Source organism: Lygodium microphyllum, chromosome 17 (assembly GCF_053477565.2).
Source record: "Lygodium microphyllum isolate KBCC chromosome 17, Lygodium_microphyllum_v1.1.10, whole genome shotgun sequence".
NCBI classification, from domain to species: Eukaryota; Viridiplantae; Streptophyta; class Polypodiopsida; order Schizaeales; family Lygodiaceae; genus Lygodium; species Lygodium microphyllum.
The window spans coordinates 105,206,611-105,278,699 of record NC_141151.1 but is presented as its reverse complement, the minus strand read 5'-3'; the positions used below and the strand labels follow the sequence as shown (position 1 = coordinate 105,278,699).

Genomic DNA, 72,089 nt, shown 5'->3' with positions numbered 1-72,089 from the left:
ACACATTGGATCTCAGATCTCCAGTTTGCTCTTTCTCCACCGCCGATGTACCACATCCTGCATCCAGGAGGGATCACCTACTATTAGCGACTTCGACGACTGCTACTACATCCCAGGATAGTATATTTCCCTGCATCTGTTACATATACACATCGCACCACTTTATCACAGCCGACAGTTGTTCCCCTATCACAGCCGACATTTGTTCCCCTTTTGTAGCCATTATCTGGAGTACCAGAGCTACATACGCACATACACATACACGTCACTTATCACACTCACAGCACCGTATTTTCAGTTTCCAGTTTTTAGCTTTTCATTCAGCACTTTTATTTTGGATAGCTGGACCTCATCAGTTGTATCACAGTTTGTCTCATAGGCCAGTTTTGGTCTTTAGAAGACGTTAATATAACTTTCTTTCTTTCTCTCTCTCTCTCTCTCTCTCTCTCTCTCTCTCTCTCTCTCAATCTCCCTTGTGCACGTTGATCTCTCTCACTTCTCTCTATACAATCTTCATCAACAAAAAGAAAGAGAGAAGTAAAGAAAAGAGAAAAACAAATAGAGAAGAGATAATGCACTTACGTGAAAGCTTGAAGAAGAATCCTTTCACGCTTCTCTCCTCCTTCTTCTTCTCCTTCACGGGTTCCCTCCTTCTTCTTTGCAGTTGCCCCCTCTCTTTTTTTGGTTGATTGGTGGTGGCAACGACCTCTCTCTCGCTCTCTCTCTCTCTCTCTCTCTCTCTCTCTCAATCTCCCTTGTGCACGTTGATCTCTCTCACGTCTTCTCTCTATACAATCTTCATCAACAAAAAGAAAGAGAGAAGTAAAGAAAAGAGAAAAACAAAGAGAGAAGAGATAATGCACTTATCTTAAAGTTTAAAGAAGAATTCTTTCGCGCTTCTCTCCTTCTTCTTCTTCTCCATCACGGATTCCCTCCTTCTTCTTTGCAGTTGTCCCCTCTTTTTGTGGTTGATTGGCAGTGGCAGCGACCTCTCTCTCTCTCTCTCTCGCTCTCTATCTCTCAATCTACATTGCGCACGCTGATCTTTCTCACTTCTTGTCTCTATACACTCTTCATCAACAAAAAGAAATCGAGAAGTAAAGAAAAGAGAAAAACAAAGAGAGAAGAGATAATGCACTTACCTCAAAGCTTGAAGAAGAATCCCTTCGCGCTTCTCTCCTTCTTCTTCTTCTCCTTCACAGGTTCCCTCCTTCTTCTTTATAGTTGTTACCTCTCTTTTTGTGGTGGATTGGCGGTGGCAGCGACCTCTCTCTCTCTCTCTCTCTCTCTCTCTCTCTCTCTCTCTCTCTCTCTCTCTCTCTCTCTCTCAATCTCCATTGCGCACGTTGATCTCTCTCGCTTCTTCTCTCTATACACTCTTCATCAACAAAAAGAAAGAGAGAAGTAAAGAAAAGAGAAAAACAAAGAGAGAAGAGATAATGCACTTACCTCAAAGCTTGAAGAAGAATCCTTTCGCGCTTCTCTCCTTCTTCTTATTCTCCTTCATGGGTTCCCTCCTTCTTCTTTGCACTTGTCCCCTCTATTTTTGTGTGGATTGGTGGTGGCAGCGACCTCTCTCTCTCTCTCAATCTCCCTTGCGCACGTTGATCTCTCTCACTTCTTCTCTCTATACACTCTTCATCAACAAAAAGAGAGAGAGAAGTAAAGAAAAGAGAAAAACAAAGAGAGAAGAGATAATGCACTTACCTCAAAGCTTGAAGAAGAATCCCTTTGTACTTCTCTCATTTTTTTTCTTCTCAGGAGTTCCTTCCTTCTCCTTTACACTTGCCTCCTCCTTCCTCGTGGATGGCGGCAGCGGCAGCGGCCTCTCTCTCTCTCTCTCTCTCTCTCTCTCTCTCTCCCACTCTCTTACTTGTTTACAAACCTATAAAATGCCATGCTTGGGTTTTGACACTTTTTTATGAAGCCCCTCTCTCTCCCGTTTTTATTTCTCTCCATCTCTCTCTTCCTTCCCCTCCCTTCTTCTCTTTATTTCTCTCCCTCCTTCCCTCCCCACTCTTACTCAACTCATCTCATTGCAAAGACAATCAAAGATAGAAAATAAAAAGCTTAAGAAACAAAGATATTGAAAGAAATGTCACCCCACATCTCTTTATCTCTCTCCCCCCCTCTCCCTTTACTTTTCTTTATTAATCTTCTCTCTCATTCTCTCATTTTTTTCCTATTTCTCTCTCCCTCTCTCTCACTCTCTATTTTTTCTCTCTATCTCTCTTTCTCCCTCTCTCTCTCTTCTTTTCACTCTCCTTCCTCTCTTTACTTCACCCTTCTTTTCTATCTCCTCCTCCTCTCTTCATTCCCTCTCCCTTTCTATATTTCTCTCCCCCTCTCTTTCTCTCTCTATTTCCCTTTCTTTTTTTCCTCTCTCTTTGTCTCTTCCCCCCTCTCTCTCTCATTGTTTCTCTCACTCATCCTCTCTCCCTCCCTTCATCTCTCATTTCTCTCTTCCTCTTTCTCTTTGTTTCCTTTCTCTCCCTCTTTCTCTCTTCCTCTCCCTTCATTCTTCTCCCTCCCTTACTCCCTCCCTCTCTTTCCATGTATCTCTTTGCAAAGAAAAATGAAAAAAGAAAATAAGAGAACACAAAAATAAAGCAAGAAGAGGCAATGTACCTGCCTCAAAGGCCTGAAGATGAAACCCTTTGTACTTTCTCTTTACACCTTCCCTCCCTTCTCCCATGCACATTTCTCTTTCTTCTTCGAATATAGCGGTGGCGGTGGTGACAATGGTGATGAGCTCTCTCTCTATCTCTCTCTCTCTCTCTCTCCCTCTCCCTCTTACTCTCACTCACTCACTCTCTCTCTCTCTCTCTCTCTCTCTCTCTCTCTCTCTCTCTCTCTCTCTCTCTCTCTCTCTCTCAAAGCTTTAAGCTCTCTCGCTCTCTCTTTCATTCTTTCTCGCAAATGTTTTCACGAAAATGTTATGCTCGGGTTTTCGAAACTTTTTCCTCAGATCAGCGTCGCTATTAGCATCACTATTTGCGTCGCTAATAGAATTAGCGACGCTAATAGTGACGCTTTTAGCGACACCACTTTTTCACATCGCAAATGGCCGTTGTTATTGCCCCATTCCCTTGTAGTGTTTCTTTTATAATAGTAGTCTTGAAGTTTTGAAGTGCCCAAACACATCACTCTTTTCCTTTATGAAATACATCCACAAATTTCTTAAACAATCATCAATGAATGTGACAAAAATATTTATTGTTACTAGGAGATATGTTTGTGTAGGTCCCAAGTATCTATATTCACAACATCAAGTATATTCCTACTTATATCTCTATCATGCGGAAAGGTTGTTTTGTCTACATATCGAACTGACATGCTTTACACACTTTATGACATTTTGCAACTCTAAAAGCAAGCAACCCTATAACTAACACAAAAGTCTTCTAGAAAACACCCTTTTGCATTGAATTTAACATGTAGCCTTTGCTCTACCATTTGGCCAACAGACACTAGATTCTTTCCGATGGATGTCACATGTAATACATCTGACAAACTCTTTGTGCATGACCATTATGCAATGACAATGAAACTTTTTCAATGGTGAAATTGGGTGACATGAATCGTCACCCATTTTCACATAATTTGGATTTTATAAATCTTGCATGTCTCCAAACCATTAAGTATGGCTAGTCATATGAGTAGATGTACCTGAATCAATATACCATGCATCATCATGTGTCCCCTTTCTTGTAACAGTATTCATAATATATTGCATAATAAAAAGATGCTAATTTTTATCTTCATTCTATGTGAAGAAGATGCATAGTTTCCTTACTATAATTTACCACTATAGATATCATCCTTCTTAGCATAACACTAGCTTGTAATATGACTTGTTTTGCCACTATAATGACAGATAGTACCAGAGTTGCTAGAACCTCTATTTTATCATTCATCTCTTCTTCTAGAGCTCCCCCTATCTCTAAAGTTTTCATGGCCTCTTGAAACTTGTGTTTCATTGAATTGTTGATTTAACCTATTTTACTAGTTATCACCAGCATATTTCATACCACGATATCATGCCGCTATGCAGATATAGTGTGAAAAATCCTAGAGTACATCATCATCCAACTTTCAAATTAATCTAGAGAGACAATGTCATCTTAGTCATTAGTGTTAGTGTCCATAGTATGGATGGTTTAAAAATACATGTTTTTTAGACAATTTTAGCACTTTTTTAATATTTTGAATATTACTTATAACTATCCTAAAAAGTATTGAAAAATTATAAAATAGGATGACATACAAAAAGCAATTTACTTTTCAGTTAGTTTTGAGAAATCTCATAAAAAAAGAAGGGCTCCCGAATTCGTGCGACACCCACATAATCATAATTTTTAGGTAGCAAACAACACTCTGGATGGGAAGAGGAGATAAGAAGAGATCCATGAGAATTCTAATCAGATGTCCTCAAGTTTTATCTCCCTTTTGGAGCCAACAAAACCATTTAGGTTTTCCCTATGAGCATAAGAGTAGAAGCTAGTGTTTGGTGGGTGTTTTTGGATATAACAAGGAGCTCCAAGAGATCTAATGCTTGGAGATTACTTTCGAGTAGTAGTAGACATTGTGTAGATAATCGAGAACCATTTTTCTTGGAGTTTAGTCATCAAATGATCGGCTTATGATTGTTGTAATAACCAAGAATATATAGGGCTAAAGTGTGTTTGGAGTCCTATACAAGGCTTTTGTTTCCCTTCTCAAGTTCTATCAATACATAGTACTCCCAGGAGAAGTACTTGGGCTTCTCTTACTAAGAAATCATTTAAATCTATTGACATTAGGATTGTTTTGACTCTTTGTCTTAGATGTACAATAGAATTTTCATGTAATATATGTAGAGTCTAAATCATAGAGATTTGTCTTTATCTTGTGTAAAGGCTTTGGCAGACTTGATAGAAGGATGTTATGATTGATTCATGATGTATGGACATGTCTTGAAGAGAACTTGATTTTCAATTGGTCTTCTTCATATGGTTGGTCTTCATGATCTTCATCTTGGTCATTAGCCTCTTCATGCTCTTCCTCTTGCCCATCATAAAATACATTGTCCACTTCATGATCATCAATACCTTGAAGAAATAAGAATTCAACACTGCATTTGGTTAATTTCCATTGATTGGCTATCCAAGATTAGTAGAATAATCCTCTTCATCATGGCTTTGTACAAAGTATTATTGTTGTCCATGGTTGAATTCTATAGATTTAGACATAAAACCATCATCAAAATGCTCCAAAGAAGTAACCACATCTTGTAGAGTAGGCTGAGCACTATCCTTGAAGTGGTTGCACCAAGTAGTAATCAATGTAAGCATTTTATTTTTCCATGCAACAAGCTTCAACAAAAGATTTATAGCCATCTCTACACAATTGTGAATACCCTCATGGTAGATACAAAGACAAATCAAAATGAATGTAATATATTCCTCTATCTTGCTAGAACATTTTCCAAGAATTTTGACCAATGAAAGCATACTAACATCCAATATTTCCCATGCTAGTTGTCCTTCTAATGAAGCCCATGATCACCTACTAACCAATGGAGATATATGAACCATTGTAGCCCACTGATTAGCATCAATATTAGCAAAGAGAGTAGAAAGAAATACTAAGGCAACATATTCTAACTTCTAGTGAGATGACTAATTAAGCAATGATACAAACTAATGTAATACATCCCTACCTTGAAGAGAATGTAGAAGAGTAGTACCACTACTGTAACAATACTTCATTGATGCCCGCAATTTAGCTTGAAAGTCTAGTTTGTCCATGGTTAGTAATCCCAACAACATTCTTTTCAATTCAACATTACATATACATCCTATAAGACACTGTTATCATAAATATTAATAAGGGCATACATTACACCTTGTTGAACCAACTGAGAAGTATGTGGTTGCAAATGATGGATAAGTACTTGCTCAACCAAACTCACATCCATCACTTCCAATGCCATTTGAGAGTCGTCATAAGTTATGAAAGAATATGCCAAAGTGCCCATAATGTCCACCAAAGCAATATCCATCCTATTAGAACCAATATCTCTTATAAGACTCATAATACTATGTTTCCTTGCCTATGGAAGGTCTAGCCCTATCATACCTATAGGGACTAAATTAGCCATAACTTTTGATTAAAAGATTTGATAATAAAACTTTTGATTGAAATCAAATCTAACACTTTCTTCTTCAAACAGAGAACTTAACAGTAAATTTTAGAGTAGGTTAGAAAGAGATATGATAGCCCAAAGCTAGTTGGCTGACATTGTCCATAATCTCCTTATTTGAATGAGCCTGTAAAAGGTCTATAGATCCACCTTTGACCTTGTTGAACCTTGTAGACTCATAGATAGAATTGAGGGAACTTTGTAGGGTACTAAGACATAAATTTATGATAAATGAAAAGCAATAAAAGTCTTAGACCACGCATTTTAATGATTACAATGTAGGAGTAATGTCCACCACTACCAACAATAACAAGACATTGCTATAGACATATCAACATAGGTTTAAGAGTCTAACTGAAGACCCCATGCCACTAAAAATATGTCATTAGCATAACCCATGTACCAAGAAATGCTCCATCATATGAGAGATAAAAAAAGAGTAATGACTTTCTGGCTTGTTGCCATCAAAAGCCCCAAAATGTTGCTTCTAAATTGAACCCCATAACTCCATAATCTTCAATCTTACCAAGGTTGAAGAGCCTATAGATAAAATGCCATCAAAATGCCCAAAATTTTGCTTCTAAATTGAAGCCCATAGCTCCATAATCTTCAACATTGCCAAGGTTGAAGAGCCTTGCTATAGATAAAATGCTTGTTAACAGAGAAGGAAAACGCCTCTACTTTGAAGCAATTATTAGTGAAGGATTAGTGTTCTCTACTATTCATACTTGTTCATAGAATATTGAAGCTCAACAGATGAAGTATATAATCAAATCTTGACTTGAATGAAGAGGATGAAGGATGTAAATGGTTGTTAGAGACATTTGAAATGAAGAACTTTGTATCACTGAAATTGAAGAGATATCTCAATATTGTCCCAAAATCCACCATAGCCAAGGTCTATAAAAGCTTCAAAATGGAGAGATTACTTTCCTTAGAGTAGAGTAATGGAGTGTCAAAGTTGTAGCTATCGTTTAAGCTGATATTTAGCACTAGAAATGACCTCTTGATGCTCCAAATGTGGAAGAAAAGAAGAGTATTTAATGCTTCCCTATTTTATTCAACAAGAGAGACTCAATGTTACTTCAATAGAAGACTAGTCTTAGTTTTAAGGCTCCAAATGTACCACACCTCTTCATAGGATGAATGTAGAACTCAAATACTTGACAAAACGCTAAAATCCTTGACAAAATTTGAAGTAAACTGTTGTTGTCCTAGTTATTTTAGCAAAAGAGATTCATTGATGCTCCAATGGTAGAAGAAGAACCTTTAGTGTGGCTATAAGAAACTTGTCATAGCCTTGTTTGAAGATATTGATCATTTGTCTCTTCAAATGAGAAGTAACTAGTAGGCATGGAGAGTTCAAGCAAGCCAAAAAAAAAGCATGAAATGTGATGACTGTCTGGTAGCCCACGTGGCTTCAAAATGAGGCATAGTTGTGAGCATTAGCTTCCATTTGACCTCAAGAGTCTAAGGCAAGTGTCCATTAATAGGATAGAAGTTGGTAGGACATGATAGAAGCTTCCCCCCTTATGGATATGGTGAAAGCAAGTTTGAAGAGAAAGAGGAAAAAGCTCTTTTGTCAAAGATAGTAATAACTTAGCCTTTCCTAAAGTTTGTAGCCCTATTTTACCTCAAGGAACCTCCAAAAAATTATAGAAATTTGACCACAACATGATATCTTTAAGTGGTTTGGCTCTAACTTGTCCAAGACTCCATTAATGAAGCATGTCTTCATGTCTTGAGAGTCCACTGGTTAATGTACTACTCCCTGTAAAGTTTGTACCACATGTACTTGGCTATCATAGATAATCTGATTCAAGAAATAGAAAGATTTAGTTAAAATGTAACCAATCTACGATCAAAGAACCATGCTTTGATACCACTTGTCATGAAGGGACCTAAGAGAAGAGAGAAAGAGGAGATAGAAAACTACATGAAAGAGAGAAGCAGAGTGTAGAGGTGAGAGAAAATCTAGACAATGTCAAGAAGTGGACTAGAGAGAGAGAAAGAGGAGAAAGAGAGAGTGCAAAAGAGCGAAAAAGACTTGCAGGAAGAGAGAGAAAGAGTGATAAGGAGAGAGAAATGCTAGAATTGGAGAGAGAAATACAGGAAAGAGAAAGAAGCCATAGAAGCTGTGAGCAAGATGGGAGAGAAGGACAGTAATGTATTAATGTGTTAAAAAGATGAGAAAAATTACATGTCCTCTCCTTTTATACCAATGCCATTGTGACATGGAATAACATCAATATTATTTGCACACTAAATCCTTATTCTTCCCAGCTTCTTACAATCCATCCCATCCCAAAGGTTTTTGCCCTCAAAAACAAACTTAAAATATGAGAAAAGGATGGATAGAACATAGTACTACTTTGTTTTTACAACTTTACAAATGAAAAAATGAATGAAAAATGACTGACATATGGACTAAAATAGAAGAACAAGAGTAGGCCTCATCTATATACATGATCAAGAGTGATTCAAAAGTATATGGAGCCATAATATCTTCAACTGATAAACTCAAAATGAAGTAGATAGCTTGCTCTAGTGTAAACAGACCTTGCTGGACCAAATGTGCTATAACTTTTAGTAGAAGTGTCCAAATGAAGCATACCACATGTCAAAATGTAGCTCTTGAAGAGTACTTGGACCCTATGTGAGTGCCTAAATTCTGAAAATTAGGCACAATAAAAACTATTCTAAAACAGCATGTTGTCCTGACTCGGTCTGCACCAAAACTAGCTCCATAATCAATAGGCTTCAATCACTAATGTATCCCTTAAGAAAGGAAACTCATCCAATATAGAATCCAACTTCCAAGAAGCTTCCTCAGATGGTAAACCTCTCCATTTTATCAAATATTCCATGATAGAACGAGATCAAAGATTCTTCTCACATTGACCTATGACAACCTCTGGGATGTATTGAATAAGACCTTATTCATCAATAGGTGGCAGCTCATCAATTATATCAACTGGATCACCATAGAAAGGCTTGATCTGACTAACATGAAAGACATTATGAATCTTTGTAGAAGAGGGCAGCTTCAACCTATATGCAAAGTCTCCAATGTGCTTTAGGATTCGATAGGGACCATAAAATTTGTGAGCAAGCTTGTTACTAGATCCATCTTTCAAAAAGGAATACCTAGACTTGGGCACCTTCAATAAGACCAACTCTCCTTCTTGGAACTCTAAAGGCTGCCTCTTCTCATCAACATACATCTTCATTTGGTCTTGAGCTTTCCTCAAGTTCATCTTACACTGCTGAAGAAGGGTTTGCATTCTTTCCAACTCTTCTTTCCCATGAGGATTTCTTTCATTAAAGATGACTGTGGGCAAGGGCACCTTATAGCCATACATAGCCTCAAAGGGTGAAACTCCAATACTAGCATGAGTAGAGTTGTTGTAGGCAAACTCAGCCAAGTGTAACCAAGAATCCCATGAATTTTGGACATTATAGCAAAAATGGTGAAGATAAGTCTCTAACCATTTATTTACCCTTTCTATCTGTCCATCATTATGGCAAAAAACATTTCAAAAACGACACTTGTAAGAAAATGATTAAGTTACTAATTAGTTGAGGTTTTAAAATAATGAACCCTCCAAATTTGGCCATTCAGATGTGATTAATGAGAGAATTTATTATTCATTTAAGAGGCCAGCCATTAAATACGTAAGGATGTTAACTCATGTCAGAGGTCACTTTTCGGTCATTATTCTTTCTTTTTGAATATTCTACTATTACGTTTCCCACCAAAATCATGCTTTTTTTTTTGTATGCATTCATTTGAATCATTGTTATCTCCTCTTCACTTTGTTTCTTAGTTCTTAAAGCAGATTTTACTCTGTTGTAAAATTTCTCACCAAAATCACATTCAGTTCTTACCAGTAGTTTGCATTGGTCTCCCTTTGTCTCCCTTCGTCTCCTTTCACAAAATCTTGAGAAGGTTATCAACAATCAAAAGAGTCTCTACACAGAGGACCAATACCACTTACTTGCCGATTGAGCTATAGAGATATGTCCTCCATGGACCTAAGACGAGATCATCTCGTTAGTTTTCAGCAGACTCAACTAGGTTGGGACATCCAAGCCGTATCTTTACTTCGATCCCTAAGACATCCATTCTGTAAGATTTTGTTTCAACTAAATCCAAGTTTTTTCTTCAATATCTTCAATTTGATTCATAAGAAAATGGGTAAAAGAGTCCCATGGTGTTGATACAAATTGATAGGGATAGATATAATAAGGATAATCCTCAAGCTAATAGAATAGAAAGTGAAAAATTTCACCTTGATCTTGGCACTTGAAAATAGAATACCTTCATTATACAATATTGTAATATCAACTTTTTAGCAAGCACTAATGGATAAGACAATGATAATATATTATAATTAGAAGAAAGGAAGTACTTTGATTTCTGGGAGACAAAAATATTTACCTAGTAATAGATTAAGCGCGTTTATTATTAAATTTTAAGTCTCTTAAAATATAAAACACATTAAACAAGTAATAGATAGAAGTATTAGTGATATTGTATATCATATCAACTTTAGGACTAAGACGATTTATGTGTGCAAGATGCTTCGAAGAATATTAAGGATACAACTTCTTACTTGATATTAGCTCTTGGGAGTCTTTTTCTCATCATACCCGCAACTATGATTAGCACTATGGGGTTTTAAGTTTCAATATCCTCGATTGCGATTCTTATTAGCACTATCAGATTTCAATACCTAAATGGTGGCTTAATGTCATGGGATGATACTACTCATGCTATCATATCCTAGCAAATCTCTTAAGATCTCTTTCCTTGATTTGTAAGAAGAAATAAAAATGACTTGACTCTATTTCTTTCTCTCAGAACTCTGAGTCTAATGCACATGCTATCATATCCTAGCAAATCTCTTAAGATCTCTTCCCTTGATTTGTAAGAAGAAATAGAAAGGACTTGACTCTATTTCTTTCTCTCAGAACTCTAAGTCTAATGCACATGCTATCATATCCTAGTAAATCTCTTAAGATCTCTTCCCTTGATTTGTAAGAAGAAATAGAAAGGACTTGACTCTATTTCTTTTTCTCAGAACTCTGATTTTAATGTAGACTGATTTTATAATTGAAAGCATCACTATATTATTGATGCTTTATCCTTGTATATCTTTTTTCAAATGTAATATATCTAAATTTCACAAAAAAATGACCATGAAAATAATCTTTGTGATTATAGATCTCCTTTACTTTATAGCAGTCATGATTTGATTTATTTTTTAAAAATAGTTTAAAGAGTATTATATGATGTTATACAAAGCTATCTACATGAAATAACATGAACTTTTGACAAGTCAATGGAGTTAAATAAATAAATTATTAATGGAGTCATTTATATAATAATATAAACTATTGATAAATCAATGGAGTTGAATAAATAAGTCATTAATAGTCAAATTTTTATATGAAATCCATGATAATAGATATAATTATTCAATATCTCTTCAATCTTTTTCTATAGCTCAAAAGGATAGAATATACTATTTAGTAAAGATAAACTATATTTCATAACTCTTCAAGAAGATACCCTCTCTAAAATAAAAATATTTTAGTAAATTGATAGAATGATTAGCAAATAAGTTATTAAAAATATATATTATCTCAAAATATATATAACTATTCATATCTCTTATATATTTTTAAAGCTCTTAAAGAAGATAGAATATCTATAGCAAATATATACTAATGTAATATCTATTCAAAAAGATAGTCTATTTTAGATCCAAATTATGTAATGATAGGTAGAAAAAAAGTTAAGGAATAGCCCAAAAAATTTTAAGCTTTAGGATAATAGTCACATGTGACTCTCTAATAATGTTATAATATTTATTTTTAATAAGACTTTACACCTATTTAAAAAATCCCCAAAAAAATCATAAAAGCATTAGGGAAGTTTTTAAGAATTTTTTGAGCTCATTTGTTATTTTAAAGCTATTTTAAGAAAAAAAGGAGAAGAGGATCCTCCTTATCTGTTGTAAGGGATAAGGGGAGCTGAGTGTGAATGGTCTTGAGGGGAAGGGGAAACCCTAACCCCAAAAAAGCACAAGAAAAAAGGCCATCATGATATGCCGTGAATAGGGGGGTTGGGTGATAATCACCCAACCCCCCTATTCACGCCATATCATGATGGCCTATATTTTTGTGGCCTTGAGGGGAAGGGGAAACCCTAACCCCAAAAAAGTATTACAAAATCACAAAAAATAGGCCATCATGATATGGCGCGAATAGGGGGGTTGGGTCAGCACGCAAGCCCCCCATTCGTGCCATATCATGATGGCCTTTTTTTGTGATTTCTTTGTGCTTTTTTTGGGTTAGGGTTTCCCCTTTCCCTCAAGACCATTCACACTCGGCTCCTCTTATCCTCTATAGGATTAGGAAGATTCACATATATACACTCTCAATACCTCGTCCCCTTCGCCCCCACCCCCCCCCCCCCCCCCCCCCCCCTCACTACCACATTGGATTACAAAGCATGACAAGATGCTCCCCCTTAATCCTTGAGCCGAAGAGGATCTAGATTGATTTGTTGGTTGATCAAGTACTCTAGGGGAGATTGGAACCTTGGTAGTTGTCTGCTTTGTCCTTGTCATCACTCTTGCGCCTGAGAAAATGATAGGAAGAGTAAAAAAAAAACTATTCACTGGTATGGTCGATATGACATGGAGAGGATAAGGTGATACGACACGAGAGAAGCAAAGCCAAATTTTCGCAGGGTCCTATTCACGCCGTATTGTGGAGTAGCTCATACAGCGCGAGCGTAGCAAAGCATAATGTTTGGTACTATACTTCTCGTTCTGTATGGTGGATGACCTCATATGGCGCGAGAGTGGCACAATGAAATCTCCGTAGGAGGAGTCCTCGCTCCGTATTGTGGAGGAGCAAATATGCGCGCGCAAAGTACAACCCCCCCTGTAATGACTTATTTTTTGTGAGACCTTAAACCCATCAAAAAAATTCCAAAAAATTTCCATAAGATTATTGTCAGAGAGAGAACTAGGGAGAGAGAAAGAGGAGAGAGAAGACTGCAGAAGAGAGAAAGACTGCAAGAAGAGAGAAAAGAAGAGTGATGAGGAGAGAGAAAGACTAGATTTAGAGAGAGAAAGACAGGAAAGATGGGGAAGCCATAGAAGCTGTGAGCAAGAAGGGAGAGAAAGTCTGTAATTGTATTATTGTGTTAAAAAGATGTGAAAAATTACATCTTCTCTCCTTTTATACCAATGTCAGTGTGACATGGCATAATATCAATGTTATTAACACTAATTTGTTATTCCGAGCTTCTTACAATCCATCCCTTCCCAAAAGTTTTTGTCCTAAAAAACAAACCTAGAAACAACTAGAAAGGAGATGGATAGAACAGAGTACTACTCTGTTTTACAACTTTACAAATGGGAAATGAATGAAAGATGACCACTACATGAGCTAAATTTGAAGAACGGTAGTAAGCCCAAATGGCATCACCAAGAAATGATAGAGCCCACAATCAGTCCTGAAAGCAGTCTTGACTTCATCACCCTCTCACATGCAAATGTGATGATACCCTGATCTCAAATCAATCTTCGTGAAGAATCGAGCCCCCTTAAGCTCATCAAGCAAATCATCAATCCTGGGTATAGGATACATGTTCTTCACTGTTATCTTATTGAGATCCTTATAGTCAATGCACATTCTGAAAGATCCATCTTTATTTTTTACTAACAGGACTGGAGATGCGTAAGGTGAAGAACTTGGTTCAATGAATCCCATTTGAAGAAGTTCTTTGATTTTCCTGGCTACTTCCTCTCATTCACACTTTGATAATTTGTAAGGTGGCTTATTGATTGTCTTTGAGTTGGGCTCCAAATCAATGGGGTGATCCACTGCTCTCTTAGGAGGCAATGAAGTAGGTACTTCAAATAGATCTCTGTACTCCTCAAGAAGAGCTGCCAAGGCTGGATGGTTTGCTAAATTATTGGGCTGATCCTGTGTTTCTTTATTCAAATGCAAAACAAAATTTTGTGAGCGCTTCTTGTACTCTCTTTTGAGTTGTTGAATGGTGATAAGCTGAAAATCTGATCTACTAGGAATCTCCTGTAAATGGATAAGCTGTCCATTGGAGATAAACTCCATATATAACTGTGAGAAATCCATAGTGATCCTGCCTAATGTCATCAACCAATCACAACCGAGTACAATATCTATGGGCCCCATTTCCAAAGTGATCAAGTTTACTTTGGCTTCAAAATTTTCAGCCAACTGCAAAGAAACCTGTGGGCAAATCTGTGTGATGATTTCTTCTTCACCATTAGCCACTTGAACTCTAATGGGCTGTTGTAAGTCTGTGGGAACACATTTTAACTTGTCCATGATGGACTTATTAACAAAACTATGAGTACTGTCACTGTCTATCAGGATGAACACTGGCTTTCCACATATGCTTCCCTTCATACGAAGTGTATTAGGGCTCTTAGATCCCATCCAAGCATCCATAGAGATAGAACAATTAGTGGCAGCAAGCGACTCATCACAAGATCCACCAGGGTCAAACGGAACATTTCCACCTAGATTGAAAGGAAAAGAGTCGGCTGGATCATAAAAGTACTCTTGTCCAATGTCCTCCTCAAGATCTTCATTTTCAGCATTAAATGCCACTGCATTAGCTTCATCTATGTCATCTTCAAAATCCTCAAAAACCAACATACTCTGAAGTTTAGGTTTGGCATTTTTGTATACACACTTTGAAGCATGATCAGGTGTATACTTTTCCCCACACTTGAAACATAAGCCTTTGTTCTTCCTTTCCTTGTAAAGATCCATGGGAATAGATTTGGGATTTGTATTAGTTGAAATGGACTTAGGCTTGCTATCCCCCTGTTTGAAATCAACTTTTGGACTATTTGCTGTCCTGAAATTACTTTGAGGCCTAGAAGCATTAAATGGAGGATAAATTGGTACCCATAAGCTCCCATTAGGCACATGATTACTGCCATAAGTGTTACCAACTTGTCCCTGCTTTAAAACAGTCCTTGGCTGTCCAAAACCAAGCTGAAATGAAGATTCTTTTCTATACTTTCTTCCATAGCGCTCCGCAAGCTCAATAGCCTTAAAAAGTGAAGTAGGATTTTGTGCCATAACATCAGCTAATAAAGATGGTTCCAAACCATACATAAACTTGTGAAGCTTAGCCTCATCACTGATGCTTTCCACATACATGGTCAAGTTGAGGAATTGGTTTGTATACTCTCTTACACTTAGGCCCCTTTGTTCCAAACCATACCATCTCCGTGCTAACTTCTCTTTCTCAAGAGGCGAAACAAAGACTTCAGCCATAAGTGCCTTGAAAGCTTTCCAATTCTCTACAAGTATATTTTCTTTCTTGATATACCTCCACCAAGTATGGGCAAGTCCCTTTAGATGCAAGGAAGCAAAGTGAATCTTCATATCATCAGTTTTAGGGTATATATCAAAGTAGGACTCCATCTTAGAGGTCCATTCCTCTAAATCAGATGGTGAAGATGACTGGCCATTAAATTTGGCTAAAACAATTTTGTCCTTAAACTCCCTTTCATGAAAGGGTTGTTGTCCCAAAATTGGCTGATCAGGATTACCAAGTACGGAGCCTCCAAATTGAGACGGAAATCTTCCAACAGGTGGTTGAGAATTACTATGTAATCTTCCTGTCGGTAGAGCACCCCTTGAATTTTGAGTATGCAATCCAAAAGCTTGAGTATTGTCCCCATTCAAACTGCCCAAATAGTCGTCATGCCTTTCTGAAGCTTCTCCTACTTTATACTGCCTATTTGGAATGCCTCTTCTTCCAATAATCCCATTTCCATGACCATTTTGGTTAGATGGCTGAAGTGGGACTGAAGGGCCACTGTTTGAACAAGCCTTCTCATTAACTTCTCTTGATTCCATTTGCAACTGCATGAATTTAGAAATTTGTTCCATAAGTTGTTCATTGGATTCCACCAACTTATCAATAGAAGCCTTGGTTTGATCAATAGATAGAACCATCTGCTCCATTCTTGACAAGATGGCCTCATGTCGTTCCCTATGTCTTTGTTCATGGGCACACAAAGTATTATTGAGTATACTAACTTCTCCTTGTTGTTGAAGCTCTTCAGGGTTCTTTGAAGTGTACTATCCATCATGGAATCCCTGATTTGCTGAGCATAATCTTTCTGGACCTTATTTTTGCATTTATGTCCTGCTATATTAGTGCAGTCCTACAGTATCCCTTGTCAGAAAAATGGCTATAACTTTTGCTAGGGAGCTTCGATTTCAGAACTTTTTAGTGCAAATCGAAGCTAAGAATGCCCTCTTCAAGATGAGATATAGCACGCTATAACAAGTTTAGGATAAAAAATTCTGTATCTGGATTTCAGAGTCTGAACTGTCTAGTCGTGCACCCTGTCTAGACCTGTAAGTGCCATGTTTTGACCCTGTAATGCAAGATAGTAACCCCAAATGGCTACCAAACCTTGCAAAAGGGTATATAGGACCTGTGGGTACCTTGTAGTACCTGCACCTGTGCTTCAGTAATGAATGGTGTACCTGTAACCACCTATAAGTACCCTGTAAGTGACCTGTAAATTCCCTATTTTACCCTATTTTGGTCCTGTAGGTACTTGAGCCCTTGGAAAGTCTTCAATCTTCAATTCTCCACTCGTTGTACCTGTGTGAGGGATAAAACGGCATGAGAGGATCCCTACATGGGCTCCGAATCACCAGGAGGTGGGCAAAGTTCCCCCCGGGTTGGTTGGTTGCACCCCTTCGGGATCTTGGATAGTGAGGGAGGGTCACCTCTCTTTTGTCCTACTATCTCCCCCGGCATCCACCTTTTTCCTCGTTGGGAATATCAATATGGCAGAGGCTAGTGTTCTAAGCAATCAGCATGATATGCATTTCTAAAATATTCATTCAGCCTTTCATGAGATGCAATTGAATGAGGTTTTGAAAAATTGGGATAGGAGAAGGGTTTTACCGATGCAATTTAGTGACTCACTGATTGCTAGTACTTACCCTTTTACAATATTTCAGCTTGGGTAAAAGAAATTCAACAAAACAAATCAAGGTTATGCATCAAGCTGATCAAATGATACCTATGATGAAGTAGTGATCGAATCAAAATGAAATTCAATGTAATAGGCTGGAATCAATGAGAATTAACACTAATCTCTGATTTATTGATCAATCTAGTGAATTAATTGATCAATAATCTCCCATCAACAAGTGGAAAAGCCATTAGCAATTGGATTATTGAGAGATTTCAGAGATTAATAAAAGAGAATACCTCCATTTATCTTGAAGATTGTGATTGATGTCAGCTTCAATCCCCTTGATGCAAAAATTCTTCGTAATCCCTCATAAATCCATCATAAAGCTTGAAATCTCCATAGAATCAGTCCATACAAGCTCCAATATGATGAAATTCTTGAAGAATCAATGCTCCAGCCTTGCTTGAACACTTGAACATCAAAGATTCAAGCCCCTTGATGAAAAGCCCCAAAATAATCTTTCCATTTGAGCTCCAATGTCATGCACGGGCTGAAATCTCCTCAATGTCTTCAATCTTGGAGTCTATCCAGCTTGTACTTAGCATTAGAGAAGCCTTGAAGGTTGGGGAAGTCCAAAATTTTGAGAAATTTGAGCTTCCAGGTCTGTAGCTATGGCTGCTCTGCTGTGTATTAGGGATTTGAGCAAAAGAATGGCTGATTAGGGTTCTTCTATGGCTGAAGATTGTTGTCAACAAGTGCTTGATGAAGCCTTCAAGAGCTTTGATCAATAAGCTGAAGATCTGGAGCAGACTGAGTAGGGAGAAGGAGTAGGAAAATCAGCTCATTTTTCGGTGCATTTTTCGGGTTGTTATCTGGCACATACTCTGCATCATGCATCAACCATGGTACTTCTCCTGAAGCTCATGCAGCAAGGAATCTTTTCCCTATACTTTGACAGTGAGAAATGCTCAGCAAAGAGAGGTATTTGGAATTTTCTTGATAGCCACCATGGAAGCTTCAGCCAAAAGCTTGAAAGAGAGAGAAGAGAAGCTCTCTTTTGAAAAGTAATTGTAGTTTAGCCTCTAACTAAGCCCGGTTAACCATCCTTTATCCTAGTTACCTCCATTTTTGCATGAAGTTTGATGACGTCCTGCCATTTAATCCATTATCTGCCATATTTGACCTTGGATATCTCCAGATGTAGTCTCTTACTAACTGTAGATGTCCTGCAGCACTCCACTAGTCACTGTCTTGTACAATTTTTTGTCTGAAATTGATTTTGAAATATGAAAATGGGACTAAAAATGGAAGAAAAGAATGGATCAAAGACTCAAGCTTTGATACCACTTGTCAGAGAGAGAACTAGGGAGAGAGAAAGAGGAGAGAGAAGACTGCAGAAGAGAGAGAAAGACTGCATGAAGAGAGAAGACGAGGAGAGAGAAAGACTAGATTTAGAGAGAGAAAGACAAGAAAGATGGGGAAGCCATAGAAGCTGTGAGCAAGAAGGGAGAGAAAGTCTGTAATTGTATTATTGTGTTAAAAAGATGTGAAAATTTACATCTTCTCTCCTTTTATACCAATGTCAGTGTGATATGGCATAATATCAATGTTATTAACACTAATTTGCTATTCCCACCTTCTTACAATTATTAGGCTCTAAAAAAATGTAGAAATTTTAAAAGTTTTTTTTGAGCTCGTTTGCTATTTAAAAACTATTTTTAAAGCAAAAAAGGGCTTAAAAATGATTAAAAAATCACAAAAAACACCCAAAAATAGCATATCATGATATGGCACAAAAAAGGGGTGTTCGAGGTCCTCAAACACCCCTTTTTCACGCCATATCATGATGTGCCATATCATGATATGCTATTTTTAGGTGATTTTTTGGTCATTTTTAGACCATTTTTTGCTAAAAATAGTTTTAAATAGCAAACAAGCTCAAAAAAATATTTAAAAATATTTAATTTTTTCAGAGCCTAATAAGCTTACGGAAAATTTTTGGATTTTTTTAAATGGGTTTAAGGTCTCACAAAAAATAAGTCATTACAGGGGGATTGTACTTTGCACACGCATGTTTACTCCTCCATGATACTGAGCGAAGTCTCCTCTTACGGAGATTTCGTTGTGCCACTCTCGCGCCATATCAGGTCATCCACGATATGGAGCGAGAAGTATAGTACCAAACATTATGCTTTTCCACTCTCGCCATATCAGCTGCTCCACGATACGGCGCGAATAAGACCGTGTGAAGATTTGGCTTTGCTGCTCTCGCATCGTATCAACTTATCCTCTCCATGTTGTATCGACCATACTAGTGAATAGTTTTTTATTAATCTCTGTCATTTTCTCAGGCAGTAGTAATGACAAGGACAAAGCAGACAATTGCCAAGGTCCCAATCTCCCCTAGAGTACTTGATCAGCCAACAAATCAAGGATATTTTTGATAGATTTTCAAGAATGTTGACTAAAACTAGCATGCAAAAGAAATGGTAGCTTGCAGTGATTCTTTCTCTTTAGGAGGTAGTTAAAGACTTTGTTATTGACTTTACGAATTATGCTTACATTGTTGCTGCTCATGCTCATAAGATCACCCTAATAAACAAATATTTTAATATGATTAGCAAAATAAGGTACCGAGGATGATGTTTGCAAGAGAAAAATTGATGTACTTGGCCCTGTTAATTATAAGAGAATGGGCGAGGTGTATGGGCAAATGGTTATCAATGTTTCTTGTACTTCTGAGGAAGAGGACTATCTTAGCATATCTCATGAGGACAAGTCCATGCTAGTTGTAAAAATTATATTTAATTGTTAGATTATGTAGTTTATTGTTGCATAAGGTAAGGCATTTTGACTCTAAAAAATTTTAGTATATAGAATCATTGTGCTATTGATTGCAAATAACACGCCTTTATTTTTGCTCTTAGCTTTAGGGCATTGATTGCATCTCTTAACCAATAAATCTCTAAAATTATGTGTATTGTTGATCCACTATTATCAATGAAATTGCTTTCGAGATCTAGTTCAAATATAGCAATGTCTTTCAAAGCTTTCGATTCCATCACAAACTACCATATTTTTTTTCATTACATTGGATACACTCACCAGAGAAATTATCCTCATGAACTTTCTAAGTGGTATCCATGGCCAAGGAAGAATGTGGGTTGAATGGAATACTACTTACTTTTTGATCAATTATTTATTTTATTTGATTGTCTATTTTAGTTACATATTTCCATTTGTAGTGCTGGCAGGCTCGTGACTACCTTCTTGGATACCACATATGAGGATATTGTTGATCCTAAAAAACCATATAACTCTCTCTAACAAGAAGTACCATTGTAAAGTCATACATATACTTGTGGAAAGAGAGTGCTTTTCAAATGTCTGCAAGACAATAGATTCAAAGATACTCAAGATAGATGGAGTGAATGTAAGTCTCTTTCATATTGTTGGTTTTTTTAGGGACCCTTTTTTACAAATTTGGAGTAGTAGGCTTTTAGAATTAGGCTTAACTGCTTTAGATTAAAGAACTCGTTCATCTTCTGGGGGCTTAATATATGGGTGGAAGATATTTCCATGTACTGCATCCTTAATTGTGTCCCAAGTGATAGTGCCTTCGGGTGTTCTTTGGTCCTTGCACCATTGTTTCCACCAAAGACGGGCATCTCCTGTGAGTGTTAGTTTGGCGATCATGGCTCGATTTGATGGTGCAGTTCATGCAACAATGAAATAGTCTTCCATAGATTCTATCCATGTTTTTGCTTCAGTTGGAATGTCCCTTCCTTTACCATCAAACTCTGGTGGCTTGTATTGCTTGAGAAGAAATTTCTTCTCTTTCGGCTTCCATAGTATTGAGATTCGGGGTGGAGATGTTTTGAGAATTATACAAATTTATGATCAATTTTCATTCCAACCATATTTAGAAAAAAAAAGATGTTTACTTGTTTACTCTACCTCAATAATTTAGAAAGGAAATTACATACTACTTGTCTTTCCAATAATTTGATCAGGGTTTATACTTCAAAAGAGAGTTTTAATTTTTAATTAGGAAAAAACTATATCTACTATTTTTGATTTATCAAGGAGACAAACGAATGGACAAAAATAATTCTTTACATCAATAGAAAGGAAATATATTATTTCAGTAGTTCAGGAGCTCATATTATTCTTGAAAAAGATTTTTCTACCACAATCTAGGTATGACATTGCGATATATCAATTTCATAGTAGTTAGGATTCTAAGAATAAATACCCAAAAATCTATATGTCAGAGGAAGATCGGGTAATCCATCTTTCTTGTAGTTGCAGCAAAATTGGAGCATCCTACATTTTTTCTCGTAGTTCTAAGATTACCCTAACTCATATATGCGGTTGATAAGGGAGCAATGTATTGAGTTGATTTTGGATAGGATAATCACACTAGTTGATTCTAACTCCCCTCCACAAAGCCATGAAACATACATAATAAAAGTACCCACAATCTGATCAGCATATATAATGTCTCTGAACACCTTATGAATCGCATGGAAGGTTCCACTTAAGCTTTCCATAGGTTGCCATTCAGTACTTGTTGACAGAAATATATCTACAACCAAGAATTCATTATTAGTACTTAAATGAAAAAAAATTACATACGTTATCAACTCAAGTCTTACAATGTGTTTGCTGCGAAACACGCTCGTTTGGAGGCAAGTGCATATCCTTCGCCATGTAAACATGTTGCAGTTTGATAAATCACCCTTCATGCATAATTTTGAAAGAAATGATACGTTCCTTCCAGTGATGTTTAGTATCCTCTCGTTTTTTTCTTTTCACCTTGTGAGAGTCCTTGCAAGAGGGCAGCATGGCAACCTAATCGTTTATACTAAAGATCTTTGGCTCCCAATTTTCATCAAGTTTGTGGCTATAGACAGTGCAAGAGTTTACTAAATGAGAAGAGCGCCTTCTGGATGCCATACTTCAATTAAATTCGTAGAGAAAGAAGCTCATTGAGAAAGATGAATGAACTAAAAAGTAGAGAAAGAAGCTCACCGAGAAAGGTGAATGAACTAAAAAGGAATATTAAGAAGACTAATGAAAATATATTGGGCGCCAAAAAGTTCTCAACTTTCAAAAAAATCATCATTAACTTCACAGCAACTTTATTATGTCATTTGTCAGATTTTACAAGTAAATAAGGACTTCGGGACTACCAAAACATGTCCGAATTTGGAGATTTTGGCTAAAAAGGAGGAAAGAATCACGAAATTGACTCTACTATCTCCAAAAAAGAGGAAACAAGAATACCATATTCTTGCACACGTGGAAAACTCTCTTTGGCCCTTTTCTTAATCCCGTGATTAACAAAAGTGTATTTTTTGAAGCGTTTTTGGCCCTAATGTCAATTTGTGGATGATAGACTGTAGAAGGAGCCAATTTAGTACCCATAGATTTAAATACCGCCTACCAAAAGATACTCATAAACTTTGAGTCTCTATCATGAACAATCATCCGCGGTAATCCATGTAGTCTAAAGATCTGCTCCATGAACTAACTGGCTACTTGAGTGGCAGTAAACTGGGTCTTGGTTGGAATGAAATGGGATGCCTTGATGAGTCTACCACCACATATATACTAATCTGCAAGCTCTTGTTTCTACCTCATGGGGTGTCTCATTTTCTCCTCTAACCATCTCTTCCCCAACACCTTGCCATTGAGAGCTTTATCATTTCCTCCACCACCCTTGGAGATAATACCCTATCCAACATTCAAGGGAAGATGAAGGTGAATTCGAAGGGGCTGTTTTGATTTTTCCACTATTCCCACACTACAAGTTCATGGCCCCAATTTATAGGGTCACACTCCTCTCCTTGAGGATGGCCACATGGAACTTCCAACAGCTTGGCTTGGACCTTTCTACATGCTAGTTCTACTTTCTCTCTTTGTTTGTGCCTCATTTCCACCATTCTTTCAGGTGATATGGCTTCCTCCCCTTACTCTTCAAGTTGTGCTTGTGGTTGCAGACTGGGACTTGGCACATGCAGCTGCTCTTCTTTAGTGTGGTCATGTTCAAAGTCCAGCTCTTCTTCATGGATGGACTTTCACCTTTCAATACCTACAGCAATCATCTCTTTGTTGGCAACCATAGCTACTCTATTCGAGCTTCCTATAAGTTTGAGATTTCTTGAGCAAGTTGGAGTAGCCCCTCATAGCCCTCACCTTGTTGGTGCAACTTCACATTGCATGGAACATGCTCTTCTTTTAGTAGCAGCTCACATTTTTCATCTCTTATACAACATATCTTCTTCATTGGGCAGTTATACACGAGCACTTGTATACTTGGTTTTGATCCTTGTCATTGATCCTTCCTCTCTTGGCATTTGATTCAAGCATTAACCTTTAGTTTTGGAATGTTATAACAGTGCACAAACTATCATAAAATAGGGTAGCACCCTTTTGATGCTTATATGGTTAGCTTTATTGGTCTTATGATGCCTGGTTATGACAAGGTAATGTGTACATGTACGGGAATGCTATGCCCATGTTATGGATTGGATTTGGAGCTGCTTTTGGTATAGAAATAGCTTGGTTTGATAGTGTATTAATTGTTGTATACAGTAATACTAAACCACTTTTAATAGGGATTTTATATACCTATTGCTCCCAACTATGATTCGGGTGTTCTATATGCACTATTGATGTGTACTACCATTGATGCTAATACACTGATATATCATATGCCCATGATTTGAGGTGGCTTTGAGCTTGATTTGAGAACTAATTGACTTAGGTTTGACAATGAATTTACTGCTATAATAACCAGGGCTAAATCCTATTTGGTCATCAGTGTATGCTCTACCTATTGCTACCGGTGCTTCTCGAGTGATTCATTTGACCATATAGATGTATATGGAGGTTGGAAAATGCTTTGTTTTGGTTCCGGAATGCTTTTGAGCAGTGACTAAGTTCTATTTTGGTCTACACTAACTGGCATTGGACTACAATTGGCATTCTTTGTGACAATTTATGCCTATTGTCTATGCTTGACATCTAGACTTCATGCTTTGATGCTTATGTCAGAAATGGATGCTACTTGGAATATCTATGTTGAACCATCATTTGGGGCTTCATCTGTGTGATTGCATTTGAGCATTTTGGAGATCTTGCACACTCTATTTGGTTGCCAGCTACTTGACTTTGGAAGCTTTAGTGCTTTATGCTTTATGGGCTTGAGTTACTTTGGGATTTATGCTCCATATGTATCCTACTTGGATGTTAGATGTTCGATGATATATACTTGATGTCTCAAATATGGCACGTTTTGGTATAGAAATTGCAGATTAAGTCACTAAGAAATAAGAGTATTAAACCCTTGTTTCTTAGTGGATGATTAAGCTACTAAGAAACAAGGGTATTAAACCCAAGAACATGGATGGTGATGACTGGGCTGATTTAGATACACTATGCAAGTCCACTATCATTTTATCACTCTATGAAGAGGTCCACAATAATATTGTTGAAGATGAAGATCAGAGTGCATGGAATCTACGAGAAAATATTTAGGAACTTTATGCAAAACAGAGCTCTTCTTTGCAGATGTATTGGCTTAAATAGTTGATGGATCTTTCAAGAAGGAGAGGATCCTGTTATTTGCTCACTTTAGCGAGTTTTATTCTATGATGAAGAATCTGCTTCAATAGGGTATTGAGTTTCAGGATAATCTGTATCCTTTGTTTTTTATTGGCACTTTACCTAAGTCTTGGGACGTATTTTGCACTATGAATTGTACCAACAACTTGATGGGCTAAAATTGAAAGATGTAGAGAGTGCTCTTTTGATTGAAGAAATTAGCGAGAAAAACAATGATGCTTCTCATAGTTCACAAGCCTTATCCATTAAAGGTGGCAGAAGTGGCAAGAAAGATAATGATCATCTAATGGGAAGGACTCTCAAAAGTCCTAGTCTAAGTCACATGGACGTAGCAAGTCCCATGGACGTATGCCATTATTATGGGAAAGCATGACACATATGGCCACAATGCCATAAGATGCAGGATGACAAGCACAAGAAAAAGAGAAAAGAGAAAGCGTCTAAGAAATCCAATAATCATAGTATTATACTTGCAAAGTCCAATGTAATGATTGAGGAGATAAATGTCATGCATCCTGAGGATTACAATGGTGACTACATATTAGCAGCCTCTTTGTGTGATGCCTCTTAGCTGACCAAGGCTCATTCTATGCATGCACAGTGTTGGCACTTGGATTCGGGTGTGCCTTTTCATGTGACCCCCTACCATGAGTGGTTTTATACCTATCACAATGTATTTTCTTTTGTGCACTAAGGTGATGATTGGTCTCTTGCTATTATTGGAATTGGTAATGTCCGTGTATAGTTTCCCTCTGGTAGCACTTTTGTTATGCATAATGATCATGTACTCGTAGTACTAACTAAAAGCCCTATTCCTCTGCTAAGCAACTTGATGATGGAAGTTATCATATCTACTTTGGTGATTCTGCATGGAAGATAACCCGTGGGGACATGCTTATTCTTGCAAGAGGTGTCAACTCTGGCAGCCTCTAGCCCTTGGTTGTATCTGGTACTATTGACCATGTTTTTTGTTAGTGGGTTTTATCTCACATGTATCTCTCTAGCATGCTCGTCTTGGGAATGTGTCACTTAAGGGAATGAAAATGCTTAGTGCTTTGCAGTATCTTCTGCCTTTTGAGTGCTTACATTTTGAGTCATGCAATCACTACTTATATGAAAGCTAGACCAGGAATTCACATAAAACGTTTGGTATTCCATGCATGGGTGAGCCTTTGGCTCTTGTGCATTCAAATGTATGTGGACCCATGCATTTTTAGTCATTAGAGGGTGCAAAGTACTTTGTCACATTTATTGACGATTATTCACATAAGGTTTGGGTGCATCCCATAAAGTAGAAATTTGATGTCTTGGCCATCTTTCAACGTTGTCGTCGTGTTAAAGGTTGAAGGTCTACCACCGGGGCTTAGTGCAGAAGAGGAGTATGGGATTCAAAGTTCAGGAAAGGGAAAAAGATTGGAGTTTGACAAGATCCGGGTTTTAGAAATGATTTAGATGTGGAAGAAGAATTCAAGCTTTTTCTATGTATTTAGCATACATGTATGGAATAAATAACTCTATCTTGATTACATCAAATGCTTTTGGAAACATATTCCGTAACATAAAGGATATACTCAGATTCTTAATCCAAATACAAATATCAAATGCAAGCTCTAATGGCTTTTATCTCAAGTACATAGATGGATTTCAACTCTAGGAAACAAGTATTATGACGGTAGACTTCAAATACATTCAAGATTTGGGCCAATGGTACATGAAATGCACTAAAGGAGCATAATTTTAACTTCAGCCCTGTTTTAAAACAAAAAATTCCAGCCCATAATCAAGCTCAAAAAGAGTACATAAACTCATGAATAAGCTCCTCTAATCATTAATGAGTAAAGTCCTGATGAAAAGAGGTCATTTTCTTCTATTACAACCACATAAATCTCTTGTTTGCTCATAAAAATGGACAAGAACAGTGGGCTACCCTATTTATGACTGGTTATTTCAGCCCATAACAGCCCATACACCTTCAAAATCCTCACTCTTTGCTTGCCCCAAAGTCACTTGTTAAGCTTCATTGGACCATGAATAAGGTAGACAAAATGAGAGAAGACGTACATAAGAGCAGGCTGAATACTTTTCTCTCAGATTTTTCCCTTTTATAGACTGTCATATCATGCATTTTTGTCAGACCAAATGGACGGATAAGTGGAGATCTCACCGTGTTTGTATCTTCATCTTCAGCTCCTGTTAATCTCCAATTTGCTTGCTCCAAAGCATGCACCATGGCTCTAGCTCTCTCCAGTTTGCAGTCAGGCTGTACAGGCCCGCATTTTGTGCCGAAAAATGTGGGCTGCATCCTACTCAGGCCCAGGTCACTTTTTGACCTACTCAGGTCACTTGTTGGTCACATTAGTCCATTACTTCAGGTCCCCCATGAACCTAGTGGACTTTTGGCATTTTTCTTGAGTTCTAACCATATTTTTGCACTTGAATCAATGTGATTTATCATGCAGACTATCAATTACTTCTAGTTGACCAAGTTGTAGGTTCCCATAGACTTATATATTTTTTTAAATCAATATACATGGTACAACTGAAAATTATATGCTAGATGCAAAAGAACTTATGTAATTAAGTTGGTTCTTGGGTAACAATAATTGAATTTTGTATGCAAATTCATCATATAAATCCCAGTGAAGTGCTTCTGTGTTCATAAGAATCCCATGATTTATATTATGAACAATAAAATCTTTGACATTCACCCCCTCCTAACCTGCACATCCTCCGGCATGTGCTATTTCACAAAATTTTAGGTTAAGGAGGGTCTTCATCTGATATTTCTTCATCTTCATCCTCTAAGTCTTTTTCTTCATGTTTGTCTTCAAGTAGATGGCTCATATCTAAGTCATCAAGCTCATAAGTTGAAGATTCTCTTCATTTGAAGAGCTTGATTCGTTTCCCGGCATTGGTATTTTTATCATGGTCCCATCCATTTCAGTCAAAGAGTAAGTAGCATTATTATGTACTAATTTTACAACATATGGTCCAAACCATCGCTTGGCTACTTTTCTATGAGCACTATATTGATTGTCCAAGCTGATATCATAGACAAGTACCCAATCATTCTCTTGAATAGCTCTTGGACGGAGTCGATGATGCTTGTCAAACCTCTTCTTATTCTTTAATCTTGTTGTTTTCAACCTTTCAATGGCTGTCTTGGCATCTTCTGGCCTTCTTTCAAGTTGCCTTATGCGTAGAGTCAGCAATTCTTCTCTATTCATGCCTTCACCCCAAGGTAAGATACTCCATGTGACAATGGACTCCTCAATAGGCATAATAGGTGGATGTCCATATATTAGTTCTGCCGGCATATAACCTGTTATTGCACTATGGGTAGTTCTGTCAGCCCATAATGCGAATGGTAACATTCTAGGCCATTCCCTTATCTTTCCTTTGCAAGATTTTGCTAAAGCTTTAAGAATTGGTTGATGACCTCTTTCGCTCTTACCATTGCCTTCAGGGTTGTATGCTAAAGTAAGAGATAACTTAATCCCTAATTGAGCAAAGAAATGGCGAGCTTCATCAGCATCCAATTCTCCTCTATCAGCAGTTACTTTGGCAACACATCCATAGCTGCAAAATACTTCTTCAAGTAAAAATATACAAACAACTTGAGTAGACTTTGTTGTCAAGGCTTTTCCTTCCACTTGATTTGTGAGATCTTCTCTAGCAAGTACTAGATATCTCATGTTCCAAATTCCTGTAGGCATGGTTACTAAATCAATAACCCATCTATAGTGAATGGATAAAGGATAGGTAGGCTGAAGCCCATCTCTATGCTTAACCATAGAGTACATTTGACAAACATGACAAGACTCAACAAAATGCTCAATGTCTTTATACATGTTTTGCCACCAAAATTTCTCTTTTATTTTGGCAAAAGTGCCCCATATGCCTCTATGACCAGCCAATAGGCTTTCATGAAATTTTTGCATGATCTGTCTTTGAGTCTTTTTGTCTCCCAAGACACGAATTCCTTTCTTTTTCGCATGCCTCCAAAGGTAACCATCTTTAAGAAAAAAGCCATAAGCTTTTCTCTTAATTCTCTTGAACTCTTCATTAGACCAATCTTCCTTCTTTGTCATAGTGCTCAAAAATTGATCAATTTTTAGCCAATCCTCTGCATAATATTCCTCTTTAAAGTGTGAACAAACCATGACAAAACATTGAGCATGCTGTCTACCAGCTGCCCACTGTCCTTCTTTGGTTGTTTCATCCTTCCTTGTTGATGTAAAATTTGTTTTAGCAGCTGAACCTATTGTAATTTTTGTAATTATTTTTATACCTGCATTTTTGACTGCTGAATCATCATTAGATTCAGATGTACTTGTTGTTTTCAGATTTGTACCTACATTTACAGCATCATTTATAGACTTTGATTCTTCTTCATCCATCATTTGTTCTTCATCCTTATATCTGGCACGTGAAAGCATATCAGCAAATTGGATTATCTCTTCCTGCAATATGTTTCAAATCAGGATTTAAGGATTTAATATAAGCTATCCATCTTAGCATAGCTATGTCGGGAGTGGAACAGTTGGCAATTATGCCCAAAAGTGGAAGGTAATCTGTTTCAACTATTACATGTCACCCATGAAGTACTCCCGGTCACATTTCAATGCAGTTACTACTCCCCAAAGCTCTCTTTTAATTTGAGCATACCTTCTTTGTCGTTCATTAAGAACCTTCGCTCCAAAGCGGATTGCATATCTGTTGCCTTCAAGGTCGTCTTGACCAACTGCCCATCCTATTCCAATAGGACTTGTGTCCACTGTGAGTATAATAGGTTGTCCATTAGAGTAATTTTCCCTCTTTAAGGTGGGAGCTGAAATCAGCAATTTCTTCAATTTTCGAATAGCTTGAGTATGTTCTTTTTCCCATATAAACCTTTGGCCTTTTCTTAGCGCGCAGTTGATAAAGATTTTCAGCAACATGAGCAAAATGTGGTATCCAAATAAGGTAAAAGACACATGCACCAAGAAATCTTCTCACCTCTGAAACATTTGTACATATTTCTTGCATTTTACTAATAGCATCAATTTTGGATGGAGAAGGCTTTCGGCCATATGGACCATACATATGCCCTACCACAAGAACTTCTTCAACTCCAAAAATAAATTTAGCACCTAAAAGAGTAAGATGAACTTCTTCTAATTTAGACAAGATTTGAGCACAATCATTAATATGATCGGAAACAAACTTGCGACATCCAAGTTCATTGAGTTATTCATTCTTCTCATGAACTTTACATCCTTTGATTGGAACATCATCAAGGAAAGGAAGAGTTAATTGAGGAATATAATCCCTCAATACTTTATGCATGGCATTCATCATGTGAGCTACTGAATTCATAGCCCCTTGAGGTAGAGTACACATGCGGACTAAGCCAAGAGGCGTCTTCATTGTGGTAATGTCTCGGCTTTCCAAAGCAAGCTGAAATTGGTCACAGCCTGAATATAAATCCCCCATGGAATAGATTGCTCTTCCTGCAAAAGCTTCAACAAATTCATCAACAATTGGCCATGATCCAACATTTCTAATAGTGACTTTATTGACAGGTTGTAAATCTTGAATGAATCGCAAAGATCCATTCTTCTTAGTTACGGTAAACCATCGGTTGGAATATGGAGCTAAAGATGGCTCCAATATTCGCATTTTTATTTTTTCATTTAGAAGTTCCAATAATTTAGGAAAATGAGCCCTTGGTACCGGAATTGGTTTATGTCAAGAATCGCGTGGTGGGGGGACTTGCTCAAGATGCTGCGCCGAACACACACAGAATGCACAAGGAGAAGCTCACTCAAGAGACAAGAAGAGAGATGGAGGCCAAAACGTTTTCTTGCTGATTTCTTCTTCTTCTTCCACATACTTTTCAATGTACACAAAGTATAGATAAGATACAACATAAAGAAAAGTGGCCTACTAAGTCAAACAATGCATAACTGACTACACTAGTCGACTGGCGCTATAACTATGCCAGCTGTAAATAGGTGTAACAACTTGAATATAATAAGTAATAAGTCAGTGGCCATGTGAGAGTCATAATGACCACTGACGTGCTAAGTGTAGACGTGTGGACCCATCTAACCAGGCGGTCCATCATCAATGTCCACATGTATTGAGCTTGTCATCTCAACACTCCCCCTCAAGCTCAACTGCATCTCTGCAACTCCAAGTAAGCTTCGAAACTTTTGAAGCTTCTCTGTACCCAATGCCTTCGTGAAGATGTCAGCTATCTGATCCTGTGTGCTAACATACACCAAGTCAATCTCACCTGCTAGTACCTTCTCTCTCACAAAGTGGTAGTGTATCTCAATATGTTTTGTCCTGGCATGGAACACAGGGTTCCTAGCCAACTATATACTACTCATGTTGTCACAATAAATGACAATTGAACCTTCCACCTGCACATCCAAATCAACCATTAACTTTTGTAGCCATACTATCTCACATGCTGCAACAACAACACCTCTATACTCAGCCTCTGTACTCGACAAAGCAACTGTAGATTACTTTTTGCTGCTCCAAGCAACTGCTGCACTACCAAGAGAGAACATGTATCCGCTAGTAGATCTTCTATGAGACATACTACTAGCCCAATCTGCATCTGTGTATCCAAACACCTGTACATCTGTACCTCCCTCATAGAAAAGTCCATAATGTAATGTGGACTTCACAGATCTCAATATGCGTCTGACTGCATCCAAATGTGGCTTTCTAGGTACTTGCATAAACTGACTTACAAGACCAACAGCGTAGCTCAAGTCTGTCCTTGTAATGGTCATATAGATCAAACTCCCCACTATCCTCCTGAACAATATAGTAGGGTCTTCTATCTCATCCCCAACATCAGCACTCAACTTTACATTCTGCTCCAACCGGACTGAAAGTGGTTTGCATGCAGTCATACCATACTTGGACAACATATCCAAGCCATAGTGTCTTTGGGACAGCCATATACCATCATCACATCTGATCACCTCAATGCCAAGGAAGTACCTTAGCTCACCTAAATCCTTCATCTCAAACTTCTTCTTCAAGAAGTACTTGACTTTAGCAATCCCACTATCACTATCACCTGTAATAATCAAGTCATCCACATAGATGACTATGATGACCGAACCTGCATCTCCCTTTCTCACATAAAGTGAGTGATCAGCATCAGAAACATAAAAGCCAATATTGACAAGATACTCTCTGATCTTGTCAGACCATGCTCTAGGTACTTATTTGAGCCCATAAAGCGCCTTCTTAAACCTGCACACATACATGGGATGCTCTAAATCTTCATAACCTGTTGGCTGATCCATACACTTCTTCCTGCAAATCACCATGCAAGAAGGCATTCTTCACATCCATTTGCTGCAACCTCCAACCTTTGGCTCTGCCAAAGCAATCACACATCTGACAATTGCCATCCTAGCAACTGGACTGAAGGTTTCATCATAATCTATGCCATATGTCTGGGCATAGCCTTTTGCAACCAGTCTAGCTTTGTACCTACTAATAGAACCATCTGCATTGTTCTTAATCTTATAAACCCACTTACATCCAATAGCTTTCTTGCCCTTTGGCAATGATACTAGATCCCAAGTCTTATTGGCCTCTAATGCAGCCATCTCCTCATCCATTGCTGCATCCCAATGAGCATGACCAACAGCCTCCTCAAAACATGTGGGCTCAACATCCTCAACTAGTTTCACCATATAAGCATAATGGTGAGCTGCATAACCTTCAAAACCAAATCTTTTAACAGGGTATCTCACCCTGCTAGACCTGGATACCACTGGATCACTCAATGGAATCTTTGCATTAACGTGTGCTCTCTGCACACCTGGAGTCCTCACTGAAGGAATGCCAAGCTCATCATCCAAGCTCTCTGAGCCACTGGAGTCTCCATCAAGAACTGCATCAATGCCTTCTGACACTTTATTATTTCCTTTGTCTTTACCTGTAGTGCTACTAGATGCACCTGAAGATGTAGAGGTACTCCTTAGTCTCCCAGACCAAGGACTATCAGATGATGTCTGTGGTCCACTAAGAGTCCGTGATTCTTGCTTTTCAGCCTGCACATGAGTGTCATGATCATCATCATCATCCAATGCATCACCACTAGATGCATACCAACTGCTCATTTCATCAAAGATGACATCCTTGCTCACTATGAACTTACATGTGACAGGGTTATAACAGCGATACCCTTTCTACTCTAAAGAGTATCCAATAAAGACACACTTTTCAGCCTTTGGATCCAGTTTCTTCCGCAACTCATCTCGCACATGAACATACGCAATGCAACCAAACACTTTCAAGTGTGAGACATCAGGCTTCTTACCTGTAAAACATTCTTTGGGGGTCATACCATGAATTGCAACTGTGGGAGTTCTGTTCATAATATAAACAGCAGTATGAATAGCCTCAAACCAAAAATTCTTAGGCATATTCTTTTCAGCCATCAAGGCACGTGCAACTTCTGCAATATGCCTGATTTTCCTTTCTGCAACCCCATTTTGCTGTGGGGTATACCTGCATGTGAACTGTCTCTTTATCCCATGAGACCTTAGAAAATCACTGAACTCATTCGAGAGGTACTCTCCCCCTCCATCTGACCTCAAGCACTTTACTTTCAAGCCTGTTTCTCTTTAAACTACAGCCTTGAAAGTTCTAAAGTGCTCAAACGCTTCACTCTTTTCCTTCATAAAATATACCCACAGCTTTCTAGAACAATCATCAATGAATGTGACAAAGTATGAACTGCCTCTAAGAGATACATTTTGTGCAGGCCCCCAAATGTCTGTATGCACAACATCAAGGATATTTCTGCTTACATCTCTGTCATGTGAAAAGGGTTGTCTTGCCTACTTACCAAACTGACATGCTTCGCATACCTTATGAAATTCTGCAACTCTAAATGTAGGCAAACCTGTAACCAACCCTTTGGACTGCATTAATTTCAGCCTTTGTACATTTGCATGTCCTATGAGTTTGTGCTAAATTTCAATATCTACAACAACACCTTTTCCTTTAGCATACATAGCAGCATTCATAGTAGGAATTCCAACATCCAGAGTAAACATATGCCCAAATCTACTTCCCTTTGCAACTAACCTGCACTTGTCATTGAAGTCTTCTACAAAGTAGCCCTTTGCATTAAATCTGACTTGCAGCCCTTGCTCTACCATCTGACCCACTGACACCAAGTTCTTTGTAATAGATGGCACATGTAATACATCTGAAAGACTCTTTGTCTTACCATCATGCAAGGACAAGGAAACTTTTCCAATATGTGAAATTGGGTGGCATGAATCATCACCCGACTGCACATAACTTGCATATTGCAAATCCTGCATCTCTCCTAACCATTTTGCATGGCTAGTCATATGATTGGATGCACCTGAATCAACATACCAAACATCGTCATGTGTTCCCTTTCCTGTTAACAACATTCAGCATATGCTGCATAACAAACAGATGTTCATTTTTGTCTTCATTCTGTCGTGAAGACGATGCATAGTTTCCTTGCTGCAACTTACCACTGCAAATATCATCTTTCTTAGCATAACATTGGACTGCAATATGACCTGTTTTGCCACAGTAATGACACACAATACCAGAGTTGTTAGAACCTCTGTTCTGCCATCCACCTCTTCCTTTAAAGCTCCCCCTGCCTCTAAAGTTACCACGACCTCCTGAAACCTGCATATCACCAAATTGCTGATTCAATCTATTTTGTTGGTTGTCACTACCACGTCCTGTACCACGGCCTCTTGAAGAGAACCTGCCACGTCCCCTTCCTGAACTGGAGTAGAAAGCTTGGACCTGTTCACCACTTCTTTCAGATGTCTCACTCCGCATGTTGATCTCTTCAGTGATCATAAGGGAGACCAACTCGTCGAAATCTGGGAATGGCTTTCTAACATAAACGAAAGTTACAAAAGACTTCCAAGCCTTTTCATTGTTAAGTCCACCCAAGGTAGACGACACCAAATCATCATCATCGGGCATTGCATCAATTGCTGCCAAGGCATCTGCAATGCTCCTTACCTTCAGTGCATACTCATTGATAGACATCTTCCCTTTCTTCAATGTATTCAACTCTTGCTTGAGTTGAATCTTTCATGTCTTTGTATTTACAGAAAACATACTTTCAAGTATGGTCCATGCTGCATATGAATTCTCTACATTTCTAATGTGTCCCAGCATATTATTGTCAATTACTGCAGACAACCAATACATGAACTTTTTATCTTTTGCATTCCATCCCTTCCATGCCTTTGTCTCTTCTGCAGTTGGAGGATCACTCACCTCCGGCTCCTTTTCTTCACCTGAAACAAACTCATAGAGGCCTTTTCCAATAAGAAAGTTCGTGACATGGAACTTCCATGATGGGTAGTTGTTCTTGTCGAGCTTCTCAATGATGGGACTTCCACTGTTCTCTACCATTATCACAAAACTAATACCAAACAGCAAGCAAATCTTCTGCAACCTTTGATCTGTAGTGCACAACAATACACCAGGCAGCCTTTTTCACTGTCTGCTCAACAACACATGCAATCTGCAACTTGTTTGCAGATAAACCTTATGTTTGCTTCTTGCAAACACCTCAAGAATTACAGATTCGCAATTTGTAACCTGCGCACCCACTTTCGGTCAAAACAGCCGAAATCACAGTGTACCCTGAAACTGCTGTCCGCAACCTTGCGGCTCTAAAACGGCGCCTGAAACGGCCTCAGATGCTCTTCCGCACACCAAATCTCAATGCTATCTGAGATTTTTACTCGACCCTGCTTCTGGTGCCTCCACAGGGACTATCCAAGAGAGAGAGTGGAAGAATGAGAGAGCTTCTTACCCGTGGCTTGCTTGCTCGAACCTTGCTTCTTCTCCTTCGCTTCAGCCTTCGAAATCAGCCTCTCTCAGTGGCGCGGCTCTGATACCATGTCAAGAATCACGTGGTGGGGGGACTTGCTCAAGATGTTGCGCCGAACACACACAAAATGCACAAGGAGAAGCTCACTCAAGAGATAAGAAGAGAGATGGAGGCCAAAACGTTTTCTTGCTGATTTCTCCTTCTTCTTCCACACACTTTTCAATGTACACAAAGTATAGATAAGATACAACATAAAGAAAAGTGGCCTACTAAGTCAAACAATGCATAACCGACTGCACTAGTCAACTGGCACTATAACTATGCCAGCTGTAAATAGGTGTAACAACCTGAATATAATAAGTAATGAGTCAGTGGCCATGTGAGAGTCATAATGACCACTGACGTGCTAAGTGTAGACGTGTGGACCCATCTAACCAAGCGGTCCATCATCAATGTCCACATGTGTTGAGCTTGTCATCTCAACAGTTTAAGGTTCCAAGGAACGTGTGGGACAGTAAAAATCACCATTGGTGCCACAATGCTTGGATCCACACAGCCAATTTCATGTGGCTGAAATGAAAAAGCTTTGCCATGATTCTTTAACATCTGCATGAAGATTTGCTTTTCAGCTGGCAAGAGGAAAGATTCTTCACCAATTTTCAGCTCTTGTAGACTTTCTGCTGTAAATTGGTGACCAATATCTTTGGGATCACAAAGGCTTGGCTGTTTGGATACCCTTTCTGCCAGTCCTTCGCTTTCGGGTGGTAGAGGAGTAGCCACCGGCTTGACCTTTTTATCAACTATTTTATACTTTGTTTCTACTCTTACTTCATCCTTGTTTGGCTGTCCAAAGGCTTCATAATCTGCAAATTCTTGAATTACGTCATACATATCCAATGTACATACCTGTATGGATTGATTTTCAGCTTGATTTTCTGCATGAATGGTTGTATAAATTTCAGCCATTGTATCATTATAATTCAATCCATAAAATAGCCCTGAAATTTCTTCATCTTTAGGTAAAACATCAATTTGCTTCAGTTCTTGTTCCATATGACAGAAATACTTTCTTTCAGCCCTATTCATGGCTGAAAACTGTTTATAACAGCCCACACTATTGGCTGTAAAAACCTGCAAGTCAGCTTTTGGCCTTGCCTCCTTTATATGTGGAGGCAATTTTTTATGACATGATGCATTGCCATAGCCTCCACTTATAGCAGTGCTACCCGAAAACCCTTAAATTCTCGGGCATTAGGAGGAACAGGATGATCTCTCAATCGATCCCTATTCCGGTGATGATTTACACAAATGGTCAGGAATTGGACAGCTTTGTCATTATCCTTACTTCTTATCCGAGCATATGATGAACCATCATCAAGGACCTTTGTCTCTAATCGAGACTCAGAAATAAACGGTTGTCCAAGAATGATAGGATAGCTGCAGGAATCTTGAACAAAGAAATGAAATTCATCTTTTGCATTACCAATTGTAACTTGTGCATAAGGGCATGCTGCATAAAGTTCGCCAGAAGAGTTGTTGACTACCTTCATGCACCATCCCGGGTCCACATCAATGGGCCATCTGCCATTCTCATAGAGACTTCTTGACATGACATTAATCTCCGAACCATGGTCTATAAGGGCAATGCATGGAGTCTCTTTTTCTCCGATCTTAACAACGGTTTTAGTAGAGTCGCCCTTGCCCAATGAGTACGGGAGTAGTGACTACTAGGAATAAAGTGAGCATCACTTTCTTCTTGCATGTTATGAAGATGAGCTTCTTTCTTAAGCATGGGATGCACTTTAGATTGAGAAGTCCCCACCATAATGGCTTCTTTAGTTTCTACTTCATAAATGTCTTCATCTTTGGCTTCTATGACTGCAATCAATTCTTTGATTGCCTCCAATCGAATCCCTTGAGTTTTCAGCTTCTCTTCATCCTGCAAATACACATGAAGTGCTTGCAAAAAAGCATGCACAGATTCTTCAGTTTCCTCACCAACATATTGTCTTTTTCATTTAATTACATCAATTATTACATCATGAAATCCTCGTTTTGCAATTCAGAGAATTTCTCCTAATGTAAATTCAATTGTACTTCCAAGAATCCTTTCTTCTAGGATCTGTTTAAGATCCATTACGGTCTCTATGTCAGACTGCAAATTGTAACTTTGGATGTTTGCTTTTTCTTTTTCCTTCTGTCTTCTTTGCTTGAGGGGCATCTCCCATATCAAGCTCTGGTGGGGTGGAGGATTTTCAGCAGCCTTCTGTTGGTCTGGTTTACTTCTTGTTACGCGTTTAGTTGGCCCTGAAGAAGAAGGACCGGCAACATCTTCATCTCTTCTTCTCTTTTCTTCTATCATGGCTTCATGATTATTAATTTCAACTAATCGGGCAAAAGCTGAAAATGAATCAACTGGCTCAGTCCGACCGGTTCTTCCTCGGATGCATTGATTAGTAGTAGTTAAATCATCTTTGATTGCCTTGCCTTGCTCCATGCGATCTAAGGCCTGCACCCACACTTTAGATTTTGCATTAGTTTTACATGCTTTAACAATTTCATTAGTTGGCTCAATTTGTAGCCCATAGGTTTCTGCATCAACAGCTGCATAGGCTGTTCTTGTTGCCAAATCCTCCAATCTTTTCTTCATTCCACCGTTGCCAAAGTTTGGCTCAAGAGGAAGCCCGGTTTTGGTTGCATGAATTTTACCATCCTTCCAAAAGACTGATTTTTGTGCTTCAGCTTCACGGAATGCACTGCACTCCCTCTTGTCATGTTGTAGGCTATCACACTAGATACTGCGTCTTTTGAAGCCTTCTCGTATAAGCCTTTGGGCAGTTGATCGTCCCCTTTCTTCCACTTTCACATCAAGCCTTTCCACTTTAGAATTAATCTCCGTTAGATTAAGATAGAGATCCCGCATGCTTTTAATTAGCTCATCCATAACATCCTTCTTTGGAGATGGAACAACAGAATTTCTTGGTTGCTCGGCCATAGAGATAGGAGGTCGAGAAATAGGAACAGGCTCCTTCATGGATTCAGTTGTTGTAGGGGTTGATCCCCATTTTAGGCGCAACCGCTCTCTTCAAGCAATCATATTAACTGCTTTAGTGACATCACTCCAAGCAGTCTTCAATCCCGTCTCAGAGCCAGGATCTTCAAGTCGATCAACTAGCTTCTCTTGAAGAGAAGAATCTGCAGCTTTTAGAAATAATTCAATCTTCTGGCTTTCCATACCTTGTTGATCGTCAGGATCTAGTTGAGCAAATTTGCTTTCAAATTCTCGATGAAGAGCAGTGGGCGATTAGACCCTTATTGGGCCTTTCGACCCATTCAGTGAAAACTTTCTTTGTCATAAGACCAAAATCTTCAAGAAAAAATTCTTCTCGAAGAGCCTTCTTGAACACGGACCATCGCGCGTCTTTTTGGAAAAGACCATAAATTCAGTCCTGGAGACCATGCATAGCTAGGCGGGCAAAATAACGGCTCCAAGCATGTTGAGGAACTCCAAAGAAGACCATCTTGTCAGTATAGAGGCGGATAAAAGAGGACACACTTTTCCCATTAAATTGCTTGAGCTCTTGCCAACTGCTTCCAAAGCTTTAATGGTAGCAGCATCAATCTGCTCTTCTTCTTGTCTCCATTGTTACTGCAATTGCAACTGCTGCTAAAATTGCAATTGTTGTTGTTGGCTTTCTTGCATCAGATGAACCAACTGTTGCAAGGCATCACCTTCCCGAACTTGATGACTCTCCCATTGGACTTCTTCTTCCGCAGCGGACCTTCACGTCGGGTTCACCACTGTCGTCGTGTTAAAGGTTGAAGGTCTACCACTAGGGCTTAGTGCAGAAGAGGAGTATGGGATTCAAAGTTTAGGAAAGGGAAAAAGATTGGAGTTCCGTGTTTTAGAAATGATTTAGATGTGGAAGAAGAATTCAAGCTTTTCCTATGTATTTAGCATACACGTATGGAATAAATAACTCTATCTTGATTACATCAAATGCTTTTGGAAACATATTCCGTAATATAAAGGATATACTCAGATTCTTAATCCAAATACAAATATCAAATGCAAGCTCTAATGGCTTTTATCTCAAGTACATAGATGGATTTCAACTCTAGGAAACAAGTATTATGATGGTAGACTTCAAATATATTCAAGATTTGGGCCAATGGTACATGAAATGCACTAAAGGAGAATAATTTTAACTTCAGCCCTGTTTTAAAACAGAAAATTCCACCCATAATCAAGCTCAAAAAGAGTACATAAACTCATGAATAAGCTCCTCTAATCATTAATAAATCCTGATGAAAAGAGGTCATTTTCTTCTATTACAACCACATAAATCTCTTGTTTGCTCATAAAAACAGACAAGAACAGTGGGCTGCCCTGTTTATGACTGGTTATTTTAGCCCATAATAGCCCATACACCTTCAAAATCCTCACCGTTTGCTTGCCCCAAAGTCACTTGTCGGGCTTCATTGGACCATGAATAAGGTAGACAAAATGAGAGAAAACGTACATAAGAGCAGGCTAAATACTTTTCTCTCAGATTTTTCCCTTTTATAGACTGTCATACCATGCATTTTCATCAGACCAAATGGACGGATAAGTGGAGCTCTCACCGTGTTTGTATCTTCATCTTCAACTCCTATTAATTGCATGCTTCGAAGCATGCACCATGGCTCCAGCTCTCTCCAGTTGTTGCAGTCAGGCTGTGCACGCCCGCATTTTGCACCGAAAAATGCGGGCCGCATCCTACTCAGGCCCATGTCACTTTTTGACCTACTCAAGTCACTTGCTGGTCACATTAGTCCATTACTTCAGGTCCCCCGTGAACTTAGTGGACTTTTGGCATTTTTCTTGAGTTCTAACCATATTTTTGCACTTGAATCAATGTGATTTATCCTGTAGACTGTCAATTACTTCCAGCTGACCAAGTTGTAGGTTCCCATAGACGTATATATATTTTTATCAATATACATGGTACAACTGAAAATTATATGCTAGATACAAAAGAACTTATGTAATTAAGTTGGTTCTTGGGTAACAATAACTAAATTTTGTATGCAAATTCCTCATATAAATCCTAGTGAAGTGCTTCTGTGTCCATAAGAATCCCATGATTTATATTATGAACAATAAACTCTTTGACAATGTTGTCTTGCTCTTGTAGAGAATTAGTCTTGGGCATAGGCTGAAATGCCTAAGGACAGATAATGGGGGTGAGTATGTCTCACGTGTCTTTGAGCAATTTTGTGAAGAGCCGGGTATTAAGCATTAGTTGACTGCCCCTTACACCCCTCCCTAGAATGTTATGGCTGAGTGCATGAATAGGACTATCTAGGAGAGGGTCCACAATATGCTTATCCAAGTAGGCTTACCACAACATTTTTGGGCTGAGGGAGTCTTTATTACCACGCATCTCATTAACAGGTCACCTTGTAGTGGTATTGAATTCCAGGTTGTAGAGGAGGTATGGGTAGTAAAGGCTCCCTCATATGCTCATTTTTGCATCTTTGGATGTGAGGCCTTTTTCCATGTGCCAAAGGACCAATGCAATAAGCCAGATACGAAAAGTGTAAAATGCATTTTTCTTGGCTATGGAGATGCAAGTGAGATGGGTTACCATATTTGGGATCCGCAGGCATGGAAAGTCATCCGCAACCATGATGTAGTCTTCCATGAAGAAAATATGCATAGGCAAGGATTATATTAAAGACCTTAATATGTTTAAAACTAGTTGTTCGTAGGAGAGAAATATAAGGGTTCAAGTCCCTTATTTTTAGTGGTTTTGTGCATCCAAAGGCCCTTAAATATTTGGCACAATCAGCTTTACAAGGCCATAAATGGACTTTTAATATTTCATAATTTGATCATGATTCCAAGGTTAATTGGCCATTTTATTCTCTAGGCATACAAGCTTCATGCAGTTACTAGACTTTTAGGTTACATCAAAATCATAGTCCAAAACTTTATTTTGGGATTTTCTTGTAATCTTGTTTGGTAGCATTATTAGCTTGTTGTTATTATTGCATTAGTGTATTCCATCATGCTTCTAGTGCACCTTGTGATACCAATCTTTATTGAGCACATGTGTCACTTATTTATAGTATCCAATAGCATTAAAATACACCAATTTGAAAAATATTGATATCATAGAAAATGTTTTTTTTGCACCCTATAACAAGTTTGCATAAAGTATTATTTCTATTTTTTCTATGCCTTGCTTGAAGTGTATGTGAATATAATAAGAGTGGATTGCACCACTATTCTCTATCAAGGATTGTGATAACATGATTATAATTTTGTGATTATATTAATCATTGTAACATGTCGTTAACATTGGAGTTTTACATTAGCGACATTAATACTTACATTAAGTAATCAAAATCTACCATACAAGTAATCCCATTGAGCTTTGTCCATTTCCTAATGGGCCATCAAAAAATGGTCAAATACCAATTGGCCCAATGGGAAATGAAAAGATCCCAATGGGGAAATATTTATAAGTATAGATGCTATCATATTGGCAAATTTTCGCTAGGTGAGTCTTTTGAGGTTTATATTCTTGCTTAGGTAAAGAACTCTCCTCTGGGACAAAAACCTAATAGCATCTTATGCATTGAGTTTATAGTTTTCATAAACTTCAATGAGCTAGATTTCATTCTTACCACAGAGGTACTTAGAACATTGACCCAAAGCTTAAGCAAGTAAGACTGGGTTACTCGTTCTAATTTGAACAAAAGGTAGTTCTTAATTGTTTGCTAGTTCTTTGGTTCATGTTTTCCAAGTGATATTGAGCTTAAATGTTTTGGTATCTACTCATGTTATAGACAATACTTATCATAGAGAGAAATCATTAGGGTAGATGAATAAATGAGTGCATTGCATAGTTGTTGCACTAGTACCTTAGACTTAAGCAATGTTAGTTCATGTGTGGCATATGGTTATATGTGTTGACTAGACTATGCTGTCCTATGGCAAGTTTAGTTAATTAGTCGTTGACTACTTAACTGCATTGGTTGGACTGTAACATCCTTCATTGGGCAAGACTAGTTCATGATTGTTCTATGTGTGCTGGATTTGACAAATGTATTTTTTTGTATAAGAAGATGATGTCCAATAAAATTTCGAAGGGTAATGTGGTTATGCATTACCTTTATAGTTGGTCAAACAAATTTCTCAACCAAGCAGACAAATTGTCAATGTAATTTATGACGTATCCATATATGTGAAATTATATACGCACATGTGTGAGCATGCATATATATATATATATACATATATACATATGTGTGTGTGTGTATATATATATATATATATATATATATATATATATATATATATATATATATATATATATATATATATATATATATATACACACACACATATGTATATATGTATATATATATATGTATATATATATATATGTATGTATGTATGTATGTATGTATGTATGTATTTGTGTATGCATGATATGTGCATATGAGTGTGTGCATACATATATACATACATATGTGGGTGTGTGTGCGTGCCTACATACACATGTGATCTTACCTATAGACATTATGTATGTGTGTATCTTATATAAATGTATTGTTTGATCATATGTTATTTTATTTGCCTAGTGTGTAAAATTGTACATGTACATGCATATACAGATACATATGTTGTTCATGTGAATATATGCATGTTTGCATTATATATGTGTGTGTTTATAATTGTATCATTTTTTGTTTTACTTTAAATTATACATGTGTTGATTAAAATGTTAAAACTTAAATAGCATGGTGGAAAGAGTAAAATACTTGGTGGACTTGCTACAAAAATGTAAAAGGTCAATGGCTTCTTGTAGGTTATAGGTCACCCTTGACTTGCTTTTATAAATGAACCACAAAAATATAGTGATCATGTAAACACAATGACTACTTTGACTATATGTAACAAAATTTGAGTAATTACATAAATATTCAATCTTTACTCTCTATTGTAGTGAGAAAATTTCATTAATTAAATGTGTGCTATGCTTCACCTTATTCTTATACAATGTTTTATGGTTTTATGTGATGTTGAGATATTTTCAACATTGTGTATTTAAATCATATTATCTTGGTAAATCTCTCAAAAATCAAATTTCAACATCAGAAGATTCAAGTCAACTAAACCCTAAAATCTTTAAAAAGGATTATGCATAGTATCAATATTATTTTTTCTTTGATGACTACAAAACCTTTCATAAAATTGGCCGACATGTAGAATAACAAAAAATTACACTTAATTTTATCGTAAATCTAGTCTTATGATTACATCTTGAAGTATAGCCTTCATTGCCTAGGAAGATTAAGAGTCATTTTTAGTGTCCTTGTATTGCCTTGGCAATCGCAAATGCCACAGATGATGCTAAAGTTCCCACCATAACTGTTTGAAGTGCACTTGCATAAGGATTAGTACCAACAACTCTTCCCTTCACATACCCAAATAATATTAACGCAAACAAAGTTATTGTAGTTGATACTACAAGTGCAATTGATACATTTGGTATAGCCATGTATGGCAACAATGGAAACAAACCACCCATTATGTAAGATAATGCTATAGTTATTGCACTCTTCAATGCTTTGTGAGGCTCTGGCTTTTCAAGTCCCAACTCAAATCTGTATGCATACAAGAAATTGTGCCCTCATTATGGTTAATCAAACAATATATACATAAGAAATAGTAAAAGGTCTTAAAGAATGTTAGTGATCAATACAAAGTAATAATAATGTGCCTGGACCCAACTTTACTTTAACACAAAACTTGCAACTATCATATTCAAGTTATAACATTGAATATTTCATCACATGCAAGTACATGATTCAACAAACCATTACTACACATTATCATTATAGCTGGAAAAGTGTTATGCTCTCTTGTTCAATATTTAGTAGATGCTACTCTAGGATTTTTAAGGATGGTTAGAAATCTCAACAAGGTTTTCTTTAGATAGCTTTTGTAAGTGCTTATGTATATACAGTATCATGAATAACTAATTATTGATTTAATTAAATTAAAAATGGTTAACACAAATTTTCATAGTTTCCTAAAGCTAAAGGGAATATGCAAGTTCTAGATATTGACTATTGAATGCTAACAAAACTAGACACAAAACTAATAGTTTGAATGTGATGCTTGAAGATCAAAACTCAGTAGAGACCATTAACATGATGAGTGAAACCTTTTCAAGTTTAATGATTCAAGTAGTCATAATGGATTTTTAAAATAAAACATGAGAAATTTTAGTATACTCACATGATTGTACCACCTTCCATATGGTGGAATAACTTGCATAGTTTATGTAAACTTAAGTTAGTTCATTGCCAACAATGAATGCTAACAAACACATTCACAAAACATTGTATCCAATGTTACAACATGATCATATTCAAAAAAGTGGGAGAAATAACATGAATTGGTTTATAGAAAGAAGCAAGCATTACAAAATGGAATTTATAGATCATGCATTAACTTGTTACTAGACAAATTTATGTGTTGAGCCACTTGGAAAATAAGTGACTACAATGTAAATTGATGTTAACAAAAGCTTGAAAGGTAAAATAAGTATTTATTAGTTCACATGTCTCATTTATAAACAAATATATTCTATACAAATGTCATATGATAAACAAATAAGATCATATCCTACAAATCTCATTTAAAATGTCCAACCTCATCATGAAATCTACCCAATCGTTGGGTCTTTCTCTTAGTGCATCCACCATAGTTTTGCTCTCACTAGGTTTTAATCCAAAGTTTCCCAAAATCTTAGCAACCTCTTCTGCTTCTACAAATGATACATGTAAAAAACACAATAAGACATGATATGCATTGATAACTAATTGGTTACCTTAAGTCTAAAGTGTTGATGTGTTCTCAATAGGTTACACTTATTTGCATGAATATAAGGTAATGGAGAGGATGCTTCATAACCTAAACTAGAGTTAAGATAGGAATACATATTAAAAAATAACAAAACTCATGAAATCAATAGTACTTTATGCTCAAAATATCGAGTACTCAAAAGAAAGAATATGGAGTAATACCATCATCAGGAGCAATCTCCACCTCTTTCTCCTCTCTTTTCCTCTCATGGAAGTAGTGGTCCATCTCACTTTTTGCTGCCAAGTACCTGTATTGAGATATGTTAACTCTATTTGATCCCTATGTGCATAAGTATTCATATATTCATCTAGGTGCATATGTGGAGTGACAAACCAAAATCATCCTTGTAAAACTGAAAAATCAAGATGCAAAAAAAGGTAGTGAATAAGTATAAATTTAATGTTTTCCACCTCAATATCTTGATGGCATTAATTCAATTGGCAACCTAACAACTAAAATATATTCCATTACAAGTACATAACTATTCAACATTACTTGCATATATCTCATTTTTCCTAGACTATGAAAGTATTGACAAGAAGTTTGATTAAACTTCTAAATAAGAAGATCGTGACAACATGACTAATTAAAGAGGTAATCAATTTACGAGGTCACAAGTCACATATGCAAGAGTGCACTTAAGATACTTAAACATATTCTAAAATTGAAATGTCTAGAATAGGAAATATATAGAAGCATATTCTCAAATTGTATGCTACTACTCTATCATGCCCATCATGGGGAATCAACATTGGATTATGTTAGCCATGCACAAACATGTCATGATCATTGTCTCTTCCTTTAGGCTTGGAATCAAGTTTTGGAAAAGCCCTCCCAAAGTCCAATGACAAAGCATAAAAACCTTCTTACAAAGACAAAGGTTTAGTTTGGGTCTTGAAGTTTTAGTATTTTGCAAGAACATGAGAAGAGTGAGGAGGCCTTAATTAGAACATCAACACACTCATTGACCACATCTATGAGTGGCACATAGGGACATTCCCACTAAAAACTTAGACTATTAGTTTGTCAAGCCTATTGTGGGGAATTGGCAGTAGAACATGGTGGCCCTACATCAATTTTCCATGCTCATTGTCTCTTCTTTTATGTACTCTCTTACAAGATCCACATTTTTTTGCAAGTGAGAGTAGAATCAAGTTTTGTGAAGGAAAGGAAATGTCACTTATGTTTGTCATTATAAGAAATCTAACTAAATAAATAAATAAGAACCATTTTGCACTCAAGTTCCAAAAGATACAAATTATGCACCCACATCAACAAAGAATACTACGTATTCCACCAAATGGGAAAAGTGCAAGTATTATATTTGAGTTCCCCATAAGTGGAAAACTTGCTGCTGAGGCTTTAAATATGAGAATATTTCCACATAAGAGACCATTATATGGAAAAACCATAAGAAAGTCAAGTAGGCAATGAGCAAACATAAAATGCAAAACACATATCTAAGCTAGACTAGTAAAGAAAAACCTCTCTTTTTCATGTTGAAAGGTATTTCACACTTATCAAAACTTGAAGTTTACTATGTCTTGTTATTACATACAAGATTTTATGTGAGAGGCTACAATACTGGAAGTGTATCACATACAACACTTGAAGTTTACTATGTCTTGTTATTACATGCAAGATTTTATGTGGGAGGCTAAAATACTGGAAGTGGATCACATACAACATCCTAAGGTTATCCACAACCAAACCCAAATCATTGTAGGATGATACATGTTGAAAAAGGACACATGAGGGGATCGTGCATCTATCCCTTCAACTACCTCCAACAAGTGCACAAAAATCATATTGAAAAAGAAACATTGAAAAATAGAGGAGAGAAGAGAAGAAAGGGAAGCCCCACATGTAAGAGTGCAAATTAGCAATTAAAAATAGTATGGCTTTATGGGTGATGCTAACAAGCCTTCTTCATATCTTCAAATGTTATGCTAAGAAAGGCATCAAATAATGGTTTACCACATGTTTTTCCAATGCCAATGTCTTTTCCAAGGTGTTTGAGAAAGAAAATTGCAGTTCCATTACACACATGATGCGTGCATTCTATGTTTGAAAATTCGGGGACGAAAGAGTAGGATGAGAGTTGTGATGAGGAAACCATCAACCAAAGCAAGTAGACATGCCTAAAAACATGAAGTTGCTTGGAATCAAGAAATTTACATAGAGGGCTATGCTACACATGAGAGTTGCTCTACTTCAAGAAAGTCAAGATTGCGTATAAATAAAGCTCCTAGACATGTGCTTCATAAAGCTAGTAGACATGTGCTTAGTTGTAAAAGTTAAGTCTAACACACACATGTGATAGGAAACGGTATTTTGGGAAGAGAGAGAGAGAGAGAGAGGAGGGGGGGCGAGTGTTCCCCATTCGTTGTGGATGATAGATATGGCGTACCCGCCCAAGCCCATGGCGATGGCGCCGGCAGCCACCTCGGCGAGTCCGGCCGTGACGACGAGCGACGATGACGAAGACGGCGACGACGACAGGCCCGCCGCTAGAGCAAACGGCACCGTGAGCCCGTCCGACAGTCCCATCACCACGTCCCTCACCAACTCCCGAGAGCCGAAGTGATGCTCCACGTGCTGCTGCAGCGCCTGGCCGACGCGGCCGTCGCCAGCTGCAGATGCTGATGACGGCGGCGGCGGCGGCGACGACGACGACGACAATAAAGGAGAAGGGTCTAACGGATCATATTTCATCTCAATGAACGAACGAGAGAGAGAGAGAGAGAGAGAGAGAAAGAGAGAGAGAGAGGCTCTCGGTATTGGCACCCCGATGAGCTCTCCAAGATCATATCGGCGATATATTACTTACTAATCACATTCACGATAGATGGATTCTCAAGCATCTTCTACGTAAGGATCTTGAAGATTCGCAACCCTCTTCAAGCAAAGTGCTGCTTGTATAAACCTATTCCACGCTTATGAACCCCTGATCCAATGAATCAGAGCTCACACCACCCCGGGGAGATGTGTGTGTATATATATATATATATATATGTATATGTATGTATGTATGTATGTATGTATGTGCATACATGCATACATGTGCACACATATAGCTCTAGAGCACATCTAAGGTACAAATGAATTGAAATTAGTTAACTCATGCATCATTAGATTTCTTAATTCATTTCACTCAATTCTAGGCTAATTGGATATCAATTTGAAATGACATCAATCGATCAAATCATTTAATATCCAGGAAAAATTTTGTTATTTGCAATGTTGTCACATTGTTTCCATCCCATTTCATTTCATTGAATCATCGAGTCCCAATTTGATCATTTGTATTGTTCATTTCGAGTGTATGCAATTCACTCACAAATCTAATGATAAATAATCAGTTCTTCTCAATCATCTGCCAAAGTAGTGGTTTCTTAATTTCTACTTAGGCCAATAAACATTTGATATCTAGAATCTAAATTTTCAATTCAGTCCTTCCTCAAATTTAATTCCACTTTATTCAATTCATAGGCTCAACATTTCTATATTCAGTTCATAGAGCCAACCTTTCAAATGTAGATCTTCAACTTTTAATCCTTTGTCAAAGAACTTTCAATCCATTCCATTTCAGTTAACTACCATTATTTAAATCATTCAGTTCAATATGAAGCTTTGAGGGATTATATCCAAATTCAATCCAAGTGAATCATTGAGTTGCATGAATGATACATGTCATTTCAACATTGTGTGATTCTATGTTCTCATTTCAAAATCATTGCATTGGATTCTTGCATTTGCTATGTATACTTATATTTACATTTGAACAAACACAAATAAGGTCTTGCTTTTCCAATTAGCACCACTTTTAATATTGAATGCCTTCTTATATACTGAGTGTCCATTTTTTATGGGACTAGTCATGCCATCTATTAAGATACACACTTTCAAGCATTGCCATTTGTCCATTGTTGATTGGACAACATATACCACCTCTAAGGATACACCCTTTTAAGTCTAGCAATTTATTAATTCTTAACTAAACACAATTTTAAGCGGTGCAATTGATTAGGTGACAAAAATGTTTTGTTAAGAACTTGTTCTTATGATGTGTTTTAGGGCCACATGAGGTGAAGTTGAATCCGTTAAATTGGGGCATTGGTTCTAGAGTGCTCCTTGTCCTTGAGTACTTACTATGATCCTTGAAGTGATGATATTTGTCGTGCTTTATTGTTCGATACCATACATGGATTGCATGTTCTTGTGGGTTCTTATGTGGGCTCTATTTCTCTTTATTCTCACATTGAACACACTTACAAACCTTTTGGGTAATATTTCGTCTTAGGAGAAACATTTGGAGTCTTTTTAAAGATTCTCTAAAAAACTAGTGTTTTTTCATATTATTATTCAAAATCACACTTTTTGAGTCAATATTTTGAAAAAATGATATGAAAATGATTAATTTTTTTAAATAGTATCATATTTGTCTTCTTGAAAAGTACCTAGACTTTAAAAGAAAAATTAAAAGGAGACCATAAGAGAAGTACACAAATTTTATCCATCATGTGTAAAACTTACTATTCATTAAAACTCTATATACACATGTTGGCGAGATTTTAAAACATTTACTAAATTTATAGTAATTTAAAAGATGATAGATATTTCAACAAGAAGAGGATAAAAAATGAACAATTTTTATTATTATAAGGCATTCACTCTTCTTCATTTTCCTCTTGTGTTGTACCATCAATATCACTAGCTTCTTTCCATGCACCTTTTGAACTCGATGATGCATCCTCTTCTCTTCTATCAACAAGAGCATTGCTTTCATCTAAATCTAGACTTTGCTTTTCCAAGTTTTTGACTCTACTTCTAGTACATATTGTTTTCCTAGGCTCATCATGATCACCATCATCATCATCATCATCATTTTGCCACTAGAAACTTTCTCTTTGAGAATTGCAATGGTTGACTTCCTGATATATCTAGTTGTTGTAAGGGAAAAATCATATACTAATATATCCACCTAATCAAGTTGCAATATAATTGTGCATTGCCTTGACTTTGCTTGCTTGCTTTTTGTTATAGGATTTCTTGTAGAGTTCATGGCTAGTTTGTATTTACTTGCAAAGCGCATCCTTATGATTTGTTTGAAGCTAGTGTACTTCTATGGAGCATATCTTACGTAAAGTATCATCCTTTTAAACTTCCAAAGCTTTTGCTATCCAAAATGGATGACCTATCTTATCATCCTTAGCCAGTGTTGCCACAAGTGAGCCTACCTTAATATCATTAATATCACCTTGCCATATTTCTTGTAGCTTCTCAATTGTTGTTCTTGATCTTATACTACCAATATACATTTCTTGCTCCTTAGGATGTAAGATCTTTTGGATCTCCTGTGAAATTTGTACATTGCTCCTTGCAAGAGGATTTGCAATATCAAACTTTTAGGCCATGCAAAAGGTTTTTTTAGATGCCTATCATCAATTTGTTTTAGATGCAAAAGGTTGTTTTAGATGCCAATCATGAATTTGTATTTTTGTAAGTATTTTCTCTTAGTCTTAGAAAATATCATCTCATCGAGTTACATCCTATGTGCTTGCATACTTTCTTGCTTTTTCAATTAATTGCCTTCGTTCTTGTATACATTTGGCATGGTTGATCTCTCATCCCTTCTTGGATGCTTCTTTGCCTTCTTTAATGGAATCCAAGGATTCTTGTTTTTCTCTACACATTATAGTATCTAGAGTATATCTCAAGAACTTAAGTCCCCTTGAAGGCAACCACTCCTTACTAAAAAGAGAATTACTTTCCATATAGATGTACTCTACTACTTTCCTTTTTCCTCTTTATTAGAATTGCATGTTGGAAGTTAAGGTCATTTAACTTGTGCACCAATTTTACATTTTTCTCCTTTGAGCCATATGCAAAAATCTTGAATTCATATGTTTCTTTTAGGTGCATGACAATTGGTTTTGGTGTATAAGCATCCTATATGATACACATCAATTCAGGCAAGCTAAAAGTATTGTGTTGAGATAGTCACTTAAAAAATGTGTTGAACATTTGATCAAGATGATCATGTGTATGACCCACCATTAAAATTTTAACTTTTACTTTTTGAAATACCCCCATGTGTACAAGCATATTGAGGTAGCCCAAAGCTATCTGATTTTTATTCTACCTTGTTGTATTATCCAACTGCAAATAAAGAACAAGTGGTAAAGCACCCTCCTAACTAGAGATTACAATTTTTGAAATTGTGATCGTAAGGTTAGGATCATTATGAACATTTGCATTAGTAAAGAATACTCTAGGATGAACTCTTCCATGGTGCACAAGGCATCCCACTAAATGCATTTGTACAAGAGTTTCTTCACTGACATCCTTTGGAAGACGAGAAAAATGAGGTAAGCAACATGACTTCTTCTAGTCCATACCATTAATGACAAGTCCAATAGATCTTTTTGGTACAAAAAAACACTTATGTCTATGGTGCATGGCCTTTCGTCTCTCTAATGATTGCTCTTCCTGATGATTTTGTAGTACTTCCTTTGCCACCATAAGCTCCTAGTTATCTCTTGCATTCTTTCATTGAGCCTTTAAATTTGCACAGATGCTACATACTCCCATTCTAACTTTCCTTGGGATTGATAAATTGTAGAAGAAACACTTCCACAATCTAGTGAAATGTGGATAGCTAACAAAGTTATTTGCATAGCTTGCTTGTAGATGGAATATACTTTAGTCCTAGTAAAGTTACCTACAAGATGCAACCTTTTAGTTGCTGGCATAACTTCACAATGTGCCTTAAAGTACATTTCCATCCAAGAAACTGCAACATTGCCTAGAGGACCAATGGTAACCTTTGTCCCAACCATCATACTTGGACATTCTGCATTTGACTCTTTCAAGACGAGTATTGCCTAGTCTCAAGCCTATTTTAAATGATGTCCTACAACCTATTGTGTTATAAAAATAATACTCAAACTTTCCACATACCCATGGTATCAACATTGATAAAAGAAAAACATCCTACTGACTATGTGTCAAAGAAAAATAATGCTTCCAAAGTGCCTTCAATTTTTGATAACTGTATGTAGCAAGACACTTCTTCTGGCAACAATTACATTGTAATGCATACTTGATTTTTGTATCACTTACAATTAATCTAGCATGTTCCATACCATAATTTCTTCTATTCTTTTGAAAACGCATAGTTGTTTTATGACCACATCCTTCTCGCTTACACGAAACATCTTTAGATGATTTGTAATGTTGATAGTATGAGTGATCTACATGCTTTGATTATTGCACCTTTGTATCACTTAGGGAACCTCTGATATCCTCCAAAGTATTGGGATCAAATGAATCAAAGGAAACCCGATCTTGTTCTTTGACAATATTCACATCATTTTTCTTTGTAATACACTTGATAGGATCTCGATGCCAAAGGATTCAAAAGATAGAGCATTAGAACCATCGTAGGAATCAAAAGACAAAGCATCCATTCATACAAGAGAAAAGATAAGTGTAGACTCCAGCAAGAATATTTACACAAATACTTGAGAATAATACTATAACTCATTGACAATAGCAAAGTGGAACAATAAGCCCTGATGGTCTTTTATGAGGAGAGTAGTTGAGGTAAGGGTTAGGCATAGGGCTCAGTGTGTAAAGGTGTCTTAGGTTTTACTGCTTGATAAGTTGGGGATTTTTTATTTATAAGAAGGGATGCATACCTCATTTCTCTCATTTGCAAGCAAGAGATCAACAAGCTAGAGCGGAGGAGTATTGTAGAAGGAGCAAGATCAACCCACACAAATCTAAGGCAATAACCTTGTAACAATAATTGAAATTGCCAATGTGAGTGATTTTTGGCCAGTATTAGAATATTCCAAAAATAGTTATATTATTAAAATTATAATTTATTTTAAAAAAATCAAGCAAAAAATTGAGTTGTATGAGGTATACATAGTTGGATTTTATAGGCCTTCTATTTAGGTAATGACTTGATTAAGAGTAATGATTGATAAAAGTAGGCCAACTTGATGCAATACATCAAGTTATAGTGAATACAATAAACATATTTGATCACTCATCAGAAATTTTCCAAAGACTATAGAGAACTTGATGCACTACATCAATTTTCTAAGAAACTTTTAACTTCTTAAAGACAACTTGATGAGTTCTATTGAATTTTTTTCAATATCTCCTCCAAGATGAGACAATGCATCAAGTTTGAGTAGAGATATGCTATAATATCTAGTATCAATGGATTTAGTGCAATAGGGTTCTTAGAAATTATGTTAATATGTTAGTGTACATGATATAATGCACAATCTGACACAACTATTGTACCAAGTTTTGTTCCTACTTGATGCATTACATCAAGTTTTCTTGAAATATTGTTAAATGTTATAGCTAACTTGATGCAATGCATCGAGTTACTTAGATTTTTTTCCCAACTTTTATTTGATTTGATGCAGTGCATCAATTTTACCTACTCTTTGTATTAGTTTTAGGTCTTAATTAGTACAGTGTATTGAGTTTCAAAAAATCTTCATTATTTTTTTCTAGGATTGTATAATGTAGCAAGTTTCGTGGAAAGTTAGTTAATTTTTTAACTAAGTTGATACAGTGCATCAACTTTCCTAGAGTTATAGCTAATATTTTGGATGAGTTGATATAGTGTATAGTCACTTGATATTTATATCATTTTTTATCATGCTTGATACATTGCATGAAGCTTCTTAACCTTGAAGTATTATTATATTTTTAGCTAGATTGATGTAATCCATCAAGTTTTGATATAGTACATAAAGTTAATTTTAGTTTTGGATCATTTTAATTTACTACACTTTATGAAATGTATCAAGTTTATAGTAAGCTTGATACAATACATCAAGTTTCATAGAAAGTTTTCTTTCATTTTAATAATTTGATTGTAGTACACAAACTTACCATGAATCTGTTAATTTATGTTCTCTCAATCTTGCTATAATGTGTCAAATGTTTAGTAGCAGGGCTCAAAATTAGTTTATTAAGTTTTTCTCTTTTTTTCTCTTTTTGTAACTGTCACCAAGGGGGTCCATTCTACTTTTAGTTTCTTTTAATGTAATGATGATACTTTGATGTAATTTTTTAAAAATATATCATTTTTTTGTTTCTTTTCCATTCTACTTTCTTTCTTTTTCGTTGTGTTTTCTTATGCTTTCCTCACCAAGTTCAAAAAGTAGTAAATCTCATATTTTTATTGACCAACTTGATATAGTGCATCAAGTTTACATTGTTGAGGCAAGGTTTTTGAAAAAATCTCCAAAATTGCAATTTTTTTCAAGTGAGTTGATGTAGTACATCAAGTTCTCTTCCTTATGTATTTGGTTGTTTGATGGAGAAGTAAGGTTTCACGCTTATTTTCCGTCATTATTGAGATCATCATTCTCAAATTCATCAAGATGATCATGTCCAACCATAGTCATTATGAATATGACTTTGCAACTATTGACACCATCGTTTGAATAGCCATGGTAGCTTTGGAACATATCATAATTACTGTTAATAACCATGGTAATTGTCAAATATATTATATCGATCCACACATAATCATTCCATGCTAAGCTAGAAGAACTATCACCTTGCTTGTGGACTACCAATGGAGTTTCTCACTTTGTTTGTGATGGATACTGCCCTAGATATGTCGTTATCACTTTCAAGTTATTAGATGCGATGGAGATGAATATACTTACATTATTATAAGTAGACTTTATTCCCCATCTTGCTATTATTGTATATCAATTCTATCATGCTTTTGCTATCTATGATCCACTTGTAATCCAAGTGCTTCTAGATTTATTAAGCATACTAATTGGAATAATTATAGTCATTTCTAGATTCATCAATACGATGATGGTCATCATAAACTCTCGGCCTTCTTCTCTTTTATGATTTGGATTTTAATGACCATTTCATCATGAAATCAGTGACAAGGTTAAGGTTGATTATATTAATATAGTTGTTCTGATTGTGAACTATGATGGTTATGATTATCTTGATGGTATTGGTGACCATGATTGTGATTGGTATACAAACAATTCTGATCATGAGCATGATGGTTTAAAAGTTGGTACATTATTGATGTTACATTAATATGCTTTTTGAAGTTTTTGATTTGTTGCTTGTTGTAGCCTTGATCAATTGAGATCATCTCTCTTTTATTTATCATTGGATTTGTTTAAGGGAGTATTCCAAACAAACCATTTTCATCTTGTAAATATTTTACTATAATGTGGTTTGTTGTTATATGGAGCAAAGGCCATAAATAACCTAGGGAAAGCACCAAACATAGGAGCTTAGGATAAGGTACACACTTTTTTTTTGCCTTACTTATTTATACTTTTTATGTAAATTTACAAGTTGAATATTATCAATTATTTTTAATCCATTTTAAAATTATAGTTATAATTACATATATTTTTAACAATGAGATCTTTTGGTTTGATATTTTTGTGAAAAACTTTATCTAATATATTAGTCATTAAATATCTAAGAATTGCTAAAATATTAAGTATTTCTTGTATAATATATCGTATCATACAAAATATTAGAATATATTTTATTTATATTTTCTATTTCACTTCATAGTTTTTTTATATTTTCCATTTGAATTGGTAAATTACATTTTAATACATAAGTAATCTATATATCTAGTACATGTATACTATAAAAAATGCATATTCTATTCCTAGTTTGATACATTGCATCAAGTTTACTTTATAATTCACTATTTACAATGGCATTTCATGTTGTGCATCAAGTGATGTTGTGATTTGTGTGACTTTCATTCTCCACTTGGTGCAATGCATCAATAGGAGTTGAAAATTGTGGCACATTTTTCACTTGCTTGATGCAATGCATCAAGTGGGACTAAAAGCCATGACAACTCATTCTCTTCTTGATGCAATACATTAAGTTGGTATAAATTTGTGGTAAATTTTATACAAATTTGATGCATTACATCAAGTTGGTATTTTTTATTTTTTATTTTATATTCACTTGATACACTACATCAAGTTCATGTGATTTTTTATTTTAAATCTATACGAGCTTGATGCAAAGCATACAGTGGGGCTGACAATTGTGATACTTCATTCTCTTCTTAATACACTACATCAACTTGGTGTAAATTTGTGGTAAATTTAATACTAAGTTGAGTTATTGCATCAAGTCAGTGTGATTTTTTATTTTGATTTTATACTAACTTGATGCATTGCATCAAGTGGGTATGATCTTAATTTTAAATTTATACTAACTTTATGTATTGCATCAAGTTAGCATAATTTTTAATTTTAAATCTATACAGACTTGATACAATGCATCAAGATCTTTTATATTTTGTAACTTTTTTTTCTCCACTGATGTAGTGTATCAACTTGATATAATAGCAATATAGATTTCATACCAGTTGATGTAGTGCATCAAATGGGTCGTTTATTTTACAGTTGTTTACTTCTACTTGAAGAACTACATCAAGTTTATATTATTGGGGAAATTTTTAAAAAACTTTTCGCTAAAATTCTTATTCAACTAATGTAACGCATCAATTTTTTGGACTTTTTACCATGTTTTTAAACCTACTTGACACGATGTATCAATTCTTTTGTATTTAATGATAGTTTTATTATTTAATTGATGCATTTTATCAAATTGGTTTGAATTTTGAGTAAATATTGTATTATCTGATGTATTGCATCAAGTTCCATTCTACTTTTCTACAATTTTATTATGCATTTGATAGAATGCATCTAGTTGTTACAAAGTGTTGATTGCATAGAATGCAACAAGCTCTGTGGAAATTTTTGACACATTCATCATCCACTTGAAGCACTACATCAAGTTGGTATATATTTTGAGTAACCTTTGTAGACTTTCTTTTTTAACTTTATATATTGCATTGTGTTGCTAGTGTAAATGAAAGTACTTAGCTTGAACTTTGTACCATGAATAAATTGAGATTTGATACTATGGAATTTTCCACTAATAGTTCATGCATTGAATCAAACAGCTACCTTCTATGCTCCTAGTATTTTCATCTATAATTTGACCTACTTCCTATAAGTTTATATTTACTTTTTGTTAGTGAGGCACTCAATGCAATGTATCAAGTTTGTTAGATGTTTCTTCAAGTTTCTATTGAATGCATCATGTTTAATGTATCTTATGTAATAATTCACATCTTGTTGTGCTGACTTTTAGTATTTAGCTCAAACTTTAAGCACAATGTTTCACTAACTTCATGTTATGTATCACCTTCTTTCTTTCTTTTTTCATTTTTGTCATGGACAGGACTCAAGAGGAGAGTAGCAAGAAATCTAAGAAGACATGAGAATATACTCTTGAAGAAGATACCTCTGGTCCATTTGATTCTCCTCCCCCACTACTATGATTAAGAAGGGTAGTAAAGTTCAAGTTGAGAAAGGTGCGAGAGTCTAGATCATGGTAGAAAATTCAGTAAGCCAATAAAGTATCAAGCCCTTGGCAAGAAAACACTATTTTCAAGTGGTGTTTCTATTGAACAAAGTAAACCCACACAGACATCAAGGTAGAAGAATAATGAAGGACCCAAGGACCGACCCTTAGGTACTCAACAATAACCTCCTCTACCATCAAAGTCTTCATATAAAAATGAAAACCTGAACATGAGGCACAAGGACATGAAACTATAGAGTTTGGATATTATTCTTTGACATCAAATTATAGTTCCAGAAGTGAGGAGGAGCTAATGCGGCCTCAGACAAAGTAAATTGTTCTATTTATTGAGAAGCCCTGACAAGCTGGGATACCTCTTCTTGCACTTGAAAGGCATCCAACAAAGGATTTCACATGAGAGTACCCTAATCATTAATGGTGTTTATCATATCTTTCCCAAGGAAATATCCCTTTGTGCCTTGCAATAAATCATAGGTCGAAGACGCTGTCAAACTGACAAGCCAAAGCAATGTGGAAAGGTTATAATGTCATTATGTAGATCCAAATAGCTCCATGGTTTACTTGATAGTTTTTCTAATGATTCAATGGTCGAAGATTTTGTCTTGGATGAAACAAAACTAGTTAAAAATCAACGTAGTGTAGGGCCTTTGAGATGAAATTCAACAAGGAGAAAATCTTGCTGTGCCATTTTCTTCTTTTATCCAAGGCAATGTACTATCATAGGTTGCACTTGCAACTCAAAATTCTATTTAGGTCAAATAGACCTCTCATCCTCCAGAAATCAAGACTAGTGGGAGAGAAGGTAGTATTAATATACAAAAGGAGAGGAGTCCACCAAGGCCCATATCTCCATCAAAGAAAATACCACAAAATAAATCTAAGAAATAGGCAAAACTTGAGCCAAGTGGTAGTGCAAATTCCAAGGAGTTCAAGGACGATTCAACTATTAAAGGAGCTCATAATTCTAGATGGGCAGCTTGAATCGAGTATCTTACCTTCAAAACAAAATATACTTAAAATATATATTAAAAAACATAAGCTTGTCAGATATAATTTCATCTCCCTTCTAGTCAAGAAAATACATCCTGCCTGCATAGATGAGAATACTAGGGCTTAGGCCGTTAAAAGTGCAAGAATCCATCAAAGAACATGTTAGGAACTTGAAGAGAAAGATGAAAATAAATCATTATGCTATAGTTGTTCCCTTGGTGGTTATGGTGAATCCTTATCAATGTTCAGAGAAAGAAAATTTTGACATGCCCAAAGCAGAGACGTATGAATATTATGTCATAGATGGCTCACACTCAGCTAAAATAAGAAGGCAACTTTTAGAAGAGTATCCTCATACATGTCACTTTAAATATACTGAGTGTAAAGTGTATGCAAGATTGAGCTTTAAACAAGCAAAGCTTTTAGCCTGGGATCACAATAATGACAATGATTTTAGAAGAATAGTGTCCTTCATGGAGAAGATAATATTTTTTTTCATTAAAAATATGAGAAGTATATGCAAAAGTATGTGAAGGTAGACATGAATCTTAAAAGACTATGCTTATTAGAGGTTGGTGTGGTAATTGATGAGAACTCAAACACAAAGGGTTTTCATAAGTATAATCTATGATCCAATGTTCCAACTTGCATTTAGAATGGGCCAAATTTAGGAGTTACAAGATTAAATCTTTCACATGTTGGAAGATAAGCAATTAAAATGTCAGAAGTTAAAGAAGGCTCAAAATGATGCAAATGTAATTTTGAAGGGAAAGTCTAAGAAGATAAATGTGTCCACCATTGAAAAGTCTGAAGGATGATTGTTGAACTTATTTAGATTCAACTCTCGTATGTAACTAGAAAGGTACATATATATAATGGCTTGAAGTTATTGTACCTCTAACATATCTAGATTAGCCATATTAGTATCTATGGAATCTTGTGATACTAGGGCCACTAAAGCTATAACTCCTCGAGTTGAACTCACGACTTTTCCATGTCTCCCTAGTCTCTCTCCTTGCTCCTTATTAACTACAACAAGTATGCAAAATGCAATGTGCAAGCAAGTACAAAGAAGAAGCCTAATTTTTTGGATTAATCTTTCCATTATTAGCCACAACTCAATGTGCATGAAGCACTTGCATCCTTAAACTTCCAAAAGGTTTTAGCAATTATATTGATTAATCATGTAAATCCATCAACCGGGGGCTTGATCTTGGGCAAGTTGTAATGATATCAGAGGCTCTCATGGAAAAACCACATAGGTTCTAGTTTTTTCTCACCATAGATAAAGCATAAAAAAAGAGATGACCACTATTGAGGCCCAAAATTGGACTAGATATCTAAGAGGGATGGAAAAACCCTAACCCTAGAAATCATGTATAAAAACAATGAGAATGAATAGAACACGTTATTCATGTATGTGCAAATTTTGTGCGCTTGCCTAGTGAGAGAGTGAGCGTCAGGGACCAAGAGGGTGAAGCTCTACTCATATTCTCTCCAAGTACTCTCTCTTTCCATGCCCATGTTTCTCTTTTGTATGTGGAGATCGTAGAGGGTTGAGAGTCAAAGGAGCACTCACTTGGATCATGGAGTGTGCAAAGTACATCCTTCATGGGATTAAAGGAAGGCCATGCCTGTCGTCACTCTTGTGAGCACACCACCAAGACCCATGGACCACTTAGTTGAGAGCTATGACTACCTCTCACATACTTGTGGGCACTCTCCCACACACAAACATAGTGAGCTTACCTTTGACTCCTATCGTGTTGTCTCCTCCCATGAATGTACCAATAGCTCCACGATCCAAGATGCACTTTAGAAGCAAGTTTCCTTGGGGAGTCCACCTTATAAAACATGTAAAATGTCACATGAGTTCAACAGAAAGGGTATTATGTTTAGTAAAATTTACATAATTATACTCATGAATGCACATTATATAGATTTTTTCTATAGGAGGTGGACTCCCCAAGCAAGCTCCACCTTTAAGCTCCAAGCTTTGAGCTCCATATCCATACACAAGAAAGATGAAGAGAAGAAGATGATGATGAAGAGAGGAGAAGAAGAGCTTCTCTCCACAGTCCCTCACTCTCTCTCACATATACTCTCCCTCTCTCAACCACAAAAAGAAAGCAAGAGCAAGAAGCAATAAGAGAGCAAGTTTGGCCACATACCAAGAATGAGCTTCTCCATTCACTTTTTGACTAATGACTTTAGAGAAGTTTTCCTTTTATAGCCCAAGATGATTGTCATGAAGGGACTTGAGAGGAGAGAGAAGAATATAGGAAAGAAAGAAGAAGAGTACATAGGGGAGAGAGAAGAAGAGTACATAGGAGAGAAAAATTCTAGATGAGGAGAGAAAGATTAGAAATGAAGAAAGAAAGATAGAAAAGAAGGAGACATGACTCGCAGCCATGAAGGGATAGGGAGAGCTAGAGAGATGATAGAAAAAGTTATATATTCTATTTAAAACATGATATCATGTACATATGTAATTTTTCCTTTTACATACCCCTAATTCAACTCTTTACATTCCATCTCGACTCAGATTTTTTTATTCTCAAAAACAAAAATGGGACTTATTATAGTTTACAAAGTGGTGGAAAGGGGCAAAGTACTTTGCATGGATTGAAAATAAATTGCCTAATCCTCAAGAATTCATGAAATAAGTGCAAATAGAGGGCTGAAAATCAAGTATAAAGTATTGAAATCCATTTGAAAATATTAAAATGAAATCTTGGATCAAAATGTTGTCATTAAGAGCTCCTCCCATATAGAGACACTATGTTGTTCACTGTAGACCTTGTTGTACTAAATCTGTAATAACTTCGGATTGGCCGATCCAAATCAAACATGCTATAGTTCTTGATGAAGCTCTCAATAAGTACTTTCAGTCCATATGACTAACGCATCTCTGCAATATTACATTTGGCCCAAAATAGAGATATGTTCTATAGTGAAACAAATCCCACTAATTAGGATGATATTGTCTCAAATTTCTTGAAGGTAAGGACATCATTCCCAAAGTAATGCTAGTCGACACACATAGAGTTAAGTCCAACCCTTAACCTTCTAGGTCAAAAGGAAAGGTGACATCATGTTCCATGCATTAAAGTCATGACCACCAAAGCATAGGTATCATCATTCATAAAATGATATGCATGTACTTGTGAATCCACAAAAGCATAAGCAACTGAGTCAAATAGAAACCCATGGTCATGATCTTCCTTATCAAAAACTTCATAAGCTACAACTTTAAATCCTTAATCTTCCTCTTGATGAGCATCAAAATTTTCCTCAGCATGACTCTATCTAAATATTCAAATAACAATAATATCCTTGGATTCTTTTACTTTGCATGTCTTTGTGATTAGAGTATATTGATTCAGCACATCTATAATATAACCCTTGAGCATGACATTCTCTGATCTGGTCACTAGTTAAATATCAAGCTTTACTAGCTGTAGACACAATTTTTCCCACATCTTCAATATGTAGATCATCAATAGAATAATCATACTGCTATCCATGGTACTCATGATAAGCATGTGATTGAGAAGTAAATGAATGGTGCTCATAGTCATATTGCTGCCCATATAGATAATGTTGTTGATAAGAGAGTGATTGGCTATACTCATTTTCTATACAAATTTAGCAATGATTGCAATTACTCTTGCTAGCTACTACATCAACCATAGCAATTGATACAACTAACATATTATTGTCGTGTACATGTGCTAAACCCTCTTGCAAAAAAAAATTTTACCATAAAGAGTTATGAGAGCTTCTAGGATGCATGGTTGTACCACAACTGATCCGTATGAGATGTCAAGTGTCCGTTCTATCCAGATGACATCTATCACTTCAACTACCCCATCATGGTTTCATCAAACTACATATGCTAATACATGTTGGATTGTATGTTTGATGATTCTCTGAAGCCTAGTTTGTATGCATGTATAGGTAATAGCCTTTTCTTATACCTCTTTTATTAGCTCATATGTAAGTAATTGTAGCTCACTAATGGCCAAGCTAGATGGTTTTCTTCAAGATGTTTCTCAGATGTGGTAACAAGAAGCTACTTTGAAAGCTCTCTTTCAAGACAACATGTAGAGTCGATGTTGCTAATGCTACTGAGGTTACAACCAAAGAGCCTTCTTATAAAGAAGCTAATGTAGGCAATTCCTTCTTTGTTTTTACCATCAATTCACTACTGACTCTCATCTCCAAAGAAATAGAAATCCCAAGGCAAATACCTAGTCTTCTTGCATCAGTTGTTTTAGGCCACACAAATTTCTTTAGCACATGAAGGCAAGTCTGTGGAATTTGAGCTTGGTGTTAAGCGAGTTGTCTAGATAGCATACAACGCCAAAAGGCAAATCTAGTTCTAGTTCTTTTCTAGTCATGGTATCTAGTCTTGTCTTGTCTTCCATTATACTTTTATTGTCTTGTCACCTCATAATCTCATAGTACGAGATCTTGTCTAATCTTCTTCATCCCCATTTTCGTGGCACTATGTGGACACAGTGTGAAAAACTCTAGAGTGCATCGTCATTTGGCTTTCTTTTTTATCTAGAGATTCAATGCCATATTAGTCATTAGTTTCAGTGTCTGTAGTGTGGATGGTTCAAAAATATTAGATTTTTGACAAGTTTAGCCTATTTTGATATTTTGGATATTATTTCTCATAAATATCCAAAGTTATAGAAACCTTCTATAATAGGATGAAATGTAAGAAAAGAAAGTAAATTTTAGCCATTTTCAGGGATTTTATGCAAAAAGAAGGATTGATGAAATTGTGCGACGCACGAACGTAGTTCACATGCAGCAAACAACACTCTGAACTGGGAGAAGGAGTAATTTGGGAGAATTCTAACCAAGTGTCTTGGTATTTTGCCCCCCTTTTAGAGCCAACAAAAGCATCAGATTAGCGGTCTGGGCAGCAAAGAAGAAGCTACTATTTGATGCACATTTTTGGTCTACAAGGGATTTATCTTCTCAAGATGTAGAAATAAATTGACATTCTTCACCTCTATGAGTATTCTTCTACATCTTCTATTTCTTTGAACCCCTTCTCTTTCATCAATTGCTCTTCCTCAATCTCCCTTCACCCCACTATCTCTTACCCCCATGGTAGAATTTTGATCCTAAACACTTTGGTAGTGGTGAACCCAACGTGAGTCGGTAGCAAGTGTGTAAATATGGGGGATTTTGCAGGTCCAAGTGGTGGTGATGCTTTACAAAAAATGATTGCTTTGTTGCAGCAACAACAACAACATCAATTTTTTTTATAACAATAGATGTAAACTCGGTAGGAAGAAGAAAGAATTGATCCCTTAGCTATGAATGCATTGTAGGTAGTGGAATAGGAATTGAAGAAGTTTAAGGGTCAAAATGTTTCAGCCTTCATCCCATTGTTTGAAGAAAAGATGTTGTTTCATGGGGTACCGCAGTATGCATGGAGTCCCATTTGGCCATGCATGCATTGCATGATAGAATTGAAGAGTTACATAGAAGAGATGCTGGTTGGGAAGCTTTTAAGAAAGCTTTGAGAGAATAGTTTTTCTTGGAAGATGTAGGATTGGTAACTAAAAAGACATTTACAAATTGAATTGAAAATCCCAATAAAGTGTTGGCTACTATAGCTTTACTCCATGAACTTGAAAGTCGGTATACATAAAGTTGGATGCTGATAAGCAAGAATCATTGGAGAGTCAAAAATTTGATTTGTTTCTAAAGGATGTAGATTGTGTCTTGCATGAGAAGCTAACTAAGCATTTAGAAGATGCCTCTTCTAAAATGAGGCTGAAATGAGATTGGGCTAATGTAACTGAGGCAATGCATATATTGGTAAAGAGAGAGTGGATGAAATTAAGATGGGGTACATGCACCACACCTACTAGTGCTAAAAAGGGGTATGAAATTGCATCCAAGGCACCTATGACTATAGCAGAACAACCACCTATACATGTTGTTCTAGCTCTTAAAGGTGATAGTATGGATGAATTAATCAAAGGCATGAGTAATTTGAGGCTCAATTTGACAAAAATCTATGCAAATGTCAAAAAGTTGGATGTTAAGGTACAAGAGAAAGGTCGATCAATAGCCCACAAAGACCGTACAAAGAAGGATACAAGAGGAGATGCATTTGGTGTGACAATTTACAGTATGAAAAGCGAGACGGTATAGCCTACCATGAAGCGGAATCAAAAAGGTTAGTCTTTTGGAAAGATGGCAAAATACATGCAACAGAAACTGGTCTTCCAATAGAGCCAAAATTTGGAAATTGTGGCACATGTAGAAGAGGTTGTTGGAAGAGATAGCAGCAAGGATAGCATTTGTTGCCATAGATGCAGCCACATATGCGTTGAAAATTGAAAGGACCGAAGAATCTCGTAAAGGAGGCATGGTTGAAGAAAAATCTCGTGTTTGGATGCATGCATTAGATTGCGTGGAAAAATGCAAAACAACAAAGTATGAATTGGCTGATGCAAGTTAGAGTATACGAGGAAGAATGGGATGAAGTACACCAGTGGATTCATTTTCAGCCTATACTTATTCAGCTAAGGTTCATAATCAAGAAGCTCTTGTGGAAGAAAAGCGAAGAAGAGATGAGGACACTATTGTTCCTTCCTCTTCAAGCCCATCTAAACACATAACATGAAGTAAAATGGAGCAGTAGAAAGAGGCTGAAAAATCCATACCAAAGCATGTTATAGAGGATGCATCTCAAGAGAAGAAACAAGAAGAGAAGAAAAGGGGCAAGCAACCCAGTTACAGGTTACAATCAGAAGGTCTTGGAAGATCGAATACTTAGATGTAGAGTGGAATTCACAATTGGCAATGTTCTTAGAATCACGAAGCGTGAATTTCATGATGCAATCATTGATATGTTGAAACGAAAAAGACAGTTTTATGGTGAAGTTTTGCAAGTATTGATGTAGGTTGACAAAGACATAGAGAAACAACTTCAAAGGAAATACGATGATGCATGTAATGCTAATTTGGAACCGGATGCTGTTGAAAATGGGTTAAATGGGAGTGTAGACAGCAAGCTTGTGGCTAAAACTGGTCTTATGTTGGGCAGTAGAGTAAGCATAGATAGAAGGCTATGTATAATGTGAATGTCCATCAATAAGTACATGAAGAAGATGGTGCTCATTTTATTCCTCCAAGCAATCATTATTCATGAATGCATTGGACTCATGCTACAACAGAGACAATTATTAAAGTGGGAGAAAGAGAGACACCTTGCATAGTTCTCTTGGATCATGGTTCTAAAATCAATGTTATGGAATGCAGCTTGTATGAGAATGGAGGTTGGACGATTGATGTAGATCTGGGATGGCGCATGCTAGCAGCAAACAATTCATTATGGGATCTTTATGTGGCTTATCTGAATGTATCCGTGACTATTGGAGATGTCAGGGATGAACATCATTTTTTTGTGTAGGATTCATGTAGTTATCCAGTGATTTTGGGGCAGCCCTATATTTTGAAATCAAGGCTAGAAACAAAAGTCTTGGATGATGGTTCTTCATATGCTCAGGTTTGGAGTAAAGACAATACAAAGGCAGTACAATTTCTCATTGTTTGCATGAATCATCCTCACAAGCTGCGGGATAATCCCATGCCACCTAATGCATGAGAGTTTAAGGGTTTTTAGACAACACTATTGTAAGTGGAGGCTATGGCAATGCCTTTAAGAAGATAATTATGCCTCCAAGAAAGGGAAAATTTGTGTGTGTGTTTGGATTGCAGAAATGGATAGTATGTAGTCTTGGGGCAATTTTAAGAATATTTCAGCCATGTGCAGGGCTGAAAAGAAATATGTAAGATGGGCTAAAAAAGAGCTGAAGACATATGGTTTGATGGCTACAAATGAAGGTATTTCAGGGCTACTTTCAGGGCTAGTTGATGTTGATACATTGACTAAAATTTCTGCAACAATGCTGAAAACAAGGCAGAAGAAGAGGTTATGTATGTTGGCACTTTAGAGATATATGAAGTCATTCAAGAGTTTTCTAAGCATGAATGTTATGGGCTACAAGATGGGTTGCAAAACAAGGCTGAAGCAAGGGTGGATACAAAATAAAAAACAGTTGCAAAGAAGGTTAAGCATATGGCTTTGCCTTTACCATGTGAAAGTGATGGGTTGGTTGAAAAAGTGACTCAACAACCTAGTTTACAATATCCACATGGAGTAGGACATAAATTTATAGTTAAAAATTTACAAGAGCTGAAAATTGGTAATACAAGCTTCCTTTTGCCTGGTAGAAAGAGCTTGTTTCTTGCAGATGTTGGCAAGGCATGGGAAAGCCTTTGTGTTTCAGCTAGATGAAATAGGATGTGTTAATCCATGGTGCGCACCTATGGTGATCTTTACAATACCTCATGTGCCATGGAATTTAATGCATATTCCAGTGTCTCGAGCATATTTGCCTAAGTTGTTGGAGCTTTTGAATGAGAAGATCAAAATGAAAATTTTGGAGCCCTCTTCAACTCCATATTCTAATCGGTGGTTTACTGTTCCAAAGAAGAATGGTGCTTTGAGGTTTATACAGGATTTACAACTAGTTAATAAAGTCACCATAAGGAATGTTGGATCAGGCTTGATAGTGGATGAATTTGCAAAAGCATTTGCAGGCAAGGCAATTTACTCTATGGGTGATTAATATTCAAGATATGATCAGTTGTTCCAGCTTGCATTGGAAAGCCAGTATACCACTACCATGAAGACACCACTTAGATTGGTTAGGATGTGTATGCTTCCATAGGGAGCAACCAATTCAATGGTGCATATGATGAATGCTATGCATAAAGTTTTGAGGGAATATATTGCTCAGTTGACCTTACCCTTTCTTGATGATGTGCCATCAAAGGATGTGATATCTATGAGAAGAATGAAGAGTTGAATGAGCATGGATATAAAAGATTTGTGGCTAATCATATTGCTAATTATGACAGGATTTTGATCCATCTTGAAGAAGTGCATTTGACTCTGGGTCAAGAGAAAATTCAGTTTTTGGAGTGAAGTATTAGTTGTTGGGCACATGTGTGGACCATATGGGACAAATCCCTAACTAATAAAGATTGATGCCATAACTAGGATACGGGAGACATGTTTGAATGTATCTAAGGTGAGAAGATTTTTTGGTGCATTTGTCTTTTACTTGATATAGATTCCACATTTTTCTCAAGTGGTTGAAAGTTTATATCAACTCTTGAGAAAAGAGCAAAAGTTTTGGTGGGGTAAAGAACATAGGAAGGCAATTCAAAAGTTATAGAGAACGGGTAGCCTATTATTCTCACCATGGATACAAGCCCAATTGGCATTGATTGGGCAGTGAGTCAGGATTATACTAATGGGAATAGGTATGACATTTGGTTTGGAGCAAAGGTTCTCAATGAACGGCAACAATGGTATTCTCAAGTCAAAAGAGAGCTTTGGGGTATAGTGACATCCCTTAAGTGTGATAGGGAGTATTTTATGGGAGCTCAAGTAGTGGTAGAGACAAATTTCCTACCCCTATTGGGCATGATAGTAAATTGCTCAACTCTCGATATTTCCCTGTTACAGTGGATTGCATATATAAAGTCACTTAACCCTAATTTTCGGCATATTGCAGGTAGAGAAAACATCGTGTGGCTGACATGCTTTCACGAGCAAGGTTTAAAGATGAAGAGGAGATGATGGAAGATGAAGAGGACGATGTGATAGGTGTTGAAAATGACTTTATGATAGCAGGGAATGAGTATGCAACTATTGTTATTACAGATGCATATCTAAAAACGGCAAGTAGAACTATCATTAATGCAGGTATAACTATCATAACAACAAATACATCAGGTACAACTATTGAATAGGGATTTCAGAGTAAAAAAAGGACTTACTCAGAAAAGGACTTACAACCATGGAGAAGAGATGGGCAGTAGAGAGAAAGCATCATTGGTATTATACTTAAGTGAGAATACCATTTTCAAAAGAGTTGTATGAGGATGATTGGCTAAAATTAGGCCAATATCTTAGCCTCATGACAAAGAACACAATATTAGTGATTTTGGGAATCTCCCAATTCCCATTTTTTGAATACTAAAAATGGTGGCACCTGAATACCATTTTTGGAAGAGTTGTATGAGGATGATTGGCTAAAATTAGGCCAATATCTTAGCCTCATGACAAACTTGAAGGTTGAGTGATCTAAAGCTAAATTCAAAAGGATTAAAAAAAAAGCTTATGGGTTTTTCTTGAAAGATAGATATTTATGCAAGCATGCAAAGAAAAAGAGAGGAGCTCCAATATGTGTATTGGGAGATAGGGCTTCTCAACAACAGGTGATGCAGGAGTTTCATGAAAGTTTATGGGCTGGATAATATAGAGGAGTTTGGGGCACATTTGCCAAGATCAAAGAGAAGTATTGGTGGTAGAACATGTATAAAGATGTGGAGCATTATTTGAAATCATGTAGTGACTGCCAAATGTATTCCATGGTAAAGCATAGAGATGGGTTGCAACCGTCCTATCCCTTGTCTATGCATGACAAATGGGTAGTTGATTTGGTTACCATGGCTACAGGTTTATGGAATATGAGATATCTTGGGCTTTCACAAGAAGACTTGACAAATCAAGTGGAAGGTCAAGCTCTTAGTACAAAGACTAGTCAAGAATTTTGCAAGTTCTTATTGAAAGAAAACTTTTGTAGGTATGGTTGTGTTGGTAAAATGGTTGTTGCAGATAGAGGAGAATTGGATGCGGATGAGGCTCATGACTTCTTTTCACGATTAGGTATCAAGTTGACTTTAACTGCAACCTACAATCCTGAAGCAAATGGCAAAAGTGAAAGATGTCATCAGCCTATCATTAAGGCATTAGCAAAGTCATGCATGGGCAGAATGAAAGAGTGGCCAAGAATGTTACCCTTTTCTCTATGGGCTAATAGGACCACTCATAATGTATTTATAGGGTATATGCCTACTAAATTAATGTATGGACAACAGCTAATCATGCCTGTTGAGGAGAGTATTGCTACTTGGGGTGTTCTATCATGGGAAGAGGGTTTGAATAGAGAAGAGCTGCTAGTCCTACGTATTAGACAAAAGTTCTGAAGACATTGAGACAGCCATGAAAAAGTTGAAGACTACAAGGATCAAGAACAAGAAGAGGTTTGACAAGAAACATAGACTTTGACCACAAGCTATACAAGAAGGGGACTGGGTGCTGGTTCATGACAACAGCTTGGAAAATCAACATAGTGCCAGTTGAAAGATGGCAAAGTGGTGGTTTGGTCCATATGTGGTAAGGTTTGTTTTTGACAATGCTACCTATGCATTAAAGGAGATGGATGGGACAACTCTAAGGATTCCAGTGGTGACTTGAAAATGTATTAAGCTCTTTAAATGTAGGGAGTCTTCAGCATATGAGTTGAAGGAGTTGGATGTTGAGCATGAACATGAGAATATGAAAGAAGAAGAGGTAGATGATGAAGACATCAATACATGGCAAAGGATACTTCTTCTGACACTGCAAATCCATAAGACTTTGAAACATGCCAGAGGATGTGTAGGTTAAGAGGGGTTGGATGTCGTGCCGCTACGTACACACAATGTGAAAAACCCTAGAGTGCATCATCATTTGGCTTTCTTATTGATCTAGAGATTCAATTCCATATTAGTCATTAGTGTTAGTGTCCATAGTGGCTCAAAAATACTAGATTTTTGACAAGTTTAGCCTATTTTTGACATTTTGGATATTAATTCTTGTAAATATCCAAAAGCTATAGACAACTTCTAGAATAGAATGGCATGTAAAAAAAGTAAGTGGCTTTCAGTCATTTTTTGGGGATTTTATGAAAAAAGAAAGATTGGGAAAATCACGTGACATGTGAACGCAGTTTACAAGCACTCTGTTTACAAGCAACAAACAGCACTCTGAACTAGCAAAAAAGGAGTGATCTAGGAGAATTCTAACTAGGTATCATGGTATTTTACCTCTCTTTTGGAGCCAATGGAAGCATCAGATTGGCGGTCTAGGTAGAAGAGAAGAAGCTACCATTTGATGCACGTTTTTGGTCTACAAGGGATTTATCTTCTCAAGATGTAGAAATAAATTGACATACTTCACCTCTATGAGTATTCTTCTACATCTTCTATTTCTTCAAACCCCTTATCTTTCATCAATTACTCTCCCTAAATCTCCCTTCACCCTATTTTCTCTTACCCCCATGGTAGACTTTTGACCCCAAATGCTCCAACACTGTTGAGGGAGATCTTGTAATGCCGATATCTTGTATCCATATATACAATCCCAAATCGTGGGATCTTTCATATCCTATCGAAACCTACTATTTGTACCTAAGGTTTTAGGTTGTGGGATTTTTTGTATCTTGTTAAGTTATCATTGTACCTTTTGCCCCTATGTGGGATCATCTTGTAATTAGAATTCTTTAATAAATTTTGCATCTAGTCTAGTCTCTCAAGCATAGTCTAGTTCTCCCAGATGATAGTTTGGTAAGACTACTTTCTACCCCTACTAAGCACCATGGAGGGAAACCCTTGAAAAAATTGTGGCCTCCCTTCAAAACCTCTAACAAAAATTCGACTTGAATGAACAAGGAGTGCAGCTTCAAATAGAACACTCTATGCATCTAGGCCTTGCACTTCAAGAGATGCAAGATCAAATTTGAGATTCATAGAACAACAAATAAAGTGATCAAATTATTTTGTGTATTTATCAACCCCCAACAAGAGAACCCAAGATCAGCATGCTAGAGAAGTTAAATCGTGGCCGTTTGAAATTCAAGGGATTCCTACTACATCAGCATGCAACTGATGATGTTTCCAAAATGGGATTCATTAGACCTTGCTTTGTGATCAAGATTTATCATGGTTTTTCCCAATATTGGAAAAGAATATGCCAATACTTAATAACTACGAGCATTTCTTTGTGATCTCATTTCCACATTGGAGATGCTGACAATGGTCAAATAGTAGAAACAAAACTTCAAAGGCTAT

The 72,089-nt window shown here is 36.7% G+C and overlaps 1 protein-coding gene across 3 annotated transcripts; it reads right to left on the bottom strand.

Moving 5' to 3' along the window:
* Positions 1 to 43,968: 43,968 nt before the first annotated feature.
* Positions 43,969 to 48,448, bottom strand: LOC148022225 (vacuolar iron transporter 1-like). Of its 3 annotated transcripts, none has more exons than XM_087696720.1 (4): positions 48,052 to 48,448; positions 45,803 to 45,888; positions 45,429 to 45,537; positions 43,969 to 44,374 (listed from the first exon to the last, which is right to left on the bottom strand). In XM_087696720.1, the coding sequence occupies exons 1-4, from the start codon at positions 48,354 to 48,356 to the stop codon at positions 44,074 to 44,076; spliced, it is 801 nt and encodes a 266-aa protein (XP_087552846.1). In that variant the 5' UTR covers positions 48,357 to 48,448; the 3' UTR covers positions 43,969 to 44,073. The 3 variants fall into 3 exon arrangements, with proteins under 3 accessions (XP_087552846.1, XP_087552844.1, XP_087552847.1); XM_087696718.1 differs by having other exon boundaries at positions 45,429 to 45,543; positions 48,052 to 48,447; XM_087696721.1 differs by lacking the exon at positions 45,429 to 45,537 and having other exon boundaries at positions 44,191 to 44,374; positions 48,052 to 48,447.
* Between the last annotated feature and the right edge of the window lie 23,641 nt (positions 48,449 to 72,089).

Coding starts and splice junctions, on each gene's coding strand:
- LOC148022225 (XM_087696718.1), bottom strand. CDS start 48,356: ATGAAATATGATCCGTTAGACCCTTCTCCTTTATTGTCGTCGTCGTCG. Junction 45,889..48,051: donor ATCGCCATGGGCTTGGGCGG/GTACGCCATATC, acceptor ATCTCAATACAG/GTACTTGGCAGCAAAAAGTG. Junction 45,544..45,802: donor GGAGATTGCTCCTGATGATG/GTATTACTCCAT, acceptor TATCATTTGTAG/AAGCAGAAGAGGTTGCTAAG.